Source organism: Cnephaeus nilssonii (assembly GCF_951640355.1).
Source record: "Cnephaeus nilssonii genome assembly, chromosome: 9".
Taxonomy (NCBI): Eukaryota; Metazoa; Chordata; class Mammalia; order Chiroptera; family Vespertilionidae; genus Cnephaeus; species Cnephaeus nilssonii.
In genome coordinates this window covers 94,109,282-94,180,822 of record NC_137080.1, presented here as the reverse complement: position 1 = coordinate 94,180,822, position 71,541 = coordinate 94,109,282, and the positions used below count along the sequence as shown (strand labels likewise).

General features: G+C 48.2%; 2 protein-coding genes across 2 annotated transcripts; one reads left to right on the top strand and one right to left on the bottom strand.

Annotated features, from left to right (window-relative positions):
- Positions 1-49,790: 49,790 nt before the first annotated feature.
- Positions 49,791-61,868, bottom strand: LOC307105767 (RLA class II histocompatibility antigen, DP alpha-1 chain-like; the record flags this gene model as incomplete). The annotated part of the gene is made up of 6 exons (XM_079781653.1): positions 49,791-49,852; positions 51,119-51,265; positions 51,732-52,013; positions 52,319-52,564; positions 61,249-61,330; positions 61,860-61,868. The coding sequence occupies 6 exons, from the start codon at positions 61,866-61,868 to the stop codon at positions 49,791-49,793; spliced, it is 828 nt and encodes a 275-aa protein (XP_079637779.1).
- A 2,367-nt stretch (positions 61,869-64,235) lies between these two features.
- Positions 64,236-70,638, top strand: LOC307105766 (HLA class II histocompatibility antigen, DP beta 1 chain; the record flags this gene model as incomplete). The annotated part of the gene is made up of 5 exons (XM_079781652.1): positions 64,236-64,335; positions 68,307-68,570; positions 69,227-69,508; positions 69,994-70,104; positions 70,634-70,638. 5 exons carry the CDS (start codon positions 64,236-64,238, stop codon positions 70,636-70,638), a joined length of 762 nt encoding a protein of 253 aa, XP_079637778.1.
- Between the last annotated feature and the right edge of the window lie 903 nt (positions 70,639-71,541).

Below are 71,541 nucleotides of genomic sequence, written 5' to 3'. Positions count from 1 at the left end.
TTGTTTCTTCATCTCATGCCATCTGCTCCCCTTGAATCCTATATAATAAAAGGCTAATATGCAAATAGACCGAACTGCCGAACAACTGAACAACCAGTCGCTATGACATGCGCTAACCATCAGGGGGGCGCGTGCAGAACATGGGCATCGGCCGCAGCAGCATGGTGGAGCAGGTGAGCGGGGGCACCAGACCAAGGCAAAGCGCTGGTCACTGTCAATCGGGACGAGCCTCTGGTGGTTACTGAAAATTCTTTGCTCTCACACGCCACAGCCCCACCCAGCACTCGCACCAGCCCCGCTTGCACCTGCTGCCAGCATCAGAGCTGCTGCTTTCACCCACTGCCGGCACCGGCACTGGCTCCAATTGCTTGGCGCCATCAGCAGGTGCAAGCTACAGCTGTGGCCCTGATTGCCCCTCGTGCCTTCTCCACCTCCCCCTCCTCCTGAGGGGCGATTGGGGCAGCAGCTGCCACTTGCACCCGCTGACTGGCGCTGGCTCGCATCACTGCTGGCGCTGGCCCCAATTGCTCCACACCGTCAGTGGGTGCGAGCGGGGTGGCGCTGTCAGCACATGGGAGCAGAGGCAGTGGGAGCGAGGCTACCGGACCGACCAAGCCTACAGTGGGAGGGGCCAGACAGGGGCGTGGAGGAGGAGCCGAGACCCGCTCCTGTGCCTACATCAGCCTTCGGCCCACAGTTCCTTTCAAGGTGCGTGAATTTGTGCACTGGGCCCCTAGTTTCCATAGAAAGTATTTATTCAGTTGACATCTTTTGTTGAGTTTCCTCGCCGGCTTTTTATTTCCCAACAAGCTCTGCTAAGTTGGGGTGTAGGGATGTAGATAGAAGACAGGCCTGTCTTCCAGAAGCTTGCTCTATCGTAGGGTTCAATTATTAATCACGGAAACAGTGGTTGTACTGATTGGCTTCCATGTGTGACCCCAGTCCCGCCCTGCAAACCTTTCTCTTAGGTCCGTTCAGGACTGTCCTCATTGGGAAGCCTGCTCCCCAAGGAACCAGCGTGAGGGGCTCCCAGGACGAGGACCAAAGGTTCTCAGGGGGTTGCCCAAATAGCTAAGGGAGGTCTCCCCGAGCAACGAGAGGGACTGATAGCAGGCTGGGAAGATGTGGGAATGGTAGGTGGGAACTGAGCTGACGTTCCCATGGTCTCGCTTCTTTGCTGATCGCCTTTCCAGATTGCCTTGGTGCAAGCCCCTTCCAATTCCCACTAGCTGGCCTCCAGCCCCATGGTTGGCATGCTGGCAGTGAGGAAAGGGGCAACATCAGGTAGCTGCAGGGTTGTTTTTGTGTGTTTTGTAATTATAAATGGTCTTAGCAGCACAATATGCAAAGGTCTATAACGAATTCATAGGGGAGGGTTCTGATCTGAGAGATGGCTAATCAGAGATGACAGCTCCCGGCTGATGGGTGAGTGATGGCGTCAGGGAGGAGGCGGGGAGTAAACGCTGTCCGCAGAGGAAAGGAGATGGGAAATGGCCGAACAAACGCAGGTGACGCTGAAGCAGCAAGAATGGAGGGAGTGCTTTCAGAAAAGGCCAGAAAAGTGGGCAAGCCACAATAAGGACTTGAATTTTTATCCCAAAAATCTATGCCAAGCACTCTACTGACGAAAAGATAGAAACTGTAAGCTCATTTCATCCTCATTTTGGCTCTATGAGGCAGTCATTATCTCCACTTAACAGATGAGGAAATGAGGCACAGAGAGAGGGTAAGGAACTTACCCAAAGTGGCAACAGTGAGTGCTGGAGCGGGGACTTGAACCCCAATACCGTGGGCTGGTGGGCAGCGAGGAGACATACTTGGAAGCAATTGCTGTCGGGAGTCAGGGTTTGTGGGTGTCGGGGATGGATGCAGAGTGCTCATTTAGAAAGCAGTTGTCACGCTCGGTCCAGCAAGTGAGAAGTTTGGGATGGAGAGGCAGCGATGTAGATGCAGGGACACGGATAGGCCCAGAGCTCGGCAGTACGGGCATCTGACTGAGGGACTGAAGGAGTGTTAGTGCCACCTGGATGGCTGCAGGTGTGAATGGCGCTCCCCAAGGCTGGCGGCTGGCTGGGAGACACTTGGTAGGACGGACACAGGTCTCTGGCGCCACCTGGTGAGCATGTCACCCATGACTTCCTCCTGAATCTCTAGTTATTTTGTGCCCACCCTCCCCTCTCTGGGTTCTTTCTTCCCTTTTTTCCTTCCTGTTACTTCAAGTTTGAAGCACGAGTTTCTCTGAAGCGCCTCCTGGGCTTCCCCGGCTGGCTCCTTTGACACCACTCCTACCCTCACACTTTTCACACGGCCCCTCGTCGGCGTCGCAAAGGTCAGGCTCAGCCTCCCAGGGGATGCTGTGCCCCCTTTGGTTCTCCTCGTTTGCACCTTGTTGCTAAGCAATTTGACCCATTTGTCTGGAGGCAACTCCCATCCATGAACTCTGTCCAGACCTTGCTCCAAAGTGGCAAGTCTGTTTTTCAGCTGCCTGATGGCAATGTCCCACAGGCGCCGGCACTCAGCACGAGTCCAGAAACAGCCCGATTTTCCCCTAAATGTGTCCCTCTGTGACTGCTCTGTTCTGAACAAGCACTCATAGAGAACTCGCAATGTGCCAGACATTCTTTTTGTTGTTGTTCTTTTTTACAAACCCTTGTGTCGAGGGCTGACTTTCAATAGATCGCAGCGAGGGAGTTGCTCTGCTACATACAAAACCCCGACCCAAAAGCAGGTCTTCTCGAATGGTTCAGCACCAGGTTCCCCACGAACATGCATTGCGTGAAGGGCGAGGGGGTGTCCCAGACACTTCTGAGCGCCTGTACAGTTTAAGTCCTCAATAACACCATGAGGTAGTCACTACCTTTACAGATGAGGAAACTGAGGCTCAGAGCGATTCGGTAACAGCTCTACCATAAATAAGTGGGAGCAGAGCCAGGATTATTAATGTGCCATATTCTCCTAGTCACTTGAGCCAGAGCCTGGTACTCTGCCTAGACTTCTGCCCCTTGCTCTCTCGCCCCCTCACTGCTCATCCATCACACCTGTTGAGCTTTCCTCTGTCATTTCTGTCAGCACCCATTGGGCTGGACCATCATGACTCTTCAGACTACTAGTCTGGTCTTCTATCCACAGTCTCGTTTCCATCTGATGAGTCCATCCCTGACACTGTAGCTGCCAGAGAGATTCTTTAGAGAAAAATCTGATTATGCTGCTTATTACCCTTAAGGTGGAAAGCCCTTTGCAAGCCTCTCTATAGCCCTTGTTGCCTCCAAGAAATGTCCCTCATTTGCCCTTCCTTGAACTCCGTGCTCAACTCGGGGCAAAAGATGAGCCTTCTCTTGCCTGGCCGGCGTGGCTCTGTGGTTGAGCATCGACCTATGAACCAGGACATCATGGTTTGATTCCCAGTCAGGGCACAAGCCCAGGTTGTGGGCTTGATCCCCAGTGTGGCAAGAGGCAGCCAATCAATGATTCTCTCTCATCATTGATGTTTCTATCTCTCTCTCCCTCTCCCTTCCTCTCTAAAAATCAATAAAAATAAATACATATTTATATAAAGACTAGAGGCCCAGTGCATGAAAATTCATGCACTGGAGAGGGGGTCCCTCAGCCCGGCCTGCCCTCTCTCACAGTCCAGGAGGTGGGAGGCGACCTGGTCATCAGGGGAAAGCGACGCCCCATCACACCTCTGCTGCTGCCACTGCCAGCAGCACAAGCCTCGGCCAGCCCTGGGCAGCTGGGCAGCTGCCATCCGAGGCTTGCCTGCACCTCGGGCTGGCCCTGGGTGACTGGGGGACTCCAGAGGCGGGCGGGCCCGGCCTTGTCACGCACCTGCCACCCCGGCGGGGCTGAGGGGACTGGGCGCCACCATCTTTGAGGTCATGGCAGTCAATTAGCATATTCCCTCCTTATTGGCTGTGAGTGCCACCATCTTTGAGGGTGGGACAGTCAATTAGCATATTCCCTCCTTATTGGCTGTGAGTGCCACCATCTTTGAGGTTGGGGCAGTCAATTAGCATATTCCCTCCTTATTGGCTGTGGGCGTCACCATCTTTGTGACAGCGTGAGGGTCAATTAGCATATTCCACCTTTATTAGATACTAGAGGCCCGGTGCATGAAATTCGTGCACGGAGGGGGGTTGTCCCTCAGCCCAGCCTGGTCCCTCTCCAATATGGGACCCCTCGAGGGATGTCCGACTGCCCGTTTAGGCCCGATCCCACTGGGCAGTCGGACATCCCTCTCACAATCCAGGACTGCTGGCTCCCAACTGCTTGCCTGCCTGCCTTCCTGATTGCCCCTAACCGCTTCTGCCTGCCAGCCTGATCACCCCCTAACCACTCCGCTGCCAGCCTGTTTGCCCCCAACTTCCCTCCTCTGCCGGCCTGGTCACCCCTAACTGCCCTCTCCTGCAGGGTTGATCACCTCCAACTGCCCTCCCTTGCAGACCTGGTCCCTCTCAACTGCCCTCCCTTGCAGGCCTGGTCCTTCTCAACTGCCCTCCCTTGCAGGCCGGGTGCCTCCCAACTGCCCTCTCCTGCTGGCCATCTTGTGGTGGCCATCTTGTGTCCACAGGGGGGCAGGATCTTTGACCACATGGGGGCAGCTATATTGTGTGTTGCAGTGATGATCAATTTGCATATTACTCTTTTATTAGATAGGATAGAGGCCTGGTACAGGGGTGGGGGCCAGCTGGTTTGCCCTGAAGGGTGTCCCGGATCAGGTGGGGGTTCCCTTGGGGTGTGGGGCAGCCTGAGCGAGGGGCCTGTGGTGGTTTGCAGGCTGGCCACGCCCCCTGGCAACCCAAGCGGAGGCCCTGGTATCTGGAATTTATTTTCCTTCTACAATTGAAACTTTGTAGCCTGGAGCAGAGCCAAGCCTGGGGCTCCCTCCAAGGCTGGCAGCCATTTCTGTTGGGGTTATAATTGAAACTTTGTTGCCTTAAGCAGGTGGGCCCAGCCAGGGTATGCAGAAAGCTTTGCTTCCCCTGTTGCCGGTGGCAACCCTGGCCTGCTCTCTCAAGCTCCATCCTGCCACCATTTGTTTGAATTTGTTTACTTTCTATAATTGAAACTTTGTAGCTTGAGTGGAGGCTTAGGCCTGGCAAGGGCAGGCAGAAAGCTTGGCTTCCTCTGTTACCTAGGAAACCTTGCTCTCTGTGGCTGTAGCCATCTTGGTTTGGGTTAATTTGCATACTCGCTCTGATTGGACGGTGGGCGTGGCTTTTGGGTGTGGCTTGTGGGTGTGTCGGAGGTATGGTCAATTTGCATATTTGTCCATTATTAGGTAGGATGATGGGCCTGCTTGGATTCTCCCATGCTGCTTATTGCCCCTGGGCCTTGGCACATACTGTTCTCTCTGCCCAGAATATTCTCTCTCTCCCATCAGCAAATCCTACAGAATTTCCAAGAACAACTTGCTACCTCCCACTATAAAGACTTTTCTAACTATCCTTCTATCTCCCATCACACACACGTGCACACACACACACACACACGTGCACGCACGCGCACACACACACAAGCCTACAAGGAACCTCACTGAGCATACAGGGCCCTCCATTCAACACTGCCTTGTCTCCAGACTCCAGCAGCAGGAGTGCCCTGCACTGAGTTAACGTGGCCTCTTCGTCATGGCTGTTTGCAGCCTTGGACGACTCTCCCTATGAACAATCAGACTGGCAACTTCCACTTTTAGTTCACACTTAAGACTTCCTTCCTCCTTAGTTTTGTCCCTTTGTGCATTCACGTCTCCCACAGCTCCCTTGTGAGGTATGGACTGTCTTTTCGTCATAGCCTTAACCCGGCCAGTGCCGGGAACATTTAAACGTAAGCATCTACAATGGTTACACCACCTCCCGGCATTTGTGTTCATCCAGGGCCCCCGCACAGATTCCAACAGGCGGCTCCCCAGCCCTGCCCTAGGCCTGGCAGTCCGGAGCTGAGGCTTGGGCAGGTGTATCATCAAGGTGTGCTAAATGGAGGACAACCAACCGCCTCTGGTTTGCCCAGGACATGGGACTTGCAGCAATAAAACTGGGGAAGTCCTGGGAAAATCGGGGTGAGTGGTCACCTCATGAAAGGGAGACATTACATCACCTTGGCGGTGGAGGGGGACAGTGAGCGCTAACGTACACCAGGCATTTACCGTTTTCCAGGCCCCGTGCTCACCACTTCCATACCATCTTCTTGTGCTTCTCCAGGCATCCAATTAGATTCTATTGCTGGTCATTAGATTCTATTGCCCCACTTAACAGAAGAGGAAACAAAGGCTCACAGAGGTCTATTAACTTGGCCTAAATCACTGGTTCCAAACGCCATGCCTTTCTGCTGTGCCATGTGGTGCCAGGGCCCATCAAACGCCTTGCTCAGGCTCCGCCTCACCGCCCTTGCCAGGAGACCTCCCTCCCTGAGGACCAGGCCTGTCGCCTCAATCTAAGGTGCCAAGATAATAATCACTCCTTATGCAAATAAGAGGAACCAATCATCTTGCTAAGTTTGATGTATTTTTGTGTTCTTGTGTAACAAGTAAGTATTTATACCTAATGTCTCGTGCATGCTTGCCGAATGAGGGCATCGATAATCTTGTCAATGAAGCAAAAGTTTGATTTGAAGTTGGAGGAGAAAAGGGATTCTCCAGGGATAAGGATTTTTGTCAGGTGTTCATTTGAAAAAAAAACAGTGGCATGTTTCTAAAGTGATCCTCAGCCCTGGCCAGGTAGAGTGTTGCCCCCATATGCCAAGGTTGTGGGTTCGATCCCTGATCAGGGCACATACAAGCTTCAACCAGTGAATGCATAAATAAGTGGAACAACAAATCAATGTTTCTCTCTCTCTCTCAAATCAATAAATTTTTTTAAAAATTTGTTAAAGGTTGGTTTAAAAACACACACACTGAAACCTGTATAATTTTGATAACCAGTGGTCACGCCAATAATTCAACTTTTAAACAATTTTAAAATAAAAAAAAATAAAGTGATCCTCAACGAACTGCCACTGTCAGGCCTCAGAGAGTCCGTGGCTGGTGTAATCCCTGCGACTAGGAGAACGGGTCAATGGAGAAATACTTCCTCTTCTTCTGCACCTGCGGCATACACAGTCTACGGGCACTGGCTTCCCTCTGAAGGCAGGTTACAGAGAGCAGGATTCTTCCGGGTGGTGACACCTGTCCTGCCTAGTCTGCACCGCTCGCCAGAGCTGCTGCGAGGAGACGGTTTCCGTCATCCTTTTTCCCTCAAACAAACCATTTTCCCCGGCTGTCTAGTCTGTTCTTGCACATTTAACCCTGAGTAACCCCAGGGAGATGGAAGCTGCAGTTACTAACTGTGACGCTGAAAGGGCTGGGCCCCCCCTGCGGCCCGCCGCGCTCCTGGGCAGGAAGGGCTGATGGTGGTTCTGGACCCGCGGTTCTGAGAAAGAGCAGCGCTGCCCCACCCCCTCGGGTTCCTGGGTCAGATTTCCCGTCGCACCGCTGCCTTCGCTGGGGAACTCTCCTTCCGTGGCCCCGGTTCCCGAGGGTGCTGGACCGGCATGCTTGGACTTCCCCTTAAAACTCTGCATCCTGCGCTGGACCTGCTTCCACGCACAGGACCCAGACCGCCGAGTCCCTCCCCTGCCCCAGGCTGACCCCAGCGTCCTGTCCTCCATCACCAGCTTTAGCCTCGGATCTAGACCCCGCAGTGCCCGGTGATTTGGCCCAGAAACAACGGTGATGAGCAGGATGATGAGCAGCTGAGCGGGGAGCGGGGGCGGAGCGGCCGGTTCAGAGAGCGGTCTGTGCGGGGGACTGTGGCCAAGGGCTCGGTCTGGAGCAAGGCGGGCATTTGTCGCCCCCCCCCCCCCCCCCCGTACAAAATCACAGAAAGAATCACAGAAAGACCTGTTTCCCCAGCCCCGGAGCCTGCGAGGAGCCAGGGAAGAGGCTGGCACCGAGCTCTCGCTGACTGCCAGCTATTTTGATGGGCTCTCTCTTTAAAAAAAAAAAAATTTTTTTCAAACTTTTATTGCAGTCTCTTGAAAATTTTCAAATTTGAATTATATTTCTAACACCAAGAAAAATGATTTAAAAGCCTTTTAAACTATCTTCTTCCCCTAAAATCTCACACTAGAATTTCTTTCCTTTTTTTATTTTTTATTGATTAAAGTATTACATAAGTCTCCTTTTTCCCCCATTGACCTCTCCCTGGCCACTCCCACCCCTCAGCACATGCCCTCACCCCCCTGGTGTCTGTGTCCATTGGTTATGCATACAAGTCTTTTGGTTGATCTCTTACCACCCCCACCCCCCACTCATCCCCCGCCTCCCCTCTGAAGTTTGACGGTCTGTTCGATGCTTCTGTCTCTGGATCTGTTTTTGTTCATCAGTTTGTGTTCTTCATTATATTCCACAAATGAGTGAGATCATGTGATATTTATCTTTCACTGACTGGCTTATTTCTTATTTCGCTTAGCATAATGCTCTCCAGATCCATCCATGCTGTTGTGAATGGTAAGAGCTCCTTCTTTTTTACAGCAGCGCAGTATTCCATTGTGTAGATGTACCACAGTTTTCTAATCCACTCATCTGCTGATGGGCACTGAGGCTGTTTCCAAATCTTAGCTATGGTGAATTGTGCTGCTATGAACATAGGGGTGCACATATCCTTTCAGATTGGTGTTTCTGATTTCTTGGGATATATTCCTAGAAGTGGGATGACTGTGTCAAATGTCAGTTCCATTTTCAGTTTTTTGAGGAAACTCCATACTGTTCTCCACAGTGGCTGCACCAGTCTGCATTCCCACCAGCAGTGCACGAGGGTTCCTTTTTCTCTGCATCCTCGCCAGCACTTGCCGTTTGTTGATTTGTTGATGATTCTGACAGGTGTGAGATGGCACCTCACTGTTGTTTTGATCTCTTGGATGCTTAGTGACTTTGAGCATGTTTTCATATGTCTCTTGGCCTTCCTATGTCCTCTTTAGAAAAGTGTCTATTTAGGTCCTTTGCCCATTTTTTGATTGGATTGTTTACCTTCCTTTTGTTAAGTTGTATGAGTTCCCTGTAAATTTTGGAGATTAAACCCTTATCGGATATAGCATTGGCAAATATGTTCTCCCATGCGGTGGGCTTGTTGTTTGATGGGCACTCTTTATTCTTGTTTCTTTCAGTCCACACCACATCCCTATCACATGTGCATTGCTATTTCTGTTTTAGAGATGAGGAAACTCTAACTTGATGTGCATATGATCACAGAGCTAGTGAGACAGGATAAGGCTAATTGCAAAGTTTATCTTTTTTCTTCTATACCAAAAGTTTTTGGCTATGTTCTAGATAATAAGCAAGAAAAGGAATTCAGAAGTGAAACTTAGAAAAAAACATCCAGATATGGTTGACTCCATCTACTTGAATCAAAGAATGAGACTGGAAACACATACTACACCTCTCTCTCTCTCGCTCGCTCTCTCTCTCTCCCTCCCTCTCGAGATAGATAGATAGATAGATAGATAGATAGATAGATAGATAGATAGATAGATTCCTACGGCCATACCACCCTGAACGCGCCCGATCTCGTCTGATCTCGGAAGCTAAGCAGGGTCGGGCCTGGTTAGTACTTGGATGGGAGATAGATAGATAGATACACACACAAAGGATATATATATATCCTTTTTTAAGTGTAGCTTGCTGCCCAAATTCCTCCATGCTGTAGGAAATACATATTTTCCCACCAGGGCCAACTAACTGAGCTTAGCTGAAGAACTATTAGAAAGTGTGAAGAAGTGAAGCAACCTTGTTCCCCAAGCACAAGTACAATAGTTCAAGTGCAATAGTTCCCAGTGATTGCTTTTGCGGTGTGAGGAGGAAGCGGGCTGAGTGGGAACTCTTCATACCCACCATCCCTCCTAACCCTCCTTCAGGCTTGGCTTAGACACAGGGACCTTTATGAGGGGCGAGGCCAGTGGGAACCAGGGTGTAGGAGGGGAAGGTGGACAGGACCACGAGAGGAAAGTGGGGCAAGGGCAATATCTGTGCTTGTATTGACCATGTGAGAGGACAGAAAAAGGATGACAAAAACTATAGACCAGGAATAAATAAGAACTTTGCAAGATTTTGGAAACTATGTATCTTCTGAATTTTGCTATTTTTTATTAACCTTGTCTGTTTTCTGATTAGGATTGACAATAAAATCTCAAACATGGAGAAAAATATAAAATCACAAACCATCTTAATATTTTTACAGTTGAATTTATTCTTTTTTTTTCTTTTACTTTATTTTTTTGTTTTATTTTGTTAATGCTCCCCAGAGGCGATTTTTCCATTGATTTTTAGAGAGATTGGAAGAAAAAGGGAAAGACAGAGAGAAACATCGATGTGAGAGAAACACATCAATTGGTTGCCTCCTGCAAGAGCCCTGACCAGGGCCCAGGCCAGGGAGGAACCTGCAACCCAGCTATGTGTCCTTAACTAGAATCAAACCCGGGACCCTTTGGTCCGCAAACTAATGCTCTATCCACTGAGCCAAACCGGCTAGGCGAATTTATTCTTGATGTTCATGAGATGTCTATAGACAGTATTTTAGTAATTTTTGACTGCAGAACATTTTTATCAAAGGATAAGATTTAATGAGGCAATTGTCTCCAAGATAAAATGAGACTGTGCTCTGAACCCATGGTTGAAAAAGTTCTGGAAGAAGTGGTCGCATTTCATGCATATTCTAGAGGCCCGGTGCACAAAATTCATGCAAGAGTAGGCCTTCTTTCCCCTGGCTGCTGGCACCGGCTTCCCTCTGGCACCCAGGACCTGGGATTCCCTCGCAGCCCCATCTTCGTCCAGAAGGTTGTCCGGAAGGACATCCGGTCTAATTAGCAAATTATGCTTTTATTATTATAGATTTAATAACCATGTAATTAATCAAAATGTTACAGGCATTACATCATGCTTATTTTATTTTAGTTAAAATAAAAGAACAAAATATTTAAAATATCTATTATGGAGGAGCAATTCAATTATTCAATAGGAGGCACACATCAACTTATGGGTTCAGATTCCAGTAATCTCTATTTTCAAGTATAGCTCAGCATCACACACTATGAAAATTCTAAACATACAGGAAAGCTGGAAAAAGTACAACTGTCAATATTTTGCCTGTTTGTTTCAACTGTGTGAATTTGTGTATCTGAATCCATTTCAAAATAAAGGCATCATGGAATTTTATCTCTAAACTAGAGGCCCGGTACATGAAATTTGTGCATGGGAGGGGGGCCCTCAGCCCGGCCTGTGCCCTCTCCCAATCCGGGACCCCTCAGGTAGAGTCCCAAGGCCTGACTGGCAATCAGGGCTTATCGGGGCTTTCCTTCCTCCGGCTGCCACAGCTTGCCATCTGTGCGGTGCTGTCCCCCCTCCCCCACCACCAGTCGCCTCCCTCTGCGGGCGACAGGCATGGGGTGCGATTGCTTGGCTGGCCTGGGCCTCTCTCGGCGGGGTAATCGCTGGCCGGCCCTGCACACCCACTACAGTGTTGCTGGCTGGTGACCTGGGCCTCCCTTTGTGGGGTGATCTTGGGGGCATGGCAGGGCCCCCTGACCAATCGCATCGCACCCGCCTTGGCTGGTCTGGCACCAGAGCATGTCATAGCGTGGTCGTCCGGAAGGTTGTTCTGTTCAGTCATTTGGTTGATTTGCATATTGCAAGTCCTGCAAAGGCCAGAACTTGCCCAGGACACGCTCGCTGTGCCAAGGCCTCCCTCCCCGAGGTCTGCTCAGCAGGTGTGGGCAGAGCTGCACCTGTGAAAGGTTACTTGTCTCTCTGTGTATTTTTTATTTCGTTCACAGTAAACCAGAACCTTCCGGGCAGAACCTTCCAGGCCACAATTTAGAGAGCATGCAAGTGGATCACCCTTAGGCCCCCCTCCCACCAGACACCTGCCCTCCGCTCTGCTGCCCTCCTGGCCCATCACAGAGACCCCAGGCTGCGGACGGAGTGTCTTTCCCAGCCTCGGCCACTCTCATGCGGAGGACGAGGGAATGTAGAAAAGATGGGGACGCTGTGGACTGAGGCTGCGCACCAGGGGCCTGCGTTACAGGGGGAACCTGGACAGGAACTCTGGTGTGCGTTCCCTCCCTCCAGGGCCCTCAGAACTGCTGTTGGCGGCGGAGTAGCTGGAAGCTGCTCGCCAGAGCTTTTCCTTCCCACCTCCTGACCTCGAGATTAATAGGTTCCACCTCTCTCCTGGAAAGAAGCGGGAAATGTTTAAGTTAAAATCTCTCTTCCTTTCTATCTGCAGAGTTAGAAAAAATTTTAATTAAATCTTTATTGTTGAAAGTATTGCATATGTCCCCCTTCCCCGCATTGACCGCTGTAGCCTGCCCCCACCATTCACCCCAGGCCTTCGCCACCCTATTGTCGGTGTCCATGGGGTATGCATATATGCACACAAGTTCTTTGGCTGATCTCTTCCCATCTACCTACCCTCCCCCGCCTTCCCTCTGAGATTCCGCAGTTTGTTCCATGCTTCTGTGTCTCTGGACCTATTTTGTTCATCAGTTTATTTTGTTCTTTAGATTCCACATATGAGTAAGATCATGTGACACTTGTCTTTCTCTGACTGGCTTATTTTCTCCAGGTCCCTCTATGCTGTCTCAAAGGTTAAGAGATCCTTCTTTTTCACAGCTGCATAGTATTCCATGGTATAAATGTACCACAGCTTTCTTATCCATTCATCTATTGATGAGCAGTTGGGCTGTGCCCAGATCTTAGCTATTGTAAATTGTTCTGCTATGAACATAGGGGAGCCTACATTCTTTCTGATTGGTGAATTGGGTTTCTTACTATATATTCCTAGAAATGGATCACTGGGTCAAATGGCAGTTCCATTTTTAGTTTTTTGAGGAAACTCCATACTGTTCTCCACAGTGGCTGCACCAGTCTGCATTCCCACCAGCAGTGTAGAGGGTTCCCTTTTCTCCACATCCGCACCAGCACTTGTCATTTGTTGATTTGTTGATGGTAGCCATTCTGACAGGTGTGAGGTGATACCTCATTATCATTTGCATTTGCATCTCAGTGAGAACATCTTAAAAGGTGTGGGGTTTTTTTTGTTGTTGTTGTTTTTTTTTTTACAAATTTTAATACTAGTATATCTGTCAATTTTCCCAACACCATTTATTGAAGAGACTGTCTTGACTCCATTGTATGCTCTTGCCTCCTTTGTCCAATATTAATTGTGTGTAATGGCTTGGTTCAGTTTCTGGGTTCTCTGTTCTGTTTCATTGGTCTATATGTCTGTCCTCTAGAAGTCTTTTTATATATTTAGGTGCTGCTATATTGAGTGCATATATATTTACCAGGGTTATATTCTCTTGTTGGATCATCCCTTTAGTATTATGTAGTGACCTTTGTTGTCTCTTTGATGGCCTTCATTTTCAAGTCTATTTTGTCGGATATGAGTATTGCTATTCCAGCTCCTTTTTTTTTCATTTCACTTTCATGGAAAATTTTTTTCCAGCACTTCACTTTCATCCCATGTGAGTTTTTTGTTCTGAGGTATGTCTCTTGTGGACAGCATATAATTAGTTCATGTTTTTGTATCCATTCAGTTACCCTACCCCTTTTGATGGAGCATTTAGTTCATTTACATTTAGGTTATTATTGATAGGTACTTATTTATTGCCATTTTAATTCTGTATGGCTAGGTTTCTCTCTCTGTTTCTTCTTCTCATTACAGTATTCCCTTTAGCATTTCTTGTAATGCTGGCTTGGAGGCGATGTATTCCTTTAGCCTTTTTTTTTTTTTTTTTTTTTTGTCTAGGAAGCTCTTTATTTCACCATCTATTTTGAATGATACCCTTGCTGGATATAGTAATCTAGGTCTCAGATCCTTGCTTTCCATTACCTTGAGTACTTCATGCCACTCCCTTCTGGCCTGTAGAGTTTCTGATGAAAAATCAGATGTCAGCCTTATGGGAACTCCTTTGTGGGTAACAGTTTTGTTTTGTTTTTTCCCTCTTGCTGCCTTTAAGATTCTATCTTTGGCTTTAATTTTTGGCATTTTAATTATGATGTGTCTGGGCATGGGCCTGTTTAAGTTCTTGCTTGGGGTTCTCTGTGCCTCCTGAACTTGTGTGACTTTCTCCTTTACCAGATTAGGGAAGTTTTCTGCCATTATTTCTTCAAACACGTTCTCTATCCCTTTCTCCCTTTCTGCCTCTTCTGGCACACCTGCTATTCTAATATTGTTATGTTTCACATTGTCCCACAGCTTCCTTAAGCTGTCCTCCTGTTTTTAAATTGGTTTTTTTTCGTTTTGGTTCCCTGATTGAGTGATTTTTTTTTTCAGACAAAAAACTGTGACTCTAAATGACACACTGAATCAGTGTCTTCTAATTCAGCTTCTCCTAATCTGCTGTGTATTCCTTCCAATGTGTTCTTTATTTGTGCTGTGTCATTCTTTATTTCTGTTTTCATAGTTACTGTATCTTTTCTCATGCTGTTGAGCATCTTTACCATCATTATTGTAAACTCTGTTTCAGATAAATTTGTTACCTCTATTTAATTTATCTCTTCTTCTGGATAATTCTCTTGTTCTTTCACTTGGGGGTTGTTTCTTTGTCTCCTCATTTTGGCCGCCTGTTTGGGTTTGTGACTATGTATCAGGTAGATCTGCTATGCCTCTCAATCTCTAGTGCAGGATAGTGTCAAATGCTGTTTCTGACTAATTAGATCTGGCAAAAACTCAAAGCCTCCAAAGACTGCCTCTGTCTACAGACTGATAGGATTCCAACTTGAATTGCCCTCAGGTGATCGTCCTCAGGTGTGGTGAGAGTTTTTCAACAAGGTGGGGCAGTTGCTTCTGCCTGGAGGCTAATAGTTATTTTCAGCCTGTTAAGTGGCCTGGGAACTGCACACCATGGGGCAAGGTGTTTTCCAATAGGGTGGGGCAACTGACTTCCCCCAGGCAAGGCTGCTTTTATAGCAAATGTCTGTGTGGGAAAGATGTCCTCTGCTGCATGAGGGAATGACTCGGCACTGGAAGCCAGAGGTGTCTGCCTTCTGAGCTTTGATCCCTGAGCCCTGGATCCTGGCTCCTTCTCACACAGCTCCCGTCCACTTTGTCCTCCTTCTGTCAGAGAATAAGGTGGGTGGCTCCACAGGAAATTTTGTGCATTGGCCCTTTAAGAGAGTGCCTGAATTTCTAGCTGTCTCTCCCTGGCAGACAGCAACCCTGCTGTTTTTCACAGCCAGATGTTATGTGGGTACCCTTCTCAGTTCTGGTGCTCTCTGCTGGGGGGCCCAGCTTGGGGATTAGGCCCCAGAGCGCCCAGTGGCACCCCCCACAGCTGAGATATCTCTCTGGAACTTCAGTTGCTATCTATGGGAGCCCGGCCAGCCCTTTCACGCCTGCACCCCTCCTACCAGACTCTATATGGTCTGCACTTTCAGTCCTCAGGTATTAGGGTTCTCTCCAGTGAGCCTTCCATTGATTACTCAGGAAGTTTTTCTGTATTTTAGTTGTAATTCCAGTTTGTTCCTGGGAGCATGTCTGTGCATCATCCACTTACTCAGCCGCCATTTTTAATCTCCTTTTTTCTGACTAATTAGAGCAGGCAAAGACTCAAAGCCTCCAGAGAACTGCCTCTGCCTGCAGACTGATTGGATTCAGTGTTGAGTAGCCCTCAGGCAATTTTGCACAAGTGGGGTGCAAGGTTTTCTAACAGGGTAGGACAATTTCTTCTGCCTGGAGGGTAATTGTTATTCTCAGTCTCTTAATGGGCCTCAGAAACTCCACAGCAAGCATGTCAAACTCACCGCTGGCAGGCCACATGCCTTGTTGTAATTCCAATTTGGTCCTGGAAGCATGTCTGTGAGCTTCCATTTACTCTGCCACCATATTTTTCACCTCTCCATTCATTGGTTAATAACATGCTATTTAGCCTCCATGTGTTTGAATGTTTTTAGTGTTTTTACTATAGTTGATTTCTAATTTCATTCCATTGTTACCTGAGAAAATGCTTGATATTATTTCAATCTTCTTGAACTTGTAGAGACTTGTTTTGTGTCCTAACATGTGGTCTATCTTTGAGAATGCCCTGTGAGAAAAATGTATATTCTGAAGTTTTGGAATGATCTGTTCTATTTTAAATATCAATGAAATCCATCTGATCCAGGGTGTCATTTAGAGTCACAATTTTTTGTCTGGAAGATCTATCCCAGGAAGTCACAGGGGTGTTAAAGTCCCCTATTATAACTGTATTGTTGTCAATCTCTCCATTAAAGTCCTACAGAAGATTTTTTTATATATTTAGGTGTTCCTATATTAGGTGCATATATGTTTATCAGGATTATATCCTCTTGTTGGATCAATCCCTTTAGTATTATGTAGTGGCCTTTGTTGTCTCTTATGTTGGCCTTCATTTTCAAGTTTATTTTGTCAGATATAAGTATTGTTACCCCCACTTTTTTTTAAATTTCTATTTGCATGGAAAAGTTTTTCCATCCCGTCATTCTCATCCTGTGTGAGTCTTTTGTTCTGAGATTGGTCTCTTATAGACAGCACACAGTCAGTTTGAAATTTACACATTAAAACTCATATGTGAAGAAAGTAACTTTTAAAAAAACATAATCTGTCTCGTTATACTCCACAGCAATAATTTCAAATGGTGGTAAGAAAACCCTAAATTGGCCATTTAAAGATAGAGATACAGCTCCTCCTACTTAAGAGAAATATTTTTGAAAAAAATCATCTTTTTGAGAAAGGCCACACCAACATTGTTTTCTGGGGGGGGGGGGACATTTTGGTAGGAGTCACCCTAATGGGTGTGAGGTGTATCTCACTGTGGTTTGATGAACCTTTCCTGAATGATCAGTGATGCTGAGCATCTTTTCATGCACTCATTGAATATTTGTATATCTTCCTTGGAGAAATGACTGTCCAAGTTCTTATCTCTGTTTTTAATTGTGTTGTTGTTGAGTTGTAGCAGTTCCCTGTATATTCTGGATATTATTCCCCTCAGATAACATCCCTTCGGGCATATTCCCTGACCAGGAATTGAACTGTGGACCTCCTGGTTCATAGGTCCAACACTCAACCACTGAGCCACAGTACTCTTTTTTAGTTAGTCAAGCTATATCATGGCTTCCCAATTTTGTTACTCTTTTCAAAGAATCAATGTTTGGTTTGGTTTATTTTCACTATGTTTTTTTCTATTCTCTGTTTTGTTTATCTCTGCTCTAATCTTTATTATTTCCTCTCAGCTACTGGCTTTGGATTTAGTTCTTCTTGTGCTACGTCCTGAAATTGTAAAGTAGGTGATGGACTTGAGATCTTTCTTCTTTTTTAATATAAACATTTGCAGGTATAAATTTCCCCTTAATTCTGCTTGCGCTGCATCCCATTAGAGAATTAGGGTGGATTGAGATGTGTAGGAAGAATGAGATGAGAATGTGCAGGTGTGTAGAAAGGATGAGGGTAGGTCACCAGACCACTCTACCCAGAACAAATGTTCAATAAGAACCTGCTGGCAGAGGAGGTGGGATCAGGGGAGGAAGTGGGAAGAGTGGGCAGGGTGATGCTACAATGCCCTTCCTACCCTTCCAGCTCTGTTCCCAACCTCAAACAGGGCAGAAGGGAAAGGCCTGGGAGGAGGCTTGGACTTAAGCTGTGTGGTGGGGAACCCTAGTGAGCACATGGTGAGGCAGCAGACCAGCTTGAATAAACCAGGCTCATGGAGACGATATTTTTAGCTTTGACACTTCTAAATGAGCTTTCTGACTGGGGCTCCCCCTTCAGCACACTCCCTACCCCAGAGCTTTCAGCCACAGTCCCAAGTCCTCTCTCTCACACCACCTGGCAGTTGCAGAAAATGGTTGTGGATGTGAGTTTTTATGTACTTACACTTTTATCATTCTTTTCTCCCAAGTAAATAAAACCACTAGGGTCACTGGGAGGTGGAAGGACTTAATGACAGTCAACAAAAACTTTTCAACCATGAAGGTCTGGTCCAAAGGCTACCTCCTCTTGAGATTTTCCCAGAACCCAAAGACTGCACTGGTTCATCTCTCCTATGAGTTCCTTAGAATTGTGCACATGTGAGAACAGATCACATAGAAAGGGGGAGGAGAGCTGACACATGCTACACATTTTACACATGTTAACTTACCCAATTCTCACAGATAGTCCTTCAAGGAAATGTTTACATTTCAGGATCAGGAAATGGAAACTTTTTGGGGTTCTTCCTGCTCAAGATCACAGCTAAGTAGCAGAGCTGGGACTTGAGCCCACACCTGTAACATGCTCCTCTTATGACGTATCGCGCCTATTATAGCCCCTGCAATAATTTTTTAAAATATTCTGTTCTGAATCAGAGATGACTTTACCTAGATCAATAGTCTTCAAACTATTCTGGGCAACTCAGAGTTGCTCCAAGGGTTCCACAAACAGTATAAAATTGTTCATATACCAAAAATAAAGATTTTAAATTGTCCAAAGAACACATTCATCGCTTATGCCTATTTTGCAGGTAAAATTCCATTTTGAAAAAGGTAACTATTGCCCTCAAAAGTTTCAACATTATTTTCTCAACTGACAAATATCCCCGGATTGAGAAATGTGGAGGATAAACAAGGACTAACTGACTAAAATGACGGGAACACAGTCAGAACTGGGGCAGTTGGGTGGGAAGGGCATATGGCTCTGGGCTGAAAAGGGGTTGAGGTTCAGGGACTGGGCACAAGGCACCAGGAGAGGATGCAGGGCAGACATCTGAGCCAAGAGGTAGGATCTTGCCTCAGCCACGGTGGCCCCTGAGGCTAGCCCTGCCCCTTCTCCTCTGCCACCAGCTGTGTAGGTCCGATGGGCAGGAGGTAGGATAGAACTCACCAGGTCAACCAAAGTTATTCTAGCCATCATTACAGTGTCAGAGGTAGTAGGCAGGTCATCCCTAAAAACAGCCCCTTCTTGTTCCTTGAACCTCCATCCTACTCTCTTCTACCCTCAGGAGACTCCCAGTATTTAGGGCTGGGGCTTCAGAGCAGCTTCATCTGGGGCCTTGCTTCTCATGGTTGGCTCACCCTTTCCCACTTCTCCCCCTGATGGGGTGAAAAACAGGTGAACATCTTATTTGAAAACACATTTGCAGCCCACCACACATGTAATTAAATGTCTCAGCAGTTGTGTGATACATCGGATCTGCTGCTTAAATTTGAGATATTCTTTTTAATGAGATAACAGAGATGGCTATTTAAAATACATATTTCATAAGCACGTGAGTTTCCTCGTATGTTCCAAGCATTTTACTTGTTGGTTCATTCATTCACCAATGCACAAATATTTACTACTAGAGGTCCGGTGCACGAATTTGTGCACAGGTGGGGTCCCTCTGGGTGGCCTGCAGGGATCGGGCTAAAACCCACAGTCCAATGCTGCCTGCAGCTCCTACCTGCTGTTCCTGCTCACCCTGGCCCCACTGTGCCTGCCACGGGCTCACGCCCAATGAGTCCCGATTGGGAGAGGCTCGTGCTGCCACAGCAGCGCTCACTAGCCATGAGCCCTGTGTCTGGCACCCTCCCAAGGGGAGTGGCCAGCGGGATGGGGCTGAAATCGGATCTCTGACATCCCCCAAGGGGTCCCGGATTTCGAGAGTGTGCAGGTCAGGCTGAGGGACCCCACTGGTGCACTATCAGGCCAGGGAGGGACTGCAGGAGGGCTCCAGGGCACGTCTGGCCCATCTGGCTCAGTCCCAATCTGCCAGACCCCAGCAGCAAGCTAACCTACCAGTCAGTGCACATCATAGCGACTAGTCAACCAGTTGACTGTCTGCCCCTTGGTAGTCAGGGCATGTCATAGCAAGCGGTTGAGCAGCCTTAGCATATCATTAGCATATTATGCTTTGATTGGTTGTTCAGTTGTTCTGCCATCTGGTCTATTTGCATATTACCCTTTTATTATATAGGATGTTAGACACTCAGTAAAATAGAGAAGACAGCATATATTCACCTTAAGAAATTAACTTGAAGAGGATGAAACAGGAAAAACAATCACACCAGCTTCATTCCCCTGAGCAAGTGGCCAAGAACAGAGGAGCACGAAGGGACTCAGACAGAAGCAAACAGGAACATGCTACTGCTGTGTAGATGCACACCAGCCAGAACTCTGCTGGTGGACTCCCTAGGAGGGGCAGCATGTAAAGGCTGCCACATTTTTTATATGAAAAATTGCAACACTAATGCCTCTGGGAACACAGCACCCTCCCCCACAGGTCTCTGCAGGTTGTGATGATTTTCACTGATCAAGGTACAGTCCACACTTTCTGAGTCAGGTTTCTCCACAGCCATGCACAAAAACTAAGAAGATACATTAACTTTCAAGCTAGGAAGCCTTTCTATACCAAGCTTCAAGAGAGCTTTAAGAACTTTATTTTGCCAAAACCGGTTTTGCTCAGTGGATAGAGCGTTGGCCTGCAGACTGAAAGGTCCCAGGTTCGATTCCAGTCAAGGGCATGTACCTTGGTTGTGGGCACATCCCCAGTGGGGGGTGCGCAGAAGGCAGCTGATCGATGTTTCTCTCCCCATCGATGTTTCTAACACTCCCTCCCTCTCTGTAAAAAATCAATAAAATACACTTTTTAAAAAAAAGAACTTTATTTTGTTGTTGTTGTTGAAATTATTACAGATGTCCCCTTTTCTCCCTTGTTGACTCCCTCAAACCTGCTCCCGCCACCTCCCCAGGCCTTCCCTGCACTCTTGTTTGTCCATGAGCTATGCATATCTATATATATAAAAGCCTAAGCGACCATTACAACCGAACGACCAGAATGACCAGAATGCCTGGTCAACCAGTCGCTAGGACACACACTGACCACCAGGGAGCAGACACTCAATGCAGGAGCTGACCCCTGGTGGTCAGTGCACTCCCACAGCCAACCTCCTACAGCCAGCCAACCAACCTCCCATGGCCCCTCCCCCCGGCTGGCTGGCCCCTCAATAGGCCTCGATCACTGGCCAGGCCGAGGGACACCACCTGTGCATGGATTCGTGCACTGGGCCTCTTGTAAACATGTTATTTGGTTAACCTCTTCCCATTGCCTCCACCCTCTTCGCTCTGAAATACACCAGTCTGTTGCATGTTTCAATGTCTCTAGATGTGTTTTGTTTATCAGTTTATTTTGTTCACTAGATTCCACATACGAGTGAGATCATGTGATATTTGTCTTTCTCTGACTGACTTATTTCATTTAGCCTGATGCTCTCCAGGTTCCTCTATGCAGTCTCAAAGGGTAAGAGATCCTTCTTTTTTACTGCTGCATAGTATTCTATTGTGTAAATGTACAACAGTTTTTTTATTCATTCATCTACTGATGGGTACTTGGGCTGTTTCCGGATCTTAGCTCTTGTAAATTGTGCTGCTATGAACATAGGGTTGCCTATATTCTTTCTAATTGGTATTTTGGGTTTCTTAAGACATATTCCTAGAAGTGGAATCCCTGGGTCAAATGGCAGTTCCATTTTTAATTTTTTGAGGAAACTTCACACTTTTCCCATAGTGATTGTACCAGTCTGAATTCCCACCAGCAGTGGACTAGGGTTCCCTTTTCTCCATATCCTCACCAGTACTTTTTGTTTATTGATTTGTTGATGGTAGCCATTCTGACAGATCTGAGGTGGTACCTCATTGTTTTAATTTGCATCCCTCTGATAATTAGTGACTTTGAGCATTTTTCCATATGTCTTTTAGCCATTTGTATGTTCTCTTTGGAGAAATGTCTATTTAGGTCCTCTGTCCATTTTTTTGTTTGTTTGTTTTTTGTCTCTTTTCTTCTTCTTTTTTTTTTTTTTACTATTTTTTAAAATATATTTTTATTGATTTCAGAGAGGAAGGGAGAGAGAGATAGAAACATCAATGATAAGAGAATCATTGATCAGCTGCCCCCTGCACACCCCCTACTGGGGATCGGGCCCGCAACCTGGTCATATGCCCTTGACTGGAATCAAACCTGGGACCCTTCAGTCCACAGGCTGAACCAAACCAGCTAGGGCACTTCTGCCCATTTTTTAATTGGTTTGTTTGTCTTCCTTTTGTTGAGCTGTATGAGTATTTTATATATTTTAGAAATTAAACCCTTATCAGATGTATCATTGGCAAATATGTTCTCCAATACAGTGGGTTCCCTTTTCAATTTAATGCTGGTTTCTTTTGTTGTGCAGAAGCTTTTCATTTTTATGTAGTCCCATTTGTTTGTTTTTTCCTTTGTTTCTCTTGTACCAGGCAATGTATCTGTGAAATTCTACTATGTGAGATATCTGATATTTTCAGTTTACATTTTGAGTTTATTCTTGTGTATGGTATAAGTTGGTGGTCTACTTTCATTATTTTGCATTTATTGAAGAGACTGTCTTTATCCCATTGTATGCTCCTGCCTCCATTGTCAAATATTAATTGAACATAATGCCTTGGGTTGGTTTCTGGGTTCTCTGTTCTGATCCATTGATCTATATGCCTGTTCTTGTACCAGTACCAGACTGTTTTGATTACGGTAGCTTTGTAGTATAACTTGATATCCGGTATTGTGATCCCTCCAACTTTGTTCTTCTTTCTCAAGATTGCTGTAGCTATTCGGGGTCTGTTTTGTTTCCATATGAATTTTTTGGAGTATTTGTTCTAGATCTGTGAAATATGTCATTGGTATTTTAGTAGGGATTGCATTGAAGCTATAGATTGCTTTGGGTAGTATAGCCATTTTAATAATGTTCATTCTACCAATCTATGAACACAGTATATTCTTCCTCTTGTTTATATATTCCTCTATCACTTTTTTCAATGTCCTTAGTCTTCTGAAAGCAGGTCTTTGACCTCCTTGGTTAAATTTAGTTCCTAAGTATCTGAATTTTTTTGTTGCAATGTTAATGGGATTGTTTTAGTTTATCTTTCTGAGAATTCATTATTGGCATATAAAAATGCCATCGATTTCTGGATGGTAATTTTGTATCCTCCTACAACGCCAAATTCATCTGTTAAGTCTATTGGTGGAGTTTTTTGGTGGAGTTTTAGGATTTTGTATATACAGTATTATGTCATGTGCAAATAATGACAGTTTTACTTCCTCCTTTCCAATTTGGATGCCTTTTATGTTTTCTTCTTGTCTGATCGCTGTGGCTAGGACTTACAGTGCTATATTGAATAAGAGTGAAAACATAAAGAATTTTTTTTAATTTTTTAAAAAGTGTTGAAAACGGACATCCCTGTCTTGTTCCTATTCTTAGGGGGGATGCTTTTACTTTTTGTCCATTGAGTATAATGTTGACTGTAGGTTTGTCATATATGGCCTTTATCATGTTGAGATATGATCCCTTTTTTTCCACTTTGCTGAGAGTTTTTATCAAAATTGGGTGTTGGATTTTGTCAAATGCTTTTTCTGTGTCTATTGATATCATCATGTAGTTTTTATCTTTCAATTTGTTTATATGATGTATCATATTTATTGATTTGTGAATATTGTACCAGCCTTGAACCCCTACAATAAATCCCATTTAGTCATGGTGTGTGATCTTTGTAATACATTGCTGGATCCGATTTGCTAATATTTTTTTAATGATTTTAGCATCTATGTTCATCAGGGTTATGGGCCTGTAATTCTCTTTCTTTGTAGTGTTTTTATCTGGGTGTGGGAGTAGGATGATGCTGGCCTCATAAAAAGAGTTTGGAAGTGTTCCTTCCTCTTGGATTTTTTTGAATAGTTTGAGGAGTATAGGTGTTAATTCTTTGAATGTTTGGTAAAACTCCCCTGTGAAGCTATCCAGACTAGGGCTTTTGTTTGCTGGAAGGTTTTTTAATTATTATTACTGCTTTTATTTCATCAGTTGTTATTGGTCTATTCAGGTTTTCTGATTCAGTTTTATAAGATTGTATTTTTCTAGGAATTGGTCCATTTCATCCACATTGTCCAGCTTGTTGGCATATAGTTGTTCATAGTATTTTCTTTTTTTTTTTCTTTTTTTGAATTTTACTTATTTTCTTACAGTCTTTGTATTTCTGTGGTGCTAGTTGTTATCTCACTTTTGTTTCTGATTTTATTTAATTGGGTTCTCTCTCTTTGTTTCTTGATGAGTCTAGCTAAAGTTTCATCAATTTTGTGTATCTTTTCAAAGAACCAGCTCTTGGTTTCATTGATCTTTTATACTGTATTTTTAGTCTCTATGTCATTTATTTCCACTTTGATCTTTATTATTTCCATCCTTCTACTTATTATTGTTCCCTTTCTAATTCTTTAAGTTGTAGGGTTAGATAGTTTATTAAGAATTTTTCTTGTTTTTTGAAGTAGGCTATGAACTTCCCTCTCAGGACTGCTTTGGCTCTGTCCCATAGATTTGGGGTTGTTGTATGATCATTTTTGTTTGTTTCCATGAATTTTTAAAAATTTCTTCCTTGATTTCATTGGTAACCCATTCATTGTTTAATAACATACTATTTAGCTTCCATGTGTTTGAATGTTGTTTTTGAGTGGTTTTATTGTGGTTGATTTTTAGTTTTATGCCATTGTGATCTAAGATAATTGATATGATTTCAATCATCTTGAACTTGTAGAAACTTATTTTGTGTTATAACATATGGTCTATCTTTGAGAACGCCCTGTGTGCACTTGAGAAGATTGTATATTCTGCAGCTTTGGGTTGGAATGTTCTACTGGTATAAATCAAATCCATCTGATCTAATGTGTCTCTGTTTCCTCATTGATTTTTGTCTGGAAGATCTATCCAGTGAAGTCAGTGAGGTGTTAAAGTCTCCTACTATGACTGTATTGCTGTCTATCTCTCCCTTGATGTACCCCAGAAGTTTTTTTAAATATATATTTAGGTACCCCTATATTGGGTGCATATATGTTTACCAGGGGTATATCCTCTTGTTGGATTGATCCCTTTAGTGCCCTTTTTGTCTCTTCTTATGGCCTTTGCTTTGAAGTCTAATTTGTCAGATATAAGTATTGTTACTCCTGCTTTCTTTTTCATTTTCATTTGCATGGAAAAACTTTTTTCCATCCCTTCACTTACATTTTGTGTGAGTCTTCTGTTCTTAGGTGGGTCTCTTGTAGAAAGCATATATATGGGCCACATTTTCTTATCCATTAAGCTACCCTATGTCTTTTGATTGGAGCATTTAATCCATTTACATTTAAGGTTATTATTGGTAGGTACTTTTTATTGCCATTTTTATTCTTTATGCCTATGTTTCTCTCTCTCTCTCTCTCTCTCTCTCTATATATATATATATATATATATATATATATATATATATATATACCTTATTATTATTACAGCAGTCCCTTTAATATTTCTTGCAATGCTGGTTTGGTCATAATAAATTCTTTTAGCCTCTTTTTGTCTGGCAAGCTCTTTATTTCACCATCTATTTTGAGCGATAGCCTTGCTGGCTAGAGTAGTCTTGGTTTCAGGTCTTTGTTTTTCATTACCTTGAATAATTCATGCCATTCCCTTCTGGCCTATAGTGTTTCTGTTGAGAAGTCAGCTGACAGCCTTATGGGAGCTCTTTTGTAAGTCATTGACTGTCTCTTGCAGTCATTTAATTAAGATTGCAAGAGACAGTCTCTCTTTGTCCTTAATGTTTGTCATTTAATTATGATATGTCTTAGAGTGGATCTCTTTGGGTTCCTCATTTTTATTTTTTATTTTTTGTGAATTCTCATCTGAGTATATTTTTCCATTGATCTTTTAGAGAGTGGAAGAGAGAGGGAAAGACAGAAAGAAACAATGATGTGAGAGAAACACATTGATTGGTTGCTTCCTGCATGTGCCCCAACCAGTGCCTTATCCACTGAGCCAAACTGGCCAGGGCTCATTAGGTTCCTCTTGATTGCTACCCTCTGTGCTTCCTGAACTTGTGTGGCTTTTTCCTTTACCGGCTTGGGAAAGTTCTGTCATTATTTCTTCCAAAAGGGTTCTCTACCTCTTGCTCACTTTCCTTTCCTTCTATTACCCCTATGATGCAGATGTTGTTTCATTTCATGTGGTCCCAAAGACCCTTAAACTGTCCTTATGCTTTATAAGGAATATATTTTTTTATTGATTTCAGAGAGGGAGAGAGAGAGAGAAACATCAATGATGCCACCTACTGGGGCATGTGCCCTGAGTTGGAATGGAGCCCTGACCTCCTGGTTCATAGGTCAATGCTCAACCACTGAGTCACACCAGATGGGCCTTATGCTTTTTAAGTCGTTTTTCCTTTTGCTTCTCTGATTGAGTTGTTTTTTTCTACCTTATCTCCTAATTCACTTATTCAATCCTGTGCTTCATCAAGCCTGCTTTAATTCCTTCCAGCATATTCTTGATGTCAGATATAGTATTCTTCATTTCTGCCTGGTTCTTACTCATAATATCTATCTTTTTTCATGCTGTTGTAGCTTTCACTAAGTTCCTTATAGTTACCACTAAGTGCCTTGAGCATCTTTATAACCATTACTCTGAACTCTATGTATAATAACTTGCTTACCTCCATTTCATCTAGGTCTTTTTCTGGCGATTCCTACTTTTCTTTAATTTGGGAGTTGTTTCTTTGTCTCCCCATTTTATTTGTCTCTTTGTGTTTGTATCTATGTATTAGATATATTTGCTATGCCTTGTGGGGGAGCACAGGAGACTTGGTTGGAAAGCCTGTAAGGAGGAATATCCGAAAGGTCTCGAGGGGGACCTTGCCGAAGGTGGCAGTCCCTGCCTTGACTTTTCCAAACATGTCTGAGCCCCCAAGTGTTTAACGGAATCTTTATGCTTAATCTTTAAGTGTCCTTGTTTAAAGGACACTGCAGACACATGTGTCCTCCCAAGATTACCCTACTGATGGTATCTAAAAGATTAACTTTAGAATGGGGAAAAAAGATGGCGACCGGCAGGAAGGTAGGGAGAGAGAGAGTGTGAGTGAGGAACCCATAGAGGAGAGTGTAGATGTGTGTGGTGTGTGTGTGTGTGTATGAGATAGGGTCAGTTAGATTCTGCAGGTCTTCCAAGGGGCTCCCGAACAGGGCAGCCCTAGACGGCGGAGCCCCGCGCACAAAGCGGACACTTCTCGGCGGCTGGTGCGGACGCAGAGACCACGCCATCTTGGGAAACAGAGGTGCCTGAGACTCGGATCCTGGCTTCTGACACAAACCAGGACCCTGCAGCCACTGGGGACAGAGAACTGCTATCACAGCTTCAGACAAACAAGCAAGAATCCAGACTTCCCGGCAGATTTCCGTGAGTCAAAGAGCCTATCCCCCTCCTCGCAGGCGCTGATAACGCCATAGTAACTGATAGACCCGCCCCTCCCCCAAGCTGCTGAGCTCCCACAGGCGTGCAGAAAGCGCCATAGTAACTGATAGGCGCGCCCCTCGCCCAAGCTGCTCACAGGCGCGCGTACAGACAGCGCCATAGTAACTGATAGACCCGCCCCTGGCCCAAGCTGCCGAGCTTTGCGCAGGGACGCGCTCCCTCTTAGGGAATTTGGCGCGCGCTCGCGCACGGGACAGAAGCAGCTCCCCATCGGGGAAATCTGTCAGTGCGCACAGAGGGCTCCCCTTCGGGGAATTTGGGGGAATTTGGCTCGCGGGTCACAGCTCCCCCTTCGGAGATTCTTAAAAGCGTGCACAGAGGGGCTTCCCTTTGAGGAATTTGGCGCGCAGGACGGACTCCGCCCCCCTTCTGGGACTTTGGGAGAGTGCACTGAGCCGGCTCACCTTCAGGTTTTTAAGAATGTGCGCTCTAGCCGGTTTGGCTCAGTAGAGAGAGCACACACAGGACGCAGCCCCACTTCAGGGAATTTGGCACGCCGGACACAGCTGCCTGGGATCCCTGACTCACAGCGCATTCACACTAAGAGCCAGCGACCCCAATTGTTGGTGCGTGCACACACAGGGACCCTGATTCTCAACGAGAAACCGCACAAGGCAACAGAGACTTTGACACTCGAGTCTTGGTGCAGACACAGGGAAACTCTGACTCCTGGCACATGCTAAGGATCTCATTCTCGGCACATACCAACAGTGTGGTGCAGACAGGGCCCCTGATTCTAAATGTGCACACGAGACCACACGGAACACTGGGGACACTGATCCTGGGCAAGTTTGGTTCCCACCAACCAAAGACAGTCACACGTCCTAGTGTCAGAGCACTTCAGTGAAACTAGGGTGGAGCGAAGTCCCCACAGCACACGGCCCAGGTCCACGCAAACAGAAGCTTGAGCTTTCTGGTAATAGCCAGAATGGGGAAACGAAATAACTCACAGAGGAAAGAAAATGTGGAGTCGCCAAGAAAGGAAATTAGTGAAACTGAAGCTTGCAACATGACCGAAAAGGAGTTCAGAGTAATGGTCATGGAATTTATACATCGGATGGATGAGAAAATCAACAACTTATGCAAGAATCAGGAAGAAATGAAAAGTGATATAGCTACAATCAAAAACACCATGGAAAGTTTCAACAGTAGATTACAAGAAGCAGAGGACCGAATTAGTGAGTTAGAAGATCAGGTACAGAAACAAGCTCAAGCTGAACAGCAATTGGAGAAAAAAATTAAAAAGCAGGAGGAAAGCCTAAGGGAGCTTCGGGACAACATGAAACGAAGTAACATGCGTATAATAGGGCTGCCAGAAGGACAAGAAGAGCAGCAGGGATTAGAAAATCTATTTGAAGAAATAATGACAGAAAACTTCCCGGATATGGGAAAGATAAAAGTTACGCAAGTAAAGAGAGTCCCAAGCAGGATCAACCCCAAAAGACCCACACCAAGACATGTCATAATTTCAATGGCAAATATGAATGATAAAGAGAGAATCCTAAAGGCGGCAAGAGAGAGACAGAGAGTTACCTACAAAGGAACACCCATCAGATTATCAAATGATTACTCATCAGAAACACAACAAGCTAGAAGTGAATGGAAGGAGGTATACAAAGTGTTGCAAAGCAAAGGACTGAATCCAAGAATACTATATCCAGCAAGACTATCAATCAAAATTGAAGGGGAAATCAGGAGCTTTGCAGACAAAAAAAGCCTCAGGGAGTTTATCACCACCAAACCAGCAATGCAAGAATTGCTAAAGGGAATACTGTAAAAAGAAGAAATAAACAGGTAAGAAGGAATACAGACACAAAAATAGATATGACTGCAAACAAATACCTTTCAGTAATAACTTTAAATGTAAACGGACTAAATGCTCCAATCAAAAGACATCGAGTAGCTGAATGGATAAAAAAACACGACCCATATATATGCTGTCTACAAGAGACCCACCTCAGAACAAGAGACTCACACAGATTGAAAGTGAAGGGATGGAAAAATATCTTTCAGGCAAATGGAAATGAAAAAAAAGCTGGGGTAGCAATACTTATATCTGACAAAATAGACCTCAAAGTAAATGCCATAACAAGAGATAAGGAAGGCCACTTCATAATACTAAAGGGAGAAATCCAACAAGAAGAAATAATTCTGGTAAACATATACGCTCCCAATATAGGAGCACCCAAATACATAAAAAAACTCCTGGAGGATATCAAGGGAGAGATTAATAGCAACACAATCATAGTAGGAGACTTTAATACCCCACTATCACCACTGGACAAATCCTCTAAACAAAAAATCAGCAAAGAAACAGCAATCCTAAATGACTCACTAGACCAGATGGAATTAATTGACATCTTCAGAACATTTCACCCCAAAGCCACAGAATATACATTCTTCTCAAGTGCACATGGGTCATTTTCAAAGATAGACCATATGCTGGGTCACAGGCAAAGTCTCTTCAAATTCAAGAAGATAGAAATTATATCAAGCATCTTCTCAGATCACAGTGGCATAAAACTGGAAATCAACTACAATAAATACAATCCAAAGAAATCAAACACATGGAGACTAAACAGCATGCTATTAAACAAGGACTGGGTCACCAGAGAGATCAAGGAAGAAATAAAAAACATCATGGCAACAAATGACAATGAAAACACAACAATCCAAAATCTATGGGACACAGCGAAAGCAGTCTTGAGAGGGAAGTTCATAGCTCTACAGGCCTATTGCAAAAAACAAGAAACAATGGTAATAAATTACTTAACCCTACAACTCAAAGAGCTAGAAAAAGAGCAGCAAGAAAAGCCCAGTGTAACCAGAAGGAAGGAAATAACAAAGATCAGAGCGGAGATAAATGACATAGAGACCAAAGAAACAATACATAAGATCAACAAAACCAAGAGCTGGTTCTTTGAGAGGATAAACAAGATTGATGGACCTCTAGCCAGGCTCACCAAGAAGCAAAGAGAGAGGACCCAAATAAACAAAATCAGAAATGAAAGAGGTGAAATAACAACAGACCCCGCTGAGATACAAAGGATTGTTACAAAATACTACGAACAACTCTATTCCAACAAACTGGACAATCTGGAGGAAATGGACATATTCCTAGAAAAATATAACCTTCCAAAAATCAATCAAGAAGAATCTAAACAGCTCAATAGGCCAATAACTATGGACGAAATTGAAGCAGTCATCAAAAAGCTTCCGGCAAACAAAAGCCCGGGGCCTGATGGCTTCACAGGAGAGTTTTACCAAACATTCAAGGAAGAACTAAAACCTATCCTCCTCAGACTATTCCAAAAAATTCAAGTGGAAGGAACACTTCCAAGCTCCTTCTATGAAGCCAGCATCACCCTAATACCAAAACCAGATAAAGACAACACAATGAAAGAGAATTACAGACCAATATCCCTCATGAACATAGATGCCAAAATCCTCAACAAAATTCTAGCAAATCGGCTCCAGCAGTACATCAGAAAGATCATACACCATGACCAAGTAGGATTTATCCCAGGAATGCAAGGATGGTACAATATCCGCAAATCAATAAACGTGATACATCACATAAACAAATTGAAAGATAAAAATCACATAGTCATATCAATTGATGCAGAAAAAGCATTTGACAAAATCCAACACCCTTTCTTGATAAAAGCTCTCAACAAGGTGGGAATAGATGGCTCATACCTCAACATAATAAAAGCTATATATGATAAACCCACAGCAAACATCATACTCAATGGACAAAAACTAAAGACATTTCCCCTAAGAACAGGAACAAGACAGGGATGCCCACTCTCACCACTCCTGTTTGACATAGTACTGGAAGTATTAGCCATTGCAATTAGACAAGAAGAAGAAATAAAAGGCATCCAGATTGGAAAAGAACAAGTAAAGCTGTCTTTATTTGCAGACGACATGATATTGTACATAAAAAATCCGAAAGACTCCGTCAAAAAACTAATAGACTTAATAAATGAATTCGGCAATGTAGCAGGATACAAAATTAACGCCAAGAAATCTATGGCCTTTCTATACACCAATAGTGAACTTACAGACAGAGAGACTAAAAAGGCAATCCCATTTACCATCGCACCAAAAAAATTAAGATACCTAGGAATAAAATTAACTAAGGAGGCAAAAGACCTATACACGGAAAACTACAGGACACTGAAAAAAGAGATAGAGGAAGACGTAAACAGATGGAAGAACATACCATGTTCATGGATTGGTAGAATCAACATCATTAAAATGTCCATACTACCCAAAGCAATCTATAGATTCAATGCACTCCCCATTAAAATACCAACGGCATATTTCACAGACCTAGAAAGAACTCTCCAAAAATTCATCTGGAATAAAAAAAGACCCCGAATAGCCACAGCAATCCTGAGAAAGAAGAATAAAGTAGGAGGGATCTCAATACCAGATTTCAAGCTGTATTACAAAGCCACTGTTCTCAAAACAGCCTGGTACTGGCACAAGAACAGACATATAGATCAATGGAACAGAATAGAGAATCCAGATATTGACCCAAACCACTATGCTCAATTAATATTTGACAAAGGAGGCATGAACATACAATGGAATAAAGACAGTCTCTTCAATAAATGGTGTTGGGAAAATTGGACAGATACATGCAAAAAAATGAAGCTTGATCACCAACTTACGCCATACACAAAAATAAACTCAAAATGGATACAGGACTTAAACATAAGACGGGAAACCATAAAAATACTAGAGCAATCCACAGGCAGCAAAATGTCAGACATATGCCAAAAGAAATTCTTCACTGACACTGCCCCTAGGGCAATGGAAGCTAAAGAGAAAATTAACAAATGGGACTACATCAAAATAAAAAGCTTTTTCACAGCAAAAGAAACCATCAACAAAACAACAAGAAGGCCCACTGCATGGGAGAACATATTTGCAAATGGCATCACTGATAAAGGTTTAATCTCCAACATCTACAGGCAGCTTATACAACTTAATAAAAGGAAGATAAATGATCCAATAAAAAAATGGGCAACAGACCTAAATAGAATCTTTTCAAAAGAAGACAGAAGGAAGGCCAAGAGACACATGAAAACGTGCTCAACGTCACTAATTATCCGAGAGATGCAAATCAAAACAACAATGCGGTACCATCTCACACCTGTCAGAATGGCTATCATCAACAAATCAACAAACGACAATTGTTGGCGAGGATGCGGAGAAAAAGGAACCCTCGTGCACTGCTGGTGGGATTGCAGACTGGTGCAGCCACTGTGGAGAACAGTATGGAGTTTCCTCAAAAAACTGAAAATGGAACTTCCATTTGACCCAGTAATCCCACTCCTGGGAATATATCCGAAGAAACTAGAAACACCAATTAGAAAGGATATATGCACCCCTATGTTCATAGCAGCGCAATTCACCATAGCTAAGATTTGGAAACAGCCTAGGTGCCCGTCAGCAGATGACTGGATCAGAAAACTGTGGTACATCTACACAATAGAATACTATGCTGCCATAAAAAAGAAGGAATTCTCATCATTTGCAGCAACCTGGGAGGAATTGGAGAACATTATGTTAAGTGAAATAAGTCAGTCAATGAAAGAAAAATACCACATGATCTCACTCATTTATGGATAATAAAGAACATTATAAACTTGAACAAAAAGATAGATACAGAGACAGTAAAGCATCAAACAGACTGTCAAATTACAAGGGGAAGGTTAGGGAGAGGTGGGGGAGATAAGAGATCAATCAAAGGACTTGTATGCATGCATATAAGCATAACCAATGGATGCAAAACTCTGGGGGGTGGGGGCATATATGGGAGTGGGGTGTGGGGAGGGCAATGGTAAGATATGTACACATATAATACCTTAATAAAAAAATTGAAAAAAAAATAAATAAAATAAAATAAAAGATTAACTTTATCTCAAACTGCTGCTACAATAAAAGCCTGAAGAGGCAGGTGATCAAGGCTGTCTGGTTCCTTTAGCCAGGCAGTCCCTTAGGCCTCTCTTCCACAGCAAATGTGTGTCAGAGTAATTATTCATCCATCACTCAGGGTCTGCTGGTCAGCCCTGGGAAGCCTCCAAATCTTGTGGGGTGGGCTTTTGTAGTGAATGTCCTGTGGAACCCAGAGTTGTATGCTTCTGAGCTGTATGCTCTAGTTGTGTCCCTCTTGTGGGCTATTTGGAGTCTCCTGTTGAGACTGGGTCTAGACTGTTGCTGTTCCATCCATGGGAGTACCCTCCTCTCAGGCTGGCTAACTGTGAGGCTCAGCCACTACCACATCATGTGAGCTGTTATACAAGTGCTGACAGGGCAAAACAACAAAACCAACAGAAAACAAATAGAAATATACCAAATATCCTGTCAACCACAATGAAAACAACCCAAGAGGAAAAAAAAACTATGAAAGATAAGAGAGAACACAAATACTAAGGCAAAAAAGAAAGAGAGAAAAGGATATTATTGCTAATTGTAAAAAAAAAAATAAAGGGGCTACTGGGAGAAAAAAAGAGCAGAATAAAAATTCTGAAAGGAAGGAAGAAAAAGCAAAAAATAAGAGTGGAGACAGGATACAGAAATAGTAATTAAAAAAGGACAAGAAGACAACATGAAAGAAAAAAGTTATGCAATGGTAACAAGAAGAGAAAGGTAAAGCAAAAGAAAGAGTGGAAGAGAAAAAGGGAGAAAAGAGAGAAAGGGAAAAAGATAGAATAAGGAAGGAGGCCAATAAGAGATATGGAAGAAACAAAAGCAAAAAGCAATAAACTTAATAATTATAATAATAATATTGAAGCAATAAAGTAGAGAATATCAAGAAAATATTGAAAAAAAACAAAACAAACAAAAAAACAAGCAAAACTAAACTCACAAAAATTTTTTTAAAAAAATTAAAACCAGCCAAGTGTAGTGTGTCTCAGGGCTTATGATGTCGGAGGCTCAGTTTTGTCTGCTGATTTCAGGCCTCCTGGGGGTACTCTTGTGTCAGCCAACGTCAGGAGCTGTCCAAGTTCGGCTCTCAATGTGCTTTGGTAGCCGGCCTGTCTGAGGCTCTCTGCCTCCACTGGTGTGTTATTCTGCCTCCTGCTGCGGTGGCCTGATCTTTCTCCAGTGTCTTCTGAAGAGTTTTTAGGGTGGAGGCAGGCTAGTGTAACTTGGGCTAGTGGGCCGCTTACTTAGAGATTTCCCCGTCAGGCACTCACTGAGGGGAAAATAATATCTGCTTCAAAGCCAACTCCCCAGTCTCTACCATATCCTCCAACTCTAGCTCCCCCTAACATGGCCTGATGCAGGTTCAGATTGGATTCAGCCTGCTGCCTCTTCTGTATGGCAGTGTCAGCTGGCCTGGGCTCAGTGGGATTGATCAAAAGAGACTCTGGTGAGCACATTGCCTGCCCAGCCCCAGGAGGGGTTTTAACACATTTTCTCCTGCTCCCTGAGAATCTTACTCTAGGAATGTCCTCCTTTGAGCTGCTCTTCCTTCCCTCACTGACCTGTGCACAATGGGTGTATGGGGGCTTCAGAGAGCTGAGCCAGCCCCTTTCCGATTGGGGGCAGTGCTCCTAGCCTGCAAAGTAGACATGCTCCACCCTCCTTTCCCTGGTCTGGCTGGCGGAATTCACAGGGCACCGCAAGAATTTTTAAAACATGAAGCACCTGACTATTTAATCAGGGGCACTGACCTCCTTTCCCTCAGATTTTCAAATTAAAAAATGACAACAGCAACCCAACAATAGTTATTCAGTGTGAGTGAATCAAAAGTATGCCTATTTTTTTTGTCAGATCAGCAAAAAATATATTTTTTGGTATGCTGCAGATTTTTAGTAATTAGTTTATGTGTCATGAAATGAAAAAAATTGAAAATCACTGCCTTAATTGATTTTCAAATGTTGAACTGGCCTTGCGCACCTGGGGTGAATCCCACATGGTTGTGAGGGTAGGTCCTTTTAAACACTGTGAATTTGATTTGCTAATATTTTGTTGAGGCTTTTTGTACCGGAGTTCATGAGAGATATGGGTCTGTAGTTTTCTTTTAATGTCTGTCTGGTTTTGGTATTAGGATAATGCTGGCTCATAGAATGAAGTGGGAACTATTCCCTCTCCTGTCTTTCGAAGGACATTGTAGAGAATTGATATAAATGTTTGGTAGAATTCACCCACGAACCCATCTGGACTTGGTGCTTTCTGTTTTGGAATGTTACTTATTTATTTATTAAATTTCTTTTATAAATATGGGTCTATTTGGGTTGTCTATTTCATTTCACTTTTTAAAATTATTTTTGAGTAATGTTAGTTTACAGAAGAGTTGTAAAGCTAGAAAACAGAGTTCCTGTACACCCTTCACTCAGCTTCCCTTAATGTTAACATCTAACAAAATCATGTTAAGACTAAGAAACTCAGCAACATAACATTGTACAACACTGTTAGCTGAACAACAGGCTCCATTTGGATTTCACCAGGGTTTCCACTTCTGCTCTCTTTCTGCTCCAGGATCACGCCCGGGCACCTCAGTGCATTAAGTTGTCCTGCCTCCTCAGTCTCCTCTGATCTGTGGAATTTCTTCACCTATTTTCATGACCTTGGGAGTTCTGAAAAATACCAAGCAGATCATTTGCAGAATGTCACTCATTTTGGGTTTGTTGGTGTTTTGTCATGATTAGATTGGGGTTATGTGTTTGGGGGAGGAATACCATAGTGGCGAAGTGCCCTTCTCATCACATCATGTCAGGGGAGCAGGATATTAACATGACCTTTATCACCGGTTAAGGTTGAGTCTGCCAAGTTTCTCCACTGTAAAATACAGTTGGCCTTTGAACAACATGGGGTTAGGGCACCAATACCCCTGCACAGTCAAAAATCTGGGAATAACTTTTGACTCGCCCAAAACTTAACTACTGGTAGCCTATGGTAGACCAGACGCCTTACCAACAACCAACAGCCTCACCCAGCCCCATGGGATCCCTGCTGATTTTCACAGGCGGACACGGTGGGACTCCTCTTCCCAGCACTGATGCTCAGGCTGGGAGCCTAGTGTGGGGGAACCTCTGCAGCTGAGATATCCCTCCTGATTCTCAACCACCACCCGTGGTGTGGGGCCGACCTGTTTCACGTCGCCACCCCTCCTACCAGTCTCCACGCGCTTCTCCTTCATGCCCGCAGTTACAGGACTTCTGGTCAGCTGGTCTGCAGCTGGTTCTCCAGGTCGATTGCTCTATAATTCGGTTGTCACTGTTATGTGGTCAGGGGAAGAGGCAAGCACCGTGTGTACTCCACATGTTCACTGGAACCCCACGTGGCACTTTTAAGTAGGGTGGTCAGATGGACCCCATCGGGGTGACATTTGAGCAGACTGAAGCAGTTGAGAAAGGGAGCCATGCAGATATTTGAAGGAAGGGCATTCCTGGGTTGCCCTCTGCACGTGCCCAGGCCTCTGCTCGGGCAGGCGGTAAGACTGCCATGGGAACAGACATGGCACACATGGGCAACTTCCGGCAGGGAACCGTGGGGTCCTCGGTCTCTCCAGTCTCCTTCCTGCTCTGGCTTTTAGAAGTCCTGAAGCGGGGGTGAGGGGAGAGGCACCGCTGTGTGGAGGGAGGAAGTGTAGGTGGGAAGCCCACGTGTCCCTCTGTGGTGGCTCCTCTGGATCCAGTCCCCCAGGTTGTGGTGACTGAAGTAGGACAGTGAGGGCAGCCACACTATCAGCGGATGACCACTAGTCTCTGTACCTGCCAGCAACAGGCGGATGTGGCTGCGGGAGGGAAGTTGCTGACTGTGGACTCAGGACAGAGGGGGACCCAACCTGGGGGGATAAGACACATGAGTGAGAGACAGCTGTGGGGGTCCTCCCCAGAGAAGAGCTGAGACATACCTACCTGGTGGGGCTCCTGGGCCGAAGGGCCCTCAATGTGACCTGGGGTGAGGTGCTGTCAGAGCCAGGGGTGAAGGAGAGGGTGGTCTCATGCGTGCTCTGCCCATGCTCTCTGCCCCTGCACCCAAGGCCCCTCCATGCCCTCCTAAACAAGGAGGCCAGGAGTAAACTCGGCCACTCTGATCACTCACACCTCTCCCTCATTCCGAAGTCCTTCCTGCTCTCACGTCCTTCCTTCCCTGGCTCTGACCTCCCTCCTCTCTGTCCTCCAGTGGGAGGATGGGCTCACCTCCCACCAGGCAGGGGCTCTCAGTAGAGGCTGGGCAAGAGCTGAGGTGAGAGAGGAAAAGGCTCCTGGGCAGGGGTGGGGAGGGAGAATGGGCATGGCCGGAGGGAAAGCCCAGGGTTGGGGAGGTGATGGAGGAAGGTGTTCCCACATCATCATTTTTTTCTCATGGTCCAAGGGAGCCATCCTTCCCCCAGGCCCGGGCCCACGAAAGGAGCAGCAGGAACAGAGAAAATCCCACCTGAAAAGAAAGTGTGAGGGAATCCTCCCTCTCCCTCTTGCCTATTCTGGTCAATTTTATAAGTGAAACTTGTTACTGAAACTTAAAATTAGTGTTTTTAGGAAAATCTCCAAATATTAGGGAATATAATTATTAATGTGCGAGCCCTGCAGAGTGGAACAAGAGAAGTTTTAAGAAATAAAGGTGCGCATGGAGGACTGGCCCGGAGTGCTGGCCACGCAAGGCTGCCCCAACAAGTGCTGAGGCGGTGCTAGCATGACAGCCGCCTGTGGAGCACGCGGGAGCCCTCAGGACCTGTGTCCTCTTTGGAAAGTGAAATGAGCACAGGCCTGGTCTCTGCCGGAGACCACCGCACAGCAGCATTAGCATGAAAGTGCAAAAGAGACACTGGAAAGCCGATGGACCTCAATCTCAGCAGGGCTGAATCAGCATAGATTGCTCCTGCTGTGATGGCGATGGCTCGAGGTGATTTCCTGACCTGACCATCTTTACACTGTTTACCAGACTTTACCTTTGATCTGCCTGCAGGCATTGCTAAAGGGAAAATGTGTAACCAAACTGAATAAAAGCGGGCAGGACCCAGACTCCTGGGTTCCTCTTCTTGCAAGAGGCTCCACCTGGCCTCCCAATGCCTTAAAAATTCATATTTCTTATGTAGTATCTTCTAGTATCGTCACTGTGCATCAGTCCTCCTACAGGTCATCCTGAAACCCTCTGTGCAGGTCACGGCAGGTCTCAAAATATCCTCCTCCAATAAAAGGAACCAGAGCTCTTCAGAAAAATAGCTGATTCCAGGGTAAGACATAAGCAAATACAAGATGAGCCAGGGACACCTTGGAATGTGGGAAGGGGACTGTACCTCCCCAAGGGGGAGTGTGTGGCCAGGCCACCTGAGCCCCAGCACCGCTGGCTATGAATGTGGCTGGGACAGTGTGAGCAACAACGTGCTGGATTATAACCCAAAACATAAAGGAGGAACCCTGAGTCCACGCTCCCGTGGGGTCTCCTCTCCCTCTAACCTTGTGCCTCGGGGCCTGGAGGTGGGTGGGGTCCTTATTCCTAAGCTGCTTTGACCCTTCCACTTCCCTAGCACCCCCTAATCCATCATCAGATTGGAGCCCCCACCCCCTTATTGCAGGTACCTTCGTTCCTTTTAACTCCCAGCTCGCTGTCACTCTCCCCAAAGTGCTCCCTCCTCGATCCTCAATGCTTCCAGCACAATCGGGCGATGTCTAGGCCAGTCCGTGGAGCCTGTGGGCAGTGTCCTTACACGCAGAGACTTGGGTGCTGCATTGCGGTTCAGGACCTTGGACAGGGAGACACTGGGTTAGTGGGCTGGCCCATCACCTCTGGAAACCGGGAAGCAGAGCAGTTTCTCCGGCTGGAGTAGGAGAGGAGACGATGCAGCAGGAGAGATGAGGGGCAGGAGGTCAGAGAGGTTCCACGGTGGGGGGGGCGGGGGGGGGGCGGTGCTTCAGGGGCCACGTTCCAGGGCCCAAGTCGTCCTCTGGGAGCTCAGGGGGGCTCCAGCTGACAGCCAGCAAGGAAACGGGACCTCAGTCCTACTCCGCAGGAATCTGCATTCAGACAACCAAGCGGACGGGCTGGGCAGTGGGTGCTTCCAGAGCCCCGTGAGGAGCAGAGACCTGCCCACGCCTGGTTCTGGCCCCGTGAGGACAGGGGCTGCGCAGCCTACACGGCGGTGAGACAGTGAAGGGCCGTGTGTAAAGCCACTCGGCTGGTGGTGACTGTACAACAGGGACAGACCACGGCCCGCGGAAAGGGGCTCTCAGCCTGCTGCTCAGCCTGAGCTCCTCTCCTCCCTGACCTCCCGCTCGGCTCTCCCTGGGCCCCGCTCCCTTGTCGTCCCCTCGACCTTGTCCTTGTCAACAGCCCGTCCTTCCACAGCGGCACTTCCCGCTCCCCATCATCCCGCAGGGCAGGGCGGCCTAAGCTCTGGAAACTGGTGCGACAACTGGATCGGGTCTTGTAATGTAGCATCAGCAACCCAGGCCTGGCTCTCAGGGGCTCAGCCCGAGGGCGCAGTCTGAAGGGGGGAAGCTCAGTGTTGGGGAGTCCCCATCTCCCTGGGGTTTCACTTCTCCTTCTCACAACCTCTGTGGGGTCCTCCTTCCTGGATACTCAGGGCCCTGCCCCAGCTCTCACTCCCATTAGGTGTCTGGTTTCTAAAGAAGCCAATCAGCGTCTCCTGGGGGACTCAGAGTCTCCCCAGACCTGCACAATGCGAGCCCCCAGGTCCCAAACCCTCCCCCTGCTGCTCTGGGGCCCTGGTCCTGACTGAGACCTGGAAGGGTGAGTGCGGCGTTGGGAGGGAGCGGCCTCTGCGGGCAGGAGCGAGGGGACCCTACGGGACAGGACGCAGGACTAGGGAAGGCGCATGTCCACCTGCCACTGCCCAGACCCAGAAGCCCCAACTCGCTCCCCGTACTGGCCCCTCCCTTCTCTTTCCTGCCACCACCCTCGGGGAGGAGGGCCGCTGTGTCCCAACTCCTCCCGCCCCCAGGCCCGCACTCCCCGAGATATTCCCCCCCAGGCCCGCACTCCCCGAGATATTCCCCCCCAGGCCCGCACTCCCCGAGATATTCCCCCCCCAGGCCCGCACTCCCTGAGATATCCCCCCTCACCCCCACTCCCTGAGATATTCCCCCCCCCCAGGCCCGCACTCCCTGAGATATCCCCCCTCAGGCCTGCACTCCCTGAGATATTCCCCCCAGGCCCGCACTCCCTGAGATATTCCCCCCAGGCCCGCACTCCCTGAGATATTCCCCCCCAGGCCCGCTCTCCCTGAGATATTCCCCCTCACCCCCACTCCCTGAGATATTCCCCCCCCAGGCCCGCTCTCCCTGAGATATCCCCCCCCAGGCCCGCACTCCCCGAGATATTCCCCCCCAGGCCCGCACTCCCCGAGATATTCCCCCCCAGGCCCGCACTCCCTGAGATATTCCCCCTCACCCCCACTCCCTGAGATATTCCCCCCCAGGCCCGCTCTCCCTGAGATATCCCCCCCCAGGCCCGCACTCCCCGAGATATTCCCCCCCAGGCCCGCACTCCCTGAGATATTCCCCCTCACCCCCACTCCCTGAGATATTCCCCCCCCAGGCCCGCTCTCCCTGAGATATCCCCCCCCCAGGCCCGCACTCCCTGAGATATCCCCCCTCACCCCCACTCCCTGAGATATTCCCCCCCCCCCAGGCCCGCACTCCCTGAGATATCCCCCCTCAGGCCTGCACTCCCTGAGATATTCCCCCCTCACCCCCACTCCCTGAGATATTCCCCCCCCCCAGGCCCGCACTCCCTGAGATATCCCCCCTCAGGCCTGCACTCCCTGAGATATACCCCCCAGGCCCGCACTCCCTGAGATATTCCCCCCCAGGCCCGCTCTCCCTGAGATATCCCCCCCAGGCCCGCACTCCCTGAGATATCCCCCCTCACCCCCACTCCCTGAGATATTCCCCCCAGGCCCGCACTCCCTGAGATATCCCCCCCCCCCAGGCCCGCTCTCCCTGAGATATCCCCCCCAGGCCCGCACTCCCTGAGATATTCCCCCCCAGGCCCGCTCTCCCTGAGATATCCCCCCCCAGGCCCGCTCTCCCTGAGATATCCCCCCCAGGCCCGCACACCCTGAGATATTCCCCGGGGCGGGGCTTGGTGGGTGGGGCTGACCGCGGGGCGGGGCGGGGCCAGGCCTTCCAGGGCGCGGCTCTGAGCTGTTCCCCTATGAGATGGCGCGCGCGCGCGCGCGCGCTGACTACACCGCCCTGAACGAGGCCTGCGCTCTGGACCGCAGTGGCCATGTGGCCCGGATCACCGGGCACAGGTGGGAGCGGCGCATGGGTGGCCCTGCGTTCCCAGAGAAGGGAAAGGAGACGCTGCAGCACGAGGACCGGGGGGGCCGCGGGGCCTCCTCACCTCCCCTCGGGCCGGAGCGCGCGCTCGCACACACAAGGAGGCAGGAAAGGGGACCAGGTCAGACTGTCCCCTTCTCGGGGTCAGGAGACTGAGTCCACCTGGATTTTCAGATCCGGTACCGAGAGTGACTTGCCCAGAGGGCCCACCTTCTCCGGGACAGTTAGGGTGCAGTCTCTCTCTCACTGATGTTTCTATCTCTATCCCTCTCCCTTTCTCTCTAAAAAAAGATAAATAATAAAAGCATATTTTAAAAATACTAGCACAGTCCTAGAGTCCCACTCAGCCATTAACAGTGAGTCCAGCCCATCATCCTATTGAGGAGATTTACGTGGCCCATAAATTTATGAAAATTACTCAACATTTTTAGTCAGGAAACTCAAATTAAGCCGGAACGTGATCACTGCACCCCTCCCAGAATGGCGGAAATGAGAAACTCAGACAAAACCATTGTTGGCAAGAATTTGGACTAATTCTATCTCATGTATTGCTGGTGCGAGAGTAGGTTGATGCAAGGACTTTGACAAATGCTTAGACAGTACGCCCTACACCAAACCTTTGCTGTCAGCAATTCCACTCCGTTATATACCCAGCAGCCATTCACGCATCTGAGTGCCGAAATATATGAAGGAATTATTCACAGCAGCACGACTTGTAAAATCCGGGTGCAACACACATGCCCGTGAGCAGAAGAGGACGAGGAGTGTGGCTGTTTGTATATGGAAACCCTTGCAGTCATGAGAGTGAATAAGCTACAGCCACACACAGCCACAGGAATGAGACCAGACATAACAGTGAGTGAGAGCCAGGTGCAGAGGGGTGTCCCCCGTAATATCTCACTCTCAAAATCTGACAGAACTCATCTATGGCGTTAGACATGAAGGGAGTGGTTACTGGGGTGGGGGCATGTCAGGGCCAGCCTGACAGGTTGAACCCGGCTGAGGTAGGGAGGTGGGAATTGAGAAAAGAAAGACAGGACAGCGGGATCGGGAGGAGTCTGCAAGTCATCGAGAGACTGCAACTGCTTTATTAACTGTGTAATGCCTTTTATACACAAACACTGAATAGGAGGTCTGTGAAGAGGAATATACTCTTTGTTCCTCTTAATCTCTAAGGGAGAGACAGAGCAGAAGGACAAATTCTCGGTACAGCAAATCAGGCAGATTCTCAGTACAGCAAATCTCAGTAAATAGTTACAGACTTCTTGGCAAGCCATGAAAGGTTGCTCTCATTCTACAAAGGTTGCTCTCATTCTACTGATAATCGCCACCCAAACAAGCCCGGGAAAACTGTGTGGGTAGGGGGCTAAGTCTTGCTAGCCCCTTCGGGTGCAAGGGCCGTGTCAGCTTACACCCCGTCTCCAACAGGGGCAGTTTATGACCAAATAGGATCCGAAGGCCCTGGCGTGCTGGGAGCGCCGTGGGCCGTGTCCATCCCCACGTTCGCTCTGTGAAAGCCACTGGACACCACGCTCTGTCCACCCTCTCTGTGGGTGTGGTCCGCCAGGAAAGCAGACTTTTCTGGGTTTTTGAAATAATTCTCTTTAAGCCAACCTGGAATTATTCTCACTAAAGCTTTCAGAAATGCTGGATTGAAACAATCACTGCAATTTTAAAAATCCAAGGAAATAAACTCCTGTGACTGAGACAGAAGAGAATTGAGAGCCGGGGAGCAGTGAGCCTGGCCACGGACTCCTGAGCAGCTGTGGGCCTGGCTGTCAAGCCAGGACTAGGGATCAAACCTGGGAGGGGGAGGGAGGGGTGCCCCTGGGTACAGCATGAGTGGCTCATGGACAGGAGCTAATAGGTTGGCTGGCCAGTCGGGAACCTGAGGAAAATTGATCTGGAAAACTGAGAGGTGGAGGGGATGTGTTCATGGACCTCTTGCCAGGGCAGAGTGGGTGGAGATACTGGTGTGCATGGGGTGCAGCGAGGGGTCTGTGTGGCGGGGCTGCTTGTACTTGGGTGGGGAGAGGCCTGGGTGGGTGGTGTCACTTAGCCTCTCCCAGCACCACAGGCTTGGCCCTGGAGCCCCGAACAGGCAGCACTGGGGTGGAGCCAGCATGGGCTCAGCAACGCGGCCCCCACTCCCGGGCTCACCTGGTGGTTGCACTGCTGATCGCCCAGCATCCTGTAGCAGCTGTTCTTTGAAAAGAGAAATAAAATGGGTGAAATCGGTTAAGAATAAAAGGGAGTTACCTTAGGTAACTATGTCACTGCAAATACAGGAGAGATTTCAACAATCTTAAAACTATGAAGAAATTAATGTCAATGGAAAAGACTACAAAGAAAAGTTAAAGCAGATGTTAAAAGTCTCTTTTGCTTCACCCATATCCAGAATCTTTTACAGGTAAGTCCTACTAAACCTTCCAGGAAGACTCTGATCTGCTATACAATATTCAGGAGAATGAAGAAATATAGGGAAACCCAAACAACTCATTTATTAGGCATAAATAATATTGATCCTAAAGCCAGTTAGGAAACAAAATAAGAAGAAGAAGAAAAGGAAAATCAAGCATAGACCGTGTTTACCGACTGGAAGAATTAACATCATTAACATGTCCATACTGCCCAAGGCAATCTATAGATTCAACACAATCATTATTAAAATACCACCAGCAGCCATAGCCGATTTGGCTCAGTGGATAGAGCTGTGGACTGAAGGGTCCCAGGTTCAATTCTGGTCAAGGGCACATGCCTGGGTTATGGGCTCAATCCCCAGTAGGGGGCGAGCAGGAGGCAGCCAATCAATGATTCTCTCATCATTGATGTTTCTATCTCTCTCCCCCTTCCTCTCTGAAATCAATAAAAATATATTTTAAAAAATACCAACAGCATATTTCACAGATATAGGGTAAATACTCCACAAATGTATATGGAACCAAAAAAAGACCCCAAATAACTGCAACAATCTTGAGAAAGAAGAACAAAGTTGGAGGGATCACAATACCAGATGTCAAGTTATACTACAAAGCTACCATAATCAAAACAGTCTGGTACTGGTACAAGAACAGGCATATAGATCAATGGATCAGAACAGAGAACCCAGAAATTGAACCAAGCCATTATGTTCAGTTAACATTTGACAGAGGAGGCAAGAGCATTCAATGAAGTCAAAACAGTCTCTTCAATAAATTGGACAGGGTCCTAGGTGGTTTTGCTCAGTGGATAGAGCTTTGGCCTGCAAACTGAAGAATCCCATGTTGGATTCCAGTCAAGGGCACATGCCCGGATTGTGGGCTCAATCCCCTGTAGGTGGCGTGCAGGAGACAGCCGATCAATTATTCTCATCATGGATGTTTCTATCTCTCTCTCCCTTTCTCACTGAAATCAATACAAATATATTTTTAAAAATAAATTGGACAGGTACATGCAAAAGAAAGAAAGAAAGAAAGAAAGAAAGAAAGAAAGAAAGAAAGAAAGAAAGAAAGAAAGAAAGAGAGAAAGAAAGAGGAAAGAAAGAAAGAAAGAAAAAAAGAAAGAAAGAAAGAAAGAAAGAAAGAAAGAAAGAAAGAAAGAAAGAAATTAGACCACCAGCTTACACCATACATAAGAATAAACTCAAAATAAATAAAAGACTTAAATGTGAGACACAAAATAATGAAAATCCTAGAAGAAAACATAAGCAATAAAATCTTAGACATCTCACGTAGCAGAATTTTTGATGCTACATCTCCTAGGTCAAGAGAAATAACCGAAAAAATAAACTACATCAAACTAAAAAGCAAAGGAAACCATTCTCAAAATGCAAAGGGAACCCACTGTATGAGAGAACATATTTGCCAATGATACATCTGACAAGGGGTTAATTTTCAAAATATGTAAAAAAAAATCATACAACTCAACACTGGGAGACAATCTAATTTAAAAATGGACAAAGGACCTGAATAGACACTTCTCCAAAGAGGACATTCAAAATGGCCAAGAGACATATGAAAAAAATGCTCAACATCACTAATCTTCAGAGAGATGCAAATTAAAACTGCAGTGAGGTATCACCTGACACCTGCCAGAATGGCTCCCATCAACAAATCAACAGCCAAGTGCTGGCGAGGAGAAAAGGGAGGCCTCATGCACTGCTGGCGGAATGCAGCCGCTATGGAAAACCGTACGGAGTTTCTTGAAAAAATTAAAAATGGAGCTGGCCAGTGTGGCTTAGTACTTGAGCACTGACCCATGCACCAAGAGGTCCCTGGTTTGATTCCCAGCCAGGGCACAAACCTGGGTTTCGGGCTCAATCTCCAGTGTGGGGCATGCAGGAGGCAGCTGATCGGCTTCTCTAATCCATGTTTTTATCTCTTTATCCGTCTCCCTTCCTCTCTAAAATCAATAAAAATGTATTTTAAAAAATTAAAAATGGACCTGCCGTTTGACCCAGTGATCCCACTTCTGGAAATATAGCCTAAGAATGCTAAAACACCAATCAGAAAGAATGTATGCACCTCTATGTTCATAGCAGCACAATTTACAACAGCTAAGATCTGGAAACAGCTCAAGTGCCCATCAGTAGGAAAAAAAAAAAGCTGTGGTACATCTACACAATGAAATACTACGCAGCAGTAAAAGAAGAAGAAGGATCTCTTACTCTTTAAGACAGATTGGCTGACTCTGGAGATTATTATGCTAAGTGAAATAATCCAGTTAGAAAAAGACAAATATCACATGATCTCACTTATATGTGGTATATAATCCTATATAATAAAAGCCTAATATGCAAATTGTCCCCTTGCCCAGGAGTTTGACCTGGAGTTTGATCAGGGGGTGGGGCTGGCGGCCGCAGTGGCAGCAGGCAGCCAGGGGAAGGGAGGCGCCCCGGCCAGCAGCCACTAGGGACCCTGCCCATGCACGAATATCATGCACTGGGCCTCTAGTGAGCAAAATAAATTGATGAACAAAATAGGCCCAGGGGCATGGATGCATGGAACAGCCAGATCTCAGATAGGAGGAGCATGGGGGGAACTGGGAGAGATTAACCAAAGAACATACATGCATGTATGCACAGCCCATGGACAAAGACAATAGTGTGGTGAGGGCCTAGGGGTGGGGGTGGCAGAGGCTGGGTGGAAAGGGGCAAAGGGGGGAGGAAATGGGAGACATCTGTAACACTGTCAAAAATGTTAAAGTAAATAAAATAAAATTTACCAAAAAAATAAGTTCTGGCTGGGTAGCTCAGTTGGTTAGAGCATCTTCCCAATACTCCAAGGTTTGGGGTTCAATCCCCAGTCAGAGCACATACAAGAATCAACCAGTGAGTGCATCAATAAATGGAAAAACTAATGTTTGTCTCCCTCTTTCTCTCTCTCCATTCCTTTCTCTCCAAGATTAATTAATTAAATAAATTACAAAAGTAATATTGGAAAGCAAAGAAGTAGGGAGTCCAGCCCCCAGCCCTGTAACTGCCAGGGCCTGCCCACTCCTGGGACTCGTCATGCAGGGGATGGCGCTCACCCCGGAGCGGGACTGGCATGCTGGTGTCTGCTCCCCAGCAAGGGAAGCACAGAAACAAGCCCGAGACTCCCAGTTCCTCAGGCGAGGACCCCTTTCCTCACTGTCCTCAGTGGCCCTTACACCTTGAAGGGTCCTGTGCTTTACCCCGCCCTCTGCCTGGAGGGACAGGCTGCTCATTGGTTCCCCTTTTGGAATCTGGCCGCACCCAGGAGGCAGGGGCTGTCCTGGCTCACGGACTCTGATACTGGAGGAGGGAGGCCCACCGAGTGCGCGCTGCTCCTTCTGCGAATCTCCCGGCCAGGCCTTCCCCCGGACCCAGGATGGTAGTCCCGCAGGCCTCTGGGGCCCCTGCATGGCAGCTCTGATGATGCCCTTGGTGATGCTGAGCTCCCCTTGGGCTCAGGGCAGACACACCCCAGGTAAGTGCAGAGCCGCTGTTCTTGGGGGCCTGGCTCAGGGGAGTGACGGGGGGGGGGGGGGGGGGCATCCCAGGTGGGCCCGACCCCCAGAGAGGCTGGGAGGGCCCGACACCATCCAGGGGCCACACGTCCCACCAGAGGGAGGAGAGCGGGTGTGCCTGCCAGACACAGTGCGCCTGGAGGCCGGGAACGGCTCTGGGGGGGGCGGCCCTCTCGGAGGGTCAGGCTGACAGGCCAGGCGGCAGCATAATAATGTGACATTTGATGTAAAATGATCAGCATCGTAAGTAGTTAACACCTTCACCATACATAGTTACCAATATTTTTCTTGTAATGAGAACTTTTGAGATTCTCTTAGCAATACCTGAAATTAATATAATGTTATGCCGGAAACCAATCAGTTTCACTAAAAGAGAGATGTGGACAGGAAGCCGGGAAAGCTGGTCAACAACCTTAATTGCTCTAACCACTCACCCTTTAGTTGAGACATTATTAGCTGAAGCAGCCTCCACCTCTGTTTGTCCTATGTAAATTTCTGTTATTTCCTGCCTAAGGGCTATGTGTAAATTTCTGTTATTTCCTGCCTAAGGTGTTTTCCCCAAAGCCTCAATAAAAGGGATGGCAGGGCCAGAGCAGAGGAGTAGTTCTCCCACTAGAGGTGGACTACCGCCTGGCCCCCCATTTCGCCAAATTGAATTTTTTTCAAGTCTCTTTTCATTTGTGTGCAGCCCTTCTCCAGAACTCAAACTCTGAACCAGAACCCTGAACCACGCGGGACATGGAAAGGGGATCCTACCATGTTATATGTCAATTAAACCTCAAAAGAAAAAAAAAGAAGAAAACAAGAACAAACAAATGCAAACACACACACACACACACACACAAACACCATTTCAACATCAAAGATCCAAAACGGGAAACCATGGTTACCCTGCAGTGCCTGGGTCCCAGGGTCATACAGTACAACCCCCACTCCAGGCGCAGGCCCTGCCACAGAACCAGGGCGACCCCATCCCGAGGCCAGTGATGGGCAGCAAGGACGAGCTGAGGTCAGGCCCATGGGGCACCTGCTGCATCCCCACGGCCAGCGCCTGAGGACCGGCCGGAGGGGGGTGGGAAGCGGGAGACGGCCTCCTCCTCAAGCTGCCCTTCTGCAAAGCAAGGCTCCTGGATCACCTCCTCATCGCTACCCTAACTTCTGCTCCAGTTCACCCCAAGACCATGCAGAGTAGGACGGTGGAGTAGTTTATGTTCCAATTCCCCCACTGCAACTCTGCTCATGCACATTCCCATACTTTGCTGAGGGGATGGGGTGGAGGGTGGAGGGTGGAGAGGGAGAGGGGAGAGCTTGGACCTTAACCACAATTGGGGCTTAGACATGAGTAAACCAGCTAGCACATGGGGACCTGCACAGCTGGGTGCGATGCCCTTGAAAGAAAGTGGGGGAGAAGTGAGGCTGGAAGGGTGGGGTGGGGTAGCAGTGGGCACAGTACAGAGGACACCCTGCCTGTCCTGGCCCAGCCCCAGCGCCCTCCGTCTGCACTCCGGGAGGGGCTGTGCGTGAGAAGACACTGAGGCACGAAGGGCGAGCACCCTTGCTGGGAGGACAGTGGGTCTGGTGGAGCTGGGTCTTTCCTGCTGCCCAGCGAGGAGGGGCCGGAGGCCAGAGGCCAGAAGGGGGCAGATTCCGGGTGAAATAGGAGAGGGCATCTAAGGAGGGGAGCAGCGCCGAGAGGATGTGAGGAATCGGTCGGTCCAACCCCACCGAGAGCTCCTGAGTGCCGACCTGCTCGCTCCTGTGCCCCGAGCTGAGGCTGGGAAGTGCCCGGGGCGGGCCAGCGTTCGCTAGACCTACCTCCTGGCAGGGCCACCAAGTGCATGCACCACGTCCCAGGCCAGGATGTGTGCCGAGGGAGCTGCAGCTGTGGAGCCGGCAGAGGCCCGGAGGTGCAGCCAGCCCTGCCTCATGGGTGTGTATTGGTCTGGGGGCTCCTATTTTTTCATCAATTTATTTTGTTCACTAGAGGCCCAGTGCACGATATTCATGCATGGGCAGGGTCCCTAGCGGCTGCTGGCCAGGGGCACCTCCCATCCCCTGGCCGGGCAGCCTGGCAGGGAGAAGCCCCGGGCAGACCGGCTCGGAGACCGCGCAGTGTCACCACACTCAAATCTCATCATTTATTGCCTTCTTTCTACGGGGAGGCCTGGCAGGCTGCCAAGTGGAGAAAGGTCCCAGCCAGGCCGGAGCTGAGGGTCCTGGGGGGCCTCCGTCACTGATGCTGAAGACAGAGGCTCCACGGACCTGGAGCTTTAAAGCAGGCCTGACCCTGGTGTCTCCCCTCTGTCCTCTTCTGTCACGGGGAGCTTGTCGCCTGCAGTAGGACAAACAGCGGGGTTAGGACACCCACTGGGCACTGACCCTCGTCCCTCCCCGCCCCCTTCCCTGCCTCCCGCCCAGGCCGGTGGGTGTGTGTGTAGGGGGGGCGGGGGGGTCCCAGCAGGTGTTGCTGCCGCACAGCAGGCGGGAGAGAAGCCAGGGCGCCCAGGGAGATGGCCCTTCTCCCGCCCCAGCTCCCCGCAGACAGCGGCGCCCAACAGTGAGACAAGTGGACGGAGGCGGGCGGAGAGGGACGAGGGCGGGACACTGAGAGGCCGCTCTTAGGGGCTCCGAGGACCATCTCCCAGGAGCGAGGGCTTCGCTGCGGCCAGCTGGCACCGCAACTGCTGCCTCCTTCCCAGTGCCCGCTCCCTTGGTCTGTGATGAAGGCTTTCTAACGCTCCTGCTCTCCGCCCGGAGTCCCCACGCCAAGCGCAGTGAGGAGGAGCCGCGCTGAGCAGCACGGGCCCTGGCGCCCAGCACCTGCTCCCCGGCAGCGCGCTGGTCAGGGCCGCTGGGCGCCCCGGACAGACCTCTCGGCACCTGCGCCAGCACCCCCGGGGAGGGGCCGGGACCTGGCGAATGCACGCCGCCTCTCAGTGTCCTCCCGGAAATCACATCACTGCCTACACTTCATCGTCCCAAGCAAACCACGTGGCTGCACCCAACTCCAAATGAGTTGCAATCTTTGGAGGTAGAAGGTATTCAGTGGTACCTATTACATACGTAATAAGTTACTCACTTATACCAGAGACATGTGCCGAGCACCCACTGTGTGCCGGGAACTGTGCATTATGGGTAAAAGGAGCTCTACTTCCTGAGAAGCTTACAAGTATGTGCTGCTCAAAGGAGAGCCTTGGGATGCTGGCAGCGTCTGCTTTCCTGGCGGAGTACTTACTGGTCACATGGCGTGTGCTGATACTCACGGGTGCACATCAATGTCATGTGTGTTTCTTACATGTCTAACAACACCCGGAACCAAAGTGGATCCATCACCTACCAGGAACCCTTGCCAAACTCCACCCACCAGCAACATCTGTGAGCCCTGAACTGCCCCCCTCACACCCGCCCAGCCCCGGGCGACCGGCTGGAGCCGCCTCTGCCTGCCGTTTCCCGGCCAGCAGCTCGCAGACACAGGCCTCTTCTCCTCTCCAAAGCCGGGGCCTGGGCAGCAGGCCCTCGGCAGTAACACATCCCCACCCATCGCCCGCCTCTCCTTTCCACTGTGCCCCCCCCCCCCGCCCACACCTGGAGGACTCACAGGGGCCCCTGCACCGGGGGACGCTGACAGGTCGCCTGCTCTTCAGGACAATGGTGACAGCAATGATCCCCGCCAGGCCCACCACCAGGCCCAGGGCACAGACCACCGTCTCCGTTGTCTCGGGCACCTGGATGGGCTCCTGGGCCTCTGGGGCACAGAGGAAAGATGAAGTCAGAGGTGTGGAGAGCAGGACCTCGCCTTGGGTGTGGGCTTTAAGGGGCCCTGGCTGGTGTGCTCAGTGGTTAGAGTGCCGTCCGGTGCACCAAAGCGTCTCAGGTTCGACGCCTGGTCACTGGCACATACCTGGATGGCGGCTTCATTCCCTGCCCACGCCCAGTCGGGTGCGTGCAGGAGGCAACCAGTCTCTGTCTATCTCACATCAGTGTTTCTCTCTCTCCCCCTCCCTTCCACGCTCTCTGAAAAGCAATGGGAAAAAATACCCTCAGGTGAGAATTAAAAAAAAAAAAAAAAAAGTTAGAACCATGAGGTGGTGACTGGGTAGAGCGACAATACGCCCCAGGATTAAGGAAAGCCAGAGAGCAGGTGCCGAGGAGGGGGGGTCCTGGACCAGAGACGGTGTCAGGATGGAGTTGCTGAGGGCGCGGCTCCGTACCCCAGTGCCCGAGGAGCGGCCGGGCCAGGCCCCAGTGCTCCACCCGGCAGTCGTAGACGTCCTCGGCCGAGGGCACGAAGGTCAGGTAGTGGAACTTGTGGAACCGGAACTCTGTGCTGGGCAGGAAGATGGTCTCAGCCACGCCCTCCGTCACCGCCAGCCCGTTGCGCAGCCAGGTGACGTTGAGCACGGGTGGGAAGAACTTGTCCACGTGGCAGATGAGGGTGTTGGGCTGACCCAGCTCCACGGGCTCCTTGGGAAACACAGTCACCTCAGGGGGCTCTGAAGGGGACAGCACCTGGTGAGTCTGGGCCTCCGGCTGCCTCTCAAGGGTCCACCTCGGGCCCAGTATTCTCCAGTTAGGGGTCACCTCTCTCAGGCCCACCCTTTGCCCCCAGGGCGCCCCGGTCAGAGTCACGGCTTCTTGTGCCCCTGACCTGGCCTCCCTCAGCCCAACCTCTTCCTCGAATAGGAAGGCAATGCCTCCTCTGACCCTCTGAATACTGCCCCCTCACGGGGCCACCACGAGTGGGCTCTGGGCTCCCCACCCTGCCGCTGGGCTGAGGGACGAGCAAGGGTAAGAGTACCATTAGTGGCCCTGGTGTGGTTGGACCGCTGGATCAGGGTGTCCAAGTTCTTTCTTGCCATGGCGATGTCAGCAAGCCCCCTCCGGGCATCATAGTCAAAGGTGTGAATAAACTCCGGCAGCCGCCAGACAGTCTCCTTCTTGTCCAGGTCCACGTAGAACTGCTCGTCCGAATCAAACTGGAACATGTACTCCCCAGAGGGGCTGTGCGTCTGCACAAACTCCGCGTATGTTGACACGTGGTCAGCTGCATGCGGTGCAAGGAGGGAGGTTGGAGGCCGGGTGAATAAGTAGGAAAAGTAAACAGAACACAGAAAGCCAGTAGATAAAGGAAGGTTATTGGGAACATGAAGGAATAACACAGAACATGAGAAATGCAAAATGAAAGAAGAGAACTGGGGAAAACAATGAGAGAAATTACTATTTAAAATTCGCATTGTTCCTCTTGTTCCTGAAGACTTAAGCATCTGTCATTCCCGGTTGCCAGTTAGATTCCCAGTTCAGGGCACATGCCCTGGGTGTGGAGTTGATCCCTGGTAGGGGACGTGTAGGAGGCAGCTGTTCTCTCTCTCTACAGGACACCTACTACACAAGGCCACTCTACCAACTCAAGAGGACATAGCAACTCTACCCAATACATAGGAACAAACACAGGGAGGCAGCCAAAATGCGGAGACAAAGAAACAGGTCACAAATTAAAGAAATGGAAGCAAGCAAACTACTGGATACAGAGTACAAAACAATGCTTATACGGTTACTCAAGGATCTTAATGTGAGCTTCAAGGGACTTAATGAGAGCATCAAGGGACTTAGTGAGACCAAAGGATTTTAGTGAGAATGTCAAAGACATGAAAAATGACCAGTCAGAAATTAAGCATACACTAACTGAAATAAAGAATAATTTACAGGGATACAACAGTAGAGGTTTCTGAGAATCAAATCAACAATTTGAAATATGAGGAAGCAAAAAAAAAAACTCCCAATCAAAAGAGCAAAAAGAAAAAAGAATCCAAAAATATGAATATCGTGTAAGGAGCCTCTGGGACAACTTCAAGCGTACCAACACTCTCATTATGGGGGGAGTGGTAGGAAATATTCAAAGTGATGAATAGCAAGAACCTATAACCAAGATTACTCTACCCAGCAAAGCTATCGTTTAGAACTGAAGGTCAGATAAAGAGCTTCACAGACAAGAAAAGGCTAAAGGAGTTCATCACCACCAAACCAGTATTACATGAAATGTCAAAGGGTATTCTTTAATAAGAGGAAGAAGAAGAAAAAGAACAAAAATATGAACAATAAAATGGCAATAAATACATATCTATCAATAATTGAATCTAAAAATTTTTAAAAAAAGAAATCTAATGAACAGAATACATTGGTGAATAATAAAATAGAATCAGAGGCATGGAAATGGAACAGACTGACAATTCTCAGAGGGAAGGAGGGTGGTGTGGGGGGTGGGGGGCGGGAAGAGAGTAAACAAAGATCTTATATGCATTACCTATGGACACTGACAATAGGGTTGCAAAGACCTGGGGCAGGGCAGGAATCAGGTGGAGGGAGGCAATGGGGGAGGGAGGGCCAGAGGGGAGAGGGACATCTGTAATACTCTCAACAATAAAGATTTTTAAAAATATAAAAAAGGTAGGTTATGTAATTTTGTTCATAATAAGGCAGGATAGTAAGAAGCTAGAAAAATTCCCAGGCAAATGGAATGGGGAAACTGAGCCAAGATAATTAAATGAAACCAAACAATTTGAACAACTTATAGCCAGCTAGTGAATCACAAGACCTTACCTCCCAACCAAGGACACTTGAGAGAAAATGGTGAGAATACATAGCTTATCATCCCAGTCATGGAGATAGAGGACGGAGACCTAATTAATGCCATTTGTGCCAGCCAAACCCACGGACAGCTGAAGTCAGGGGAACAAATCACAAAAGCTTGATTAGAGCCAGACAGACCCAAGATAAAACAGTAAAACAGTAAAGCAAACCAAAGAATAATCCCAGACTCCCTATCAGCTCATTTTGATGCATCAGCATATTAAAAACATATGGAAAGCTGATGAATATTCTGCTGAAACCCTCCCTCAGATTCTCACCCACAGAAGAGAGAGAAAAAGGATGCCCAGAGCATGCCCATGCCCTTTCTTGGGCATGAACTTTTCACTTTCTTTCTCCTAAAATCTAAGGGTCCCCAGGAGACTTGCCACCTGGGGAGAAATGGACAGCAGCAGCTTGTCCTGGACTAACCCCCCTGATCCTGTCTCCAAGGTCCCTTTCTCTGGTTTTCTTTTTAATTAATTAATTATTTTAAAATCTTTATTGTTGAGAGTATTACAGATCTTTTTTTCATCCCATTGTCCCCCTCCACCTGGTTCCCACCCCACTCCAGACCTTCATGACCCTATTCTCTGTGCCCATAGGTAAAGCATATAAGACCTTTGGTTAATCTCTTCCCACCCACCCCCAACCTCCCTTCCCTCTGAGTTTCATCAATCTATTCCGTTTCCATGCCTCTGATTCTATTTTATTCATCAGTTTAATTTGTTCATTAGATTTCTTGTTCACTATTTTGATTTCTAGATTCAATTCATAGGTATGTATTTATTGCTATTTTATTGTTCATGTTTTTTTCTTCTCTTCCACCTTTTTTTTTTTTTTAAGAGAATTTGAATCACAGTTGCACATTCTAAGGCAAAGAATCCAGTGGAGTATTTTCATTTGTTTATTTTTTGTTGTTGTTAATCCTCACCTGAGGATATTATTCCATTAATTTTTAGGGAGGGTGGAAGAGAGAGGGAAAGACAGAGAGAAACACATCGATTGGCTGTCTCCTGCATGCGCTCTGACCAGGGCCTGGGCTGTGAAGGAGCCTGCAACCCAGGTACGTGCCCTTGACTGGAATCGAACCCGCGACCCTTCTTTCTCTTCTTAAAGAATACCCTTCAACATTTCATGTAATACTGGTTTGATGGTGGTGTGAAATCCTTTAGCTTTTTTCTTGTCTGTGAAGCTCTTTATCTGACCTTCAGTTCTAAATGATAGCTTTGCTGAGTAGAGTAATCTTGGTTGTAGGTCCTTGCTATTTATCACTTTGACTATTTTTTGCCATTCCCACGTTTCTATTGCTAAATCTGCTGACAGTCCTATGGGTGCTCTCTTGAAATAACTAACATCTTCCCTCTTGCTGCTTTTAAGATTCTCTCTTTGTCTTTAACCCTTAGTATTTTAATTATGATGAGTCTTGGTGTGGTCCTCTTTGAGGTCCTCTTGTTTGGGACTCTCTGTGCTTCCTGGACTTGTAAGTCTATTTCTTTCACCAGGTAGGGGAAGTTTCCTGTCATTATTTCTTCAAATAAGTTTTCAATATCTTGCTCTCTCTCTTCTCTTTCTGGCACCCCCATAATGCAAATGTTGGTACACTTGAAATTATCCCAGAGGCGCCTTACACTATCTTCATGTTTTTGGATTCTTTTTGGAATTCTTTTTGCTCTTCTGATTGGGTATTTTTTGCTTCCTCATATTTCAAATTGTTGATTTGATTCTCAGAACCCTCTACTGTTGTATCCCTGTAAATTATTCTTTATTTCAGTTAGTGTATGCTTAATTTCTGACTGGTCCTTCTCCGTGTCTTTGACATTCTCACTAAGATCCTGAAAGTCTCACAAAGTCCCTTGATGCTCTCATTAATTCTCTTGAAGTTCCCATTAAGTCCCTTGAAACTTTCATTAAGATCCTTGAGTAACCTTTTAAACATTGTTTTGAACTCTGTATCTGTAGTTTGCTTGCTTCCATTTCATTTAGTTCTTTTTCTGGAGATTTCTTCCATTTCTTTCATTTGTGACATGTTTCTTTGTCTCTGCATTTTGGCTGCTCCCCTGTGTTTGTTTCTATGTATTCTATGTAGAGCTGCTATGTCTCCTGGAGTTGGTAGAGTGGCCTTGTGCAGTAGGTGTCCTATAGGCCCAGTAGCTCAGCCTCCCTAGTCACCCGAGCTGGCACTCTAGGTGTGCCCCTGTGTGGGCTGTGTGCACAGGCTTGTAGTTGAGTCTTTTTTGTTTTGTTTTGTTTTTATTGATTTCAGAAAGGAAGGGAGAGGGAGAGGAAGCTGGAAACATCAATGATGAGAGAGAATCATTGATTGGCTGCCTTCTGCCCACACCCTACTAGGAATCAAGCCCGCAACCCAGGCATGTACCCTTGAGTGGAAACGAACCCGGGATCCTTCAGTCCACAGTCTGATGCTCTATCCACTGAGCAAAACTAGCTAGGGTGTAGTTGAGTCTTGATTGCTGTTGGCATCACTGGGAGGAATTGACTTCCTGGCCAATTGGCTGTGAGGACCAGCTGCAGCTACAGTGGAAGAGCTGCTGTGCAGGAGACACCCCTATGGAGCAGGACTTGCTTCAGTGGGGTTTTGGTGCTCACTGAGTCTTCCCCTTGTGTGTGTTGCTTGTGGATGTTTAGAGTTGTAATCTGGTATGATCTGAAGCCAGGTGCACTGGCTCTTAGGTCTCCAGGGAGGTGCAAAGTCAGCCAATGCCTGGGGGCACCTGGCAGGAGCTACAGAGAGATCTGCAGATGGCTGCTACTTGCATTGGGCTAGGACAGTGGTCGGCAAACCGCGGCTCATGAGCCACATGCAGCTCTTTGGCCCCTTGAGTGTGGCTCTTCCACAAAATACCACGTGCGGGCGCGCACGTACAGTGAGATTGAAACTTCGTGGCCAATGCGCAGAAGTCGGTTTTCGGCCTGGGCGAGTCTATTTTGAAGAAGTGATGTTAGAACACTCAAGGGGACAAAGAGCCGCATGTGGCTCGCAAGCCGCGGTTTGCCAACCACTGGGCTAGGAAGTGCCCAAGGGAGACCCAGCTATGAAGCAAGGCTGGTGTTGGGTCTTGGGCCTTTTATTGATAGGTTTGGGGCATGCTGACTCCAGCTGCTGTTTGTTTAAGAGATTTTAGGAAAGTCTGAAGGCTGAGCCAGAACAGGCCATTCATATGGAAAAGCTGCTGCCAACAGCTTGGGTGGGTCTGCAAATTGGATGGGGTGGGGTCTCAGGGAGTCACCAGGGCAGAGCAAACAGTGTGGGCCAGGCTGATGGAAACTCAGATATGGCTGCCAGTCAGCTCTGTGACGGGGGAGGTGCCAGCACAGGAACAATGACTCCTGTGAGCCCTCCTGTCTGGGAGAAAGCCACCCCCAAGTTTCTGCCCTGATGCCACAGTCCAGTTCCTCCCCGTATGCTCCTGGGTTCCCCCAAAGATGCCACCAGGCTCTGGGGCTCAGAGGAAGCGAGACTGTGTAAGTTCGTGTGTGGGCCCCTTAAGAGGAACACCTGGGACTTCAGCAGCTTCTATGTTACTCAGCCATAATCCCCACTGGTTTTCACAGTCTAAAGTTATAGGAACTTCTCTTCCTAGCTCTGGAACCTTGGGCTGGGGGTCTGGTGTGGGGCTGGGACTTCCTGCTTCTCCTGGGAGGCCTTGGAGATATCCCTTCAATTAAACAAAAAACGCTGCAGGTGAGTGTTGGACAAGCCTGTTTTGCACCTCCGCCCCTCCTACCAGTCTCAGTGTGCTTTCTTCTTTACTTCTCTCTTTGTAGGACTTCCATTCAGCCAGATTTAAGGCGGTTCTGAATGATGGTTGTTCTGCATTTTAGTTACAATTTTGATGTGGTTGTGGGAGGCGGCGAGTACAGGTGTTACCTATGCCACCATCTGGGTTCTCCTCTCTGATTTTCCAGTGAGCTAACAGCAGCCCCACCTTGACTTAGCTCTTTCACTGTGACTGTTACTTTCCAGTGAGCTGACAGCAGCCACTCCTAGGATCACTTCTTCCCTGTAACGTTTCTTGAGAACCAAAACAGCCCAGCCTAGGCTCTCTCCCGTTGCTTCTTCTACCCTAAGTCCTCCCTTTGTTCCCAGCATTAATAAACATACTCTCTACATCACCTGGATTTGTGTTGTGAAATCTTTCCTGCTCAAGGCAAGAACCCACACACACCCAGCTGGCATAGCTCAGTGGTTCGGCATCAACCTATGAACTAGGACAGTGGTCAGCAAACTCATTAGGCAACAGAGCCAAATATCAACAGCACAACGATTAAAATTTCTTTGGAGAGCCAAATTTTTAAAACTTAAACTTCTTCTAACGCCACTTCTTCAAAATAGACTCGCCCAGGCCGTGGTATTTTGTGGAAGAGCCACACTCAAGGGGCCAAAGAGCCGCATGTGGCTTGCGAGCCGCAGTTTGCCGACCACAGAACTAGGAGGTCACGGTTCAAGTCCCAATCAGGGCACATGCCCGGGTTGTGAGATCGATCCCCAGTGTGGGCATGCAAGAGGCAGCCAATCAATGATTCTCATCATTGATGTTTCTATCTTTCCCTCTCCCTTCCTCTCTGAAATCAATAAAAATATTTTTTAAATAAAAAAAGAGCCCACACACTACACCCCCATCTGAGGCAGACCCTCTTTGGGCCTGGGCCCTGTTCAGTAGCAAAAACACTTTTATTTTAGGCATATTAAAATTAAAAGTATTAATATTCATACAACATTCACAAATTTTCTTGTTGAATTTGTTTTTAAGTCTAGTTTTCATTGGAAATAAAAATTGTTGCATTTAAAATATCTATGGGATAGTATCTTAATTTTAACTGATGTGTAAGAAGCTACAAAAGGCTGGCAACAGAAAAATCTCTTAGTCTTACAGTAAGACAATAAAAGTGACAGAGTTTGGGGTTGAGAGAGACAGGAACTCAGGGGAAAGGACACTGCGGGGTTCAATGGTCTAACTCCCTCATTAAAGATCCCCACTCACAGCTCCAATACGTGGGGAACAATTCTCTCTTTCGATGCTTCTAGTGGCAGGATTCATGGTCAGTGAATGAATTCACTGAATTTAGTGGCTAGAGAATTGCTCACCTACAGAGAAGAAGCTGGAGAAGAAGAGAGAGAAGCAGCACAGACTTGGCTGAATGGATGAGTCTGTCCACCTTAGGGATGTTTCATCTTTATCATTTTCACAAATGCTTAAAGCTGAAGTTCTGTGCATTGTAAAGCAAGCATGTTAATTTTCATTCATTAAAAAAAAAGAAGAAGAACAAAACCTCACAACACTTATGGTGAAGCTTCACTCCCCGGGGACTAAGGAGCTAACTCAGAAGACATGGTCCTGGTCCTCTGCTGCTTGGAATCCAAAGGATGAGAAAGACAGAGAAAAGCGATCACTGGGTACACCGATCAGTGCTCAGGGACACAGGTGCTGCCGGGACCAAGCGGAGAGCGTCCGCGTCAAATGAGATCTGAGCGGGGCAGCCAGGGCTGGTGTTCACCGGGTTAGGGAAGCAGAGAACAGGCAATGGCATCGCCAGCAGGAGACAGGGCTCAGGAGTGGAGTGGTGAGAAAGCTTGGAGAAGTGCAGTGGTCGGTGTGAGGGGGGCGCATGGTGACCTGGCCTGTGTGCTGAGCAGGTGTTTGGACTTGATCCCACAGCCCCTGGGAAGTGATGGAAGGCTCTCAATCAAGAGAGTGGCATGGCCCTAGCCGGTTTGGCTCAGTGGATAGAGCGTCGGCCTGCAGACTGAAGGGTCCCAGGTTCGATGCCAGTCAAGGGCACATGCCCGAGTTGCAGGCTCAATCCCCAGTGTGGGGCTTGCAGGAGGTAACCGATCGATGATTCTCTCTTATCATTGATGTTTCTATCTTTCTCTCCCCCTCTCCCTTCCTCTCTGAAATCAATAAAAATATATTAAAAAGAGAGAGAGGGAGAGTGACATGGTCAGATTTGTACTAGGAGGTGGCAACAGTGGGGAAGATGGACTGGGGGAGGCCGTGTGAAAGCAAGACCAGTAGGACTCTCGGACAATCAGGTGAGAAGTGACCGGCGTGGTGGGGCAGGAACACAGGGGAAGGAGAAGAGCAGATGAGTCTGAAGGGCAGTAGGAGATGAGAAGCCACGGGGATCAGTAAATGATGGGATGAGAGCAGGGATAGGAAGACCCAGGCAGTGCAGAACTGTGGCATCTGAAGAGGTAATGAGGGGTAAGGACGTGATTGAGAGACGAGAAAATGTTCTGTTTGGGACAGGCTGAGTTTGAATTCCCAGGGGACAGCGTGGTGTGGATTTGAGGGAGGCTGAAATAAGTGGGTGGATCTTGGACTAGACTGGGCTAGGGGTCCTCTGGCAGGTGAAGTTATACATTTGGATTGGGTCACCCAAGAAAGGTATAGGAAGTCCTAACAGCAGGGTCTGCGTGTGCGGTCCCATGTCCTGGCAACGTGGACATTTTTAGAAGGCTGAACAGGACAGGCTTAAAGGGTAGGAAGAAAACAAGGAGAAGTGTGCTCCTAAGAGACAGGGAACGAGAGAAAAGTTCTGGGAGGCGGAAGTGGTTGCACTGCAAACATGACTAACCACACAGGTAAGGTGCACGGGGCGGTGGTGCTGGTTTGTGTTCGGAGGCCACCAGAGATGGGCAGGCAAAGGGCAGGCAGTGGGCAGACATGGCAGACTCCTGTTTTCAGAGGCTTGCCGTGGAAATGTGAGAGAGACAGACAGAGACAGAGACAGAGACAGAGACAGAGACAGAGACAGACAGACTGTCCGGAGGAGGATGCAGAACTGTGGCTCTTCAGTCATCAATGCTGTGACGTGGGGCTCAGGAGACATTTATTAATCTCTTTGAGCCTCCGTCTTTCTAAAATGAGAATAATAAGCGCCTTCCTGAAAAGGTTGTTGTGAAAATGAAGTGGATTTGGCACTTGGTAGGTGCTCATAGACAGTGGTTATTACTGTTGTTAGAACAAGAGCAAGAAAAATGACCTCACACAAGAGGAAAAAGAAGAGAGAAGAGGCTCAGGCTGGAGCTGCAAAGCTTGCAGGAGCCCCCACCTGCTCTGCCCACTGAGCACTCACCCCTGATGGCCCCAGTCCCCCAGGGGCTCAGCAGGACAGCCAGGGCGACAGCTGGCAGGAGCATGGCTCTGGTCTGGCTCCTCTGTGTTCAGGTGCATCTGCAGTGGCCACCTGGGCCAGACAGCGAGGAGAAAGGAGGCGGGGCATGTGGGAGGGGCTGGCTCCTGCGCTTACTGCCCTCCCCCTGCAAGGGAGAAGCGGGTGGGGAGGCAGCTTGAAGGGCCTCAGCCAACCAGACCACATGGGGAGGGGAAAGAAGACGGCCCTACTGGGAGAGGAGGTGGGAGAGCTGTCAGGGCCAGCATGTGGGATTGGGGCTAAGAGGAGGGCTGCTAAAAGGAGACATGAGCACCTTCCTTTTATTTTTTTAATTGCTTTGTTGTTGTTGTTGTTGTTGTTAATCCTCACCTGAGGATATTTTTCCCATTGATTTTTTAAAAGAAAGAATGGGAGAGAGAAGGAGGGGAAAAAAGAGAAAGAGGGAGGGAGAGAGAGAGAGAGAGAGAGAGAGAGAGAGAGAGAGAGAAAGAGAGAGAGAGGGAGATTTGAGGGGGGAACTGGAACCAAAGGGGCCATTTGAGAGAGACACATTGATTGGTTGCCTCCCGCACCAGGTACATGGTCTTGATGAGGAATCAAACCCTTGACCCTTCGGTGTATGGGCCGATGCTCTAACCACTTAGCAAAGCAGCCGGGGCGTGATCACCTTCCTTTTGATGGGGGTGCCTGGAAACATCATTGAAGTTTACCATGAGTATTTTTATTTGTAGTGATTTTTCTGCATGGATAATTTTTCTTCAGAATTTCACACTGAAATTAATATCATGTAGAAATTAATTTGATTGTTATCAAATGATATTATTTTTATCATTTTATTTTTTTAATATATTTTATTGATTTTTTTTTTTTTTTTTTACAGAGAGAAAGAGAGAGGGATAGAGAGTTAGAAACATCGATCAGCTGCCTCTTGCACACCCCCCACTGGGGATGTGCCCGCAACCAAGGTACATGCCCCTGACCGGAATCGAACCTGGGACCCTTGAGTCTGCAGGCCGACGCTCTATCCACTGAGCCAAACCGGTTTCGGCTATTTTTATCATTTTATACCCTTGATAATTCTAGAAGAATTCTTTGGTTATTCCAGACATATAAAGAGAAAGCAAGTATTTTATTGTTTAATTTCTAATTATTACTCTTTTATTTCTTCTTCATACAATACCGTGGTGGTATAAGTCACCTTTTTAAAATCTTATTTTTAAGAATAATTTCTCCAATCATTTCACACTAAGTCTAATGGTGTATCTTTCCTTTATATTCTCTGTTTTATTACAGAGAGGTTTGAAACTATAATAAAGGGGAATGGAGCTTCCATAAGTTTCTCTGGTATTTATTGTAAAACTAGAGGCCCAGTACATGAAAATTCATGCACTGGAGGGGGGTCCCTCAGTCCGGCCTGCCCCTCTCACAGTCTGGGAGCCCTCAGGGGCAGGAGGCGACCCGGCGATCAGGGGAAGGCAATGCCCCCATCACACCTCTGCTGCTGCCACTGCCGGCAGCACAAGCCTTGGCTGTCCTGGTTACCTGAGCCTCGGGCAGCCCTGGGCGGCTGGGAGACTGAGGGGACTGGCACTGCAATCTTGTGGCTGTGGGTACCCCCATCTTTGAGGGTGTGGCAGTCAATTAGCATACTCCCTCCTTATTGGCTATGGGCGTTGCCATCTTTGTGATGGTGTGACAGTCAATTTGCACATTCCAGTTTCTATTATTGGATTAAGTAATGTGTTGTATTGAATAAAGAGTTTGTGGTGGTCTGAACTAGCCTAGCATTGTAATAATTAGCATTGCTTGATACCTTCCCATGGGCAAGGCTCTGTTTTAGAGAGGATCCCAATTAGTCCTCCCAATAAACCAGCGGCATAGGCACCACAGTAATCTCCACCCCATGTGAGAGGAACCGAGTCACAGGTGCTCCAACAGCTTGGCCAGGCTTCGGCCTGGAGGCGGGAAGCAGCAGGGAGGGCTTCCCAGCCGGGAGGTTTCACGCAGCCCTGAGTCTGACCCTGAGTCTGACCGCTTCACCGAACGTCCTGGTCCCAGCAGCAAACCTAACTCCAGGTAACGGATGTGCTTTCCCTCAGTGTCGGCATTTTAATAAGGTACTTAATAAGCTGGCGGGGAATTAGATTCTTTTGTCATCTTCTCTCTGAAGTTTGTGTGCAGGGGGGTGTTCACCTCATTTTAAGAACTATATGTAAATTGGTTTTGGGGGGGTTATTTGGCATTAAAACGTTAACCCCCAAAATATACTGAATTGCAAGACAAGGATGGTCCTTAGAGCGTCATTGGTCTATTCGAACTCTCCAGATCCTCAGGTTTCTCGGCCATTTCACCTGTCGGCTCTCACTCCCGCACAGAGTTAGGGAGAAGGCAGCGCCACCATCCCCACCTCAAACTGAAGAAACTGCCCAGGAAGGACAAGAGGTGCTGCCCAGAGCTAGGCCTGCCCGGTGCTGGGTCAGAGGCCCCTCCTCTGCCCTGTGCCCGGAGGTCAGGCAGGCCTCTGCGGGGAGGACACCGCACTCCATGGCTGTGGGACAGTCCAGCCCCCGGCCCTGTAACTGCCAGGGCCTGCCCACCCCAGAACTCGTTATGCGGGGGGGGGGGGGGGGGGGGGGGGCCGACTGGCATGCTGGTGTCTGCTCCCCAGCAAGGGAAGCACAGAAACAAGCCCGAGACTCCCAGTTCCTCACGCGAGGACCCTTTCCTCACTGTCCTCAGTGGCCCTTACGCCTTGAAGGGTCCTGTGCTTTACCCCGCCCTCTGCCTGGAGGGACAGGCTGCTCATTGGTTCCCCTTTTGGAATCTGGCCGCACCCAGGAGGCAGGGGCTGTCCTGGCTCACGGACTCTGATACTGGAGGAGGGAGGCCCACCGAGTGCGCGCTGCTCCTTCTGCGAATCTCCCGGCCAGGCCTTCCCCGGGCCCAGGATGGTGGTCCCGCAGGCCTCTGGGGCCCCCTGCATGGCAGCTCTGATGATGCCCTTGGTGATGCTGAGCTCCCCTTGGGCTCAGGGCAGACACACCCCAGGTAAGTGCAGAGCCGCTGCTCTTGGGGGGCCTGGCTCAGGGGAGTGACCCCGAGGGGGGGGGCGCATCCCAGGTGGGCCCGACCCCCAGAGAGGCTGGGAGGGCCCGACACCATCCAGGGGCCACACGTCCCACCAGAGGCTCCCTGCTGATCCAACACGGAAGAGCTGAGGACATGGGTTTGTGGATCTTGGTTGAGATGGCCAGGAGACATAGAGGTAAATGAAAAACAGACCAGGCACTTCAGTTCTTCCCCTCTTTTTAATGAGGACATCAGGCTGATAGATCAAAGCAATGCCGCTGACTGAACGTATTCTGGCTCCACGGCCGTATCTGGAAGGAGTGTGCATCCTTCTGAACAGGACGGGGAATGGAAATGTAGGCCGTTTCAACATTTCCGTTCCTGCTGGACACAATGCGCCTGGAGGCCAGGCATGGCTTTGGGGGGCACGGCCCTCTCCGAGGGTTAGGGTGACATTCCGACATGGGAGACCGGAGACCGGAACCAGGGCTCCCAGGTCACACAGCCAGCCCGCACTAGCCCTTCCACAGGACCAGGAAAGCCCGCCCGAGAGGAAGCGGGAGCAGGAAGCAGGAAATGGCCCTTTGGTTCCAGTTCCCCCCAAGCCCGGCAGGCAGAACAGGGGACACACCCATGGAGTCGTTGATGTTACAAGTCCCCAACCTGGCCATCTCCACCCATAAAGCCAGTCCCACTTCCCTCTGAGAACCGGGTTCCCTCCGGCGCCTTCCCCAACGTCTAGGGCTAATGGCCTTTAAACCTCCAAAGCCCTCTGCTCAAACCCCACCCCTGCACCCACCCCCGCAGAGGAAGGAGCTTTCTGACCTGCACACGCAGGTGGGCAGAGACTGGCGGGGCTGTGCCTGCAGGGAGAGGAGAAGTGGGGAGCTGGGTCAGAGAGCGGGCCCTGGGACCAGCGGGGCGATGGGACCGTGTCCTGTCCGGCAGGAGGGGGGAGGGGAGGCGGGGCAGGAGGCACAGAGGCCTCTGCGGGGGGGGGGGGGGGGGACAGCGGTGGGTGGCCGGTGGACAGCGATGAGTGCATTGCAGTCGGGGCGGGGCTTCTTTGGGGTGAGCAGTGAGCCGCGTGGGGGTGGAGCTGGAGAGGCCACGGGTTCCGGTCAGGAAGAGGCATGAGATGCGTGTTCACCGTGTGAGAGCCGGCTGGGGAGGGGACGGCGTCCAGCGCTCCCCGCACCAATCGATGCTGAGGAACTCTGCCGGTGAAATGTGGGGTCCAGGCGCAGGGCGCCAGTGGGGTGGGCAGAGCCCTCCGTTTCCTCTTCCTCCGCCTCCCCGGGGTGTCTCACCTTCCCCAGAGCAAGGAAAGAGGAGGTGAAGCAGAGACGTGGGCATCCAGCATCGCGTTAATCAAGCTCCTGTGTGAGCGGTCAGGCGGGGCCCTGGGGCAGCCCCTTGAGTCCGTCTGAACAAGCCAGCTTTCTCCTCCCACAGACCTCACAGCTTGAGGAGGGAAGCGCTCTCGCCTCCGTGAGCGACAGACACTGCGCTCTAGCCTTCCTTTACATCGTCTTCTGTCACCTTAGCTGTAGTCCTTCCAGATGAGCAAATAGATAGAACATTCCCTTTCAGAGGTGAACAGGTGGGGACTCCAAGGGGTTGCTACGTTTGTCCGGGGCACACAGCTGGGCTGCCTCCCTCAGACCCGGAGTCGTCACATATTCTTAATACGGTCGCTCTGAAAGATGGGTCACTTTACAGAAGTTGTCAGGCTTTACTCTGGAAAGTTCAGATGTTTCCACAAACTCTAATATTTTCACATACACACACAAAAAAGCAGTTTTTGAGAGGCCCTTGTGTGACATTTCTCTGCTTTGCAAATTAGATTTCATGAGGGAGGGAAAGGTCAATTGCTTTTAAAAAGAAAAAAATTCAAACCACTATTCAGGACCAACAGAAATGTGTCCTGACTGGAAACCAGGTGGGGAGCCCTATCAGTGGGACAGGAAACGGAGTTAGACGCGGGGAGTAGAGCAGGGAGGCAGGTGACGACAGATGCCACAGAGACCCCACCCTGGATGGGCCAGGGACTCAGGGGCTGAGGGCAGGCACTGGGCATGGAGACAGGCTCGGGAGGTCGGAGAGGAATGAGCGCAGCTGGAACCCCGTGGGCTAAAAGTCGTGGGTATCCCCGAGGCTCCTGGGTGTGGCGGCTCCTGACCCCAGCTTCACGTTGGGGCAAGGGGAACACTGAGGAAAGACAGGGACGCTGACCAGATCACCCAGACCAACCCTGGCCAGCTCTGCAGTGACAGAGACATGGCAGGCCCCTCACACCTCCTCCTGCTGCTCCTGGAACCTCAAGGTTCCTTGAAGGCCACTGGGGCGGCTCCTGAGCCGTGGGAAGAGCGGGCAGAGGAGCGCCACCTGGAGCCTGGGCTCCCGGAGCTCAGCCCTGACCTGACGCGGTGAAACTCAGGTTGACATACTCTTCTGATTCTTCCTTTCGCCTCTGGCAGCATCACCCTCATTTCTGCGGTCTGGGAAGTTCTGTGATAAATTCCACCTGCAGTTCCACTTATGATACATTTTAAGTCATGTAGAGAAGCTGCACCCTAAGACTCCTTCAGTAGACATCCCCCAATTGGATTGCAGGCAGCCAGCCATCTATAATCAGTTGTCTCCAGCCACTGTCATGAGCAAGAAGAGCAAAGATGGAGGTATCACACTTCCTATTTCAAAATATATCACAAAGCTACAATAACCAAAACAGTATGGTACCAGCATAAAAACAGACATGTAGACCCCTAGAAAGAAATGGAGAACCCAGAAGTAATCTACACATCTACAGTCAGCTGATGTCAACAAGAGTGCCAAGAACACACGTGGGGAACGGACATTCTCTGTATCCACCCGCAGAAAAACATGAAACGACCCCTTACCTCTCACCATGTGCAAAAATCAACTCATAATGGGCTAATGACTTAAATGTCAGACCTGAAACCATAAAACTCCTAGAAGACAACATAGAGTTAAAGCTTCTTGACATTGGTCTGGGCAATGATTTTTGGATATGACACTATCTCCATTTTAGATACTGTGAGTCTATTTCTATTCCCTGTCTACTAACTTATTAGTGATGCCCTCTGCTTAACAGAAGTATTAAATTTTAATGTTTTCCATTTTATTATTGTTTTCCCTTATCCTATATAATAAAAGGCTAATAAGCAAATTGACCAAACAGCGGAGCAGCCGGTCGCTATGACACACACTGACCACCGGAGGCAGATGCTCAACGCAGGAGCTGCCCCCTGGTGGTCAGTGTGTTCCCACAGGGGGAGCACTGCTCAGCCAGAAGCCAGGCTCATGGCTGGCGAGCCCAACAGCCCTGGCAAGAGCTTCTCCTGCCTCCGCAGCAATCAGACATCTGCAGAGGGCTCCCAGACTGTGAGAGGGCGCAGGCCGGGCTGAGGGACACCCCCCCCCCCCAAGTGCACAAATTTCATGCACTGGGCCTCTAGTGTTCTTATATTTGCTTTTAAAAAAATGCTTCCTCGCCCCCATGTTCATAATTGTATTCTCCTGTGCCTTCTTATATTTACCATAGAGTTAACTATTTATGTTTAGCTTTTTAATCCTGGGGTCCAAGTTTTTATGTTAGATACAGATCTAGATTTTTCCCCTTCATAGCTAAGCCAGTTTCCTCAACCCCATCTGCTGAGGGACTCCCTTTGTTGAAGATTAAATCCCGTATGTTCACAAACTCTGAGCCTCTATTCTGTTTCAGATCACCATTGGTAAGTTTTGTGATTATGTAGGATTTCTTTCTTATTTTATTTTTTTAGAAAGGGAGATAGAAACACCTATGATGAGAGAGAATCATTGATTAGCTGCCTTCTGCACACCCCCTACTGGGGACTGAGCCTCAACAGTGAAGGGCGCGGCCGGGTGGGCAGCCCGCTCAGCCGCCTGGTCCGTCTCGCTCTCAGAGGTCCACGTGTACCAGAGGAGGAGCGACTGCTATGAATCCAATGGGACACACCGCTTCCTGGAGCGATACGTGTACAACAGAGATGTGTTCGTGCAGTTCGACAGCACCATGGGCGTGTTTGTGGCTGTGACCGAGCTCGGGCGCACAACCGCCAGGAACTGGAACATCCAGAGGGAGTTCCTGGAGCTGCGGCGGGGCGCGGTGGACGCGGTGTGCAGACACAACCACGAGCTGGACAGGGCCTTCACCCTGGAGCGCAGAGGTGGGCGGGGCGGCAGGGTGGGCTTGGGGCAGAGAAGGGCGGGCTCTCCTTCCCATCTCCCAGCCCCAGCCGTCCCAGGCTGGGCGGCCGGAACCCAAAGGACAGGCTCCCTGTTGATCCAACACGAAAGAGCTGAGAACATGGGTTTGTGGATCTTGGTTGAGATGGCCAGGAGACATAGAGGTAAATGAAAAACAAACCAAGGTACTTCAATTCTTCCCCTCTTTTTAATGAGGACATCAGGCTGATAGATCAAAGCAATGCTGCTGACTGAACATATTCTGACTCCACGGTCGTATCTGGAAGGAGTGTGCATCCTTCTGAACAGGACGGGGAATGTAAATTTAAGTCGTTTCATAGCTGGTTCAACATTTCTGTTCACAACATTAGTTACTACGGCCTACATTTCTGGAGAAAGTGCCAGATTTTACCCTCCCCTCTTCTCTGCTCTTTCTGTATCGTGTATGACAAGCTCGTCCTTGGGACATTGCAACTTTTATTGTTTTCCCTGCACTGTTCCCCATATTCTGCCTCCAAGTAGCTTAACAGATGAAATACTTACCTTTAACCTCTAGAAGTCAATTTGCAAGAAATCTGCTAAACGCACTGTGTTAACTGTCCGCGTTGTCACAACAAGATTCTTTTCCCGCTCCCAGTCCAGCCTAAAGTGAGCGTGTCCCCCTCCAAGAAGGGGTCCCTGCAGCACCCCAACCTGCTTGTCTGCCACGTGACCGATTTCTACCCTGGCCACGTTCAAGTCCGCTGGTTCCTGAATGGACAGGAGGAGACAGCGGGCGTCATGTCCACCAACCTGATCCATAACGGGGACTGGACCTTCCAGATCCTGGTGATGCTGGAAATGGCGCCCCAGCAGGGGGATGTCTACGCCTGCCGCGTGGAGCACCCCAGCCTGGACAGTGCTGTCACTGTGGAGTGGAGTGAGTTCCTCCCTGACGACCCTCTGGGCTCCAGGCTCTGGGCTCCTCTCCCTACCCACCGGGGTCACCCCCCCATGTGCCCTCACCACCCCCTAACTGTAGTCTAGGCTGGGAGCAGCAGGGATATGGCTGCATTTCTCCCTGCCCAGGGGGAGAGGGGTGGGTCCTAAAGAACCTGTCCTTGTCAGGAAAGCAACCACCTTCACGACCGGCCCTCAGCCTGGGACCTGGCCTCTCCCTCTGTCTCCCTTCAGTCCCTTTACTTGGCCTTCACGGGTTGACCAAAACCAGCATTCGCCTCCTGTGGGCGTCACCAGCATGAGACCCAGAACTTTGGGGTGCCTTCCACATCTACTCCTTCCCCACAGTGGTTCCAGGCTCCAGCTGTCCTCCCACTCCCCTCCACGGCGCACCAGATCAGGCTCCCGGTGTCGGGGGCGCTGCAGCAGGTGGAGGGGAGACTGACCCAGGTCTGTCCTTCCCAGAGGCTCAGTCAGATTCTGCCCGGAGCAAGATGCTGACTGGAGTCGGGGGCTTTGTGCTGGGGCTCATCGCCCTCGTGGTGAGCGTCACTCTCCATTTCAGAGGCCAGCAAGGTAAGAACCTTCTGGAAAGCGGTTGATATTGCCCTTCTACTGTCTCAGTCAGTGATGAAGTTGAGACAGAAATGACAGAGCGAATGAGGCCACTGAAGTCAGATTCCGGTCAGCCGTGTGGGGGGAAGATGCCTTGATTGAGATCTTGGCCCAGCAGCACGCCTGAGGCTGCTGACCTGTTGCCCTGTCCAGCGGGGTGCTCCTGCCTGGGGTCAGCTTAAGTCTCCAGATTGTGTCCTGCTTTCATTCCCAGCGATGTGGGCGTAGGATGCAAATGTTTGTACACCTTTCTAAGGTGTTGTTGTTCTTTACTTTCTCAATTTCTAAATTCAACTTCCCTTCGCTTCCATTTCAGGACAAGTACCTCAGCCAACAGGTGGTATCTCTGTTCCTTTCCTCCTTCTTGGGGTGCAATCCATTTCATTGCAAATGAGTTTGGGGGCGTTTCATGAGCATCTGTGTTCAGGGGGTGTCCTAGGAGGGGCCCTTGGCCTGGAGAAACTCTCAGAGGCTTATCCCTCTTTCTCAGGTTGAGCCAGTTGCCCCCAACTCTTGGTCCATGTTCACCTTTGGGCGGGAGGAAGCAGTGACCTTTGCCCCAGTGCCGAAGGAAGCGTCAGAAACTTCCATTGCTCACCAGACCCACACTCAGCCTCTCTCTGGAATTTTTTCTGTCCTGGGACTCCAGAGGGAAAGGAGTGTAGCCCTGAGCTCGGTTGTCTTTAATTCCTCCTTTCTTCCCAGAGCTGCGGAGCTGATCTCAAGCATCACTGTGGCCTTGGGACAAGGATTTCTGATACTCCTGCTGCCCAGAAACCTCCCACCTTCCAAAGGACATCACGACGGAATCGTGCCCCTGACACCAGCTTCTGGGTCCCTGCATTTTAATTCAGTGTGCTGCCTCTTTCTCAAGTTCTCCCGTCTCTCGAGTGCCCTTTCCTGAGGGACATAAAGCACCTAAATCCAACATCATGGTCCTCCTTTCTTCTCGACAGGAAGGCATGGTCACGTGGCCATGGTTATGCCTAAGGGCTTGGTGTCCATTTCGTCCAGTGAAGAGCCTGGATGTCATTGTCGTTTTACCCAGGCATGGAGAAATAAATTTCTTGGTGGTAATCAATTCTTCTTGTTGAATAGGAGGACAACTGATAGCAGACCTCCCGAAATTTGCTTTATTTCATTGTTGTACCCAAGTTCATGTTGTACTCTTACCAGGGAGGCGTGGAACCATTACTCCTAGTAATCCCAGGTGGAACTGACGCTGAGCCTGAATTTTTAAAAAATATCTTTTATTGATGTTTTTAGAGAGAGGGGAAGGGAGAGGGAGAGAAATGTCGATGTGAGAGCGATACACTGATCAGTTGCCTCCCGTATACACCCAAACCAAGGATGAAAACTGCAACCTGGGCACGTGCCCCAATGGGGAATCAAACTGGC